Raw genomic sequence first — 72,089 nt, 5'->3', positions numbered from 1 at the left:
AATTCCAGAAATGTTCAACCCCGCTGAACTCAGGTTCACAGGGATACTCTATACTGACGAAAAACGAACGAACGAGAGCTGTCGTGCAATCGGCACGTTTAATACGACGAGATAGAGTCGTGGCTTGCGCAGCAGTGGTCCGAAACTTAGTTTTTCGTCTTAGGGAGTGACCCCCCAGAGCTGGAGTCGGCTGGTGCGTGCCCCCGGGCACTGCTGTCAGGGGGCACCGGGCGAGCGCGTGCATCATGGAGAGACCCCATTCTACTAGCTAAGTAAAAAAATCATTGAAGGCTCGTCGTTGAGTCTCGTTAATCGAACAGAGCTGCTTATAAACTAAACAGAAATATTTAGGTATCTTTTTAGTATAGGTGCTGCGTTGTGGATAATATACAAACGTAAGTTACGTTTTTTACTTAAAAATATAGTTATAGTTAAGTTTATAGTTAAGTAAAAAACGTAACTGATTGTACAGTCAGCTTCATAAGTCAGTTACCTTACTACCTTTTATGTATTCATAATTTGACGATATGCGTTAGTTTTACACAAGAACCTTAGTCTAGTATTAGTAGAATCGGATCTCAGTACTGTCTTTGTTTAGTCGGCATTAAGCCAAAGCCAATTATCCTCTCCGTGTTCTAAACTACGCTATAAAGTGTTTCTTGTTCTCGCTGTGACGGGTGAGATGAGTACGCTTGATGAGTACGCTTCTTGTTTTAAATAATAATAGTTTTTGGAATAAATGTTACTTGGATTTATTTGTTGACGCTATAATATTGCAAGTCAAAGTCAAATGCGTTTATTCGACATCTCACAGTCGTTGTCAATTTCTTACAAACGGTTTGCGGGTATCAGAATTACCTAGCTGTGTATATGTTAGGTATTCGATATATGTACGCCAATAGCCTGTGTAAAACTTTCGATCACTGCTTTTTTGTGACGTACTATACTCAGCCCTAATTACATCCAGAACACAGGAACTAGAAAATTGAAATAGATTTAAAAAATGCTGTTATAATTTTAACGCAGTGTACCATTATCATTATTAAATGATTTAATTAATTATCAATCCATGTCCATTTATACGATTACGTTTTTTGCAGGTACGATTTTAAAATCGTTATAGAACTCGTGGTTGATCGGACAAGAAGGACGTCATACAGATAATCCCCCATTATACAGGATAAGTGCAGTTAATTCTAACCCAGACACGAGCTGAGATTTACAACGAAAGTGAACATTTACGCTGAAACCCTCGCACATTTGTGAGTACTTATCACAATTGCTACATAAATCAATTGGAGTTGCAAGGTGAATTAAAATTGAATTTTTGAGAAATTATTTTCTGGATTGCAACATTATGTCTGCAGCTATGCAGTGAACATCAACATAAGAAACAGGAAGTGGATGTGTTGACACTTGTATTGGATGTAAGATCATCGAAAATTTGATGCATTTATGACCTGTACCCGTAACCGTAACCCGTTGGTCAGTCAGTCTATGATAAGAACCTAAATAGTTACTTTTGCTTACAACAACATCTTTCACCTGTCATTTTAAAGTCACATAGCATATCGCTGTGAAATCTAAAACCACTAACAATTCAACTCAATAAATGGGACTGATTTTCGTCTTTTACACCTTCCATTTAACTGAGCTTTTACTGCGTTCCACTCAAAGGAAAATATAGCACCATTTTATCTAACATCCTATCGCCAAGTTGAATTGTTCATCATTACGACGCATTACCACGGCTATTCATTTCGCACCGCAATCATTTACAGATTAAGCATTAAATATACTCTGTGTCGGCAGTATACATATAGTCTGTGGCGGCTGCTACGCATACATATCATATGGTGCTTATTCATTTTGGCGTCGCAGTCGGCTCGTTAGCAATTGGACATGCCTTGCACGAAATATTTCAGCGATTGAAGCGGGCTCTTCCCATGGGAGCTTACGTTCAAAGCTATCCTGATAATATTGCTGGATTGCCTTGATTATTATGATTAGATGCCTCTGTATGATTCTGATTTAAAGAACTTGCGAAAGAATTATATTTGATGTAAATACACTCACGAACAATGAAAATGTTCCATTGACATATATTATGGAACGTTAATGTCGTGAGTGTAAAGAATAAATTAACCAAAAGAATGAATAAACCAAAGATATAATAAGTAATAGCACTCGGGCATAATGTATCATTATAATCATTATAATGGTGAAATTATTTTTGAAATCTGTTCAGTAAATTTTCCTGTAAGTATAATAAATACTAATTAATAAATGTATTTTATACTGCATAAAATATTAATAAATATGATATTTAGAACACATATTTATTTAGGAAGTGCCTTGAGAACTTGCGCAGACGTAGAGTGGCGGTAAATTGAAGCAACAATAGCGCTCGTCCGCTCCGGCTCGTACTCACTATGTGCAACAATTTTACGATTCACTACTTATCTCGAAATTATGTTGCCGGCTTTTGTTGCCACGTGTACAACCACCCTTAACCTTCTAACCTCGCTTTAAAAAAAGAACCCAAGAAAATTCGAAATTGGAATGTCAGATTAGGCTTGTACTGTTCAATCATACAAATTGCAGCTAACGGAAATTGATTGAGTAAGATTTCTTCGGTAATTATTCTTGTAATTGAAAGCATTCCGTCCGGAAATGGCCCATTCCAGTAACAAATAGATTTGTCTTGACAGAACACAGCTTCGTTAGCATTTCAAGTTGAAAATGATGTTCGATGACATGGCTTTCATAGTGCGAGCCGAGTTGTATTAATTAAGGATTATCCATACAAGACTGTTCTGTTTTTCCTGGCTTTGGCGTGACGTAATAAGGTATTTTATTAGACACATTCAACGATGGCATACCATAATAAAATTAGACATCCATAGAGTACCTTAGTTCTTACTTGGTTATCTTGTTTCCAATTTAAGACTAATGATACACTGTAATTTGCAAGATAAAATTCCTCTCGTGCCGGCATAAATATACTATGACAAAAGTAGTACTCGTTAACTGCGATGATTTATTCACATTTGCTGACAATGTTACTTAACTCAAACTTGTTTTTATTTAAGTAACATACAGCTAATGAAATATGTCACGAAACCCTTCCCGACTCAACAGTGCCACATCCATCACCGAGGAAGATACTACGTTATTAACGACGCACAGATTTGTATTCCTAATTTGTATAACTGTCATCACATTTCAAAGACAAATATAAAGAATTGAGCACCGGAATGACAAGTGTCATCGTGTTCACTCGTTTGGTATTTTAAAAGGCGTTTTTATATAACACGAGCAACAAGAGTGTGGATTGATCGGGACAGGTTTCAAGTGCTGGCTGGAGCAGGTAACCGAAATAAGAAGGACCTTCTTCTGAGAAATGTCCTTGATTATGACGCTTCGCTTTTCTGTACGTATGTTGTGTTAAGGTAGGTAAGTTAGGTTTTTACTTATCTCCCTAATGTATTCGTATTTTAAGGGTTTTTGATAATACCAGTTGAATACATAGTTATAATTATGAAATTTAATACATCACCTTATACCTATGATATGAAAATATTAAATTAAATGTTTCGCGACAAGTGGCAGCAATATCCAAAGAGCGGTACAGTGATGGATCGGCATTCGACACAAGACCCTTTCGCCACTAAATTGTTCACCGAATATAAACTCATCAAGCGATAAATCGGCAATCACTTGTGCACTCGCAATTATACGCGCCGATGCTATCTGCTCGGAGATGTCAATTCACCGACTTAAGAAATTAACATTTGTGCATCTTATGTTGTAAGCGTTTCAAGTTATGTTTTTTTTAAAACACTTTATTAACAAAATTAATTAAGATCTTTTTGTCTTCTTAGTCCAAACTTTTTCAAAACAAAAGAAAATAATGAATAGCTATATTAAATAAATTATTCAGACTGCGTCTTAATTACGTAGTTTTTCACATGATGGAAATAATTTGCCTAGTAAAAAAGCAAACCTTAAAATATCTATCATTATAGATAGGTACTAAACATTTTAACCCTGTTTATCGCTGAAAACACAGAAAACAACATGCCTTAATTTTCCTACAACCACTTTTATTGCTCATGAAAACTGGCAACACCGTTTCACCGATGGTATCGTCCGTCCCCGCCGCCGGCGCCGAGTCCAAATTTAATTACCCGCAAATCGGCACATCGGCTCTGCCACCGATACACATCAGGTAGCTCCCCGCTGTCGACCAGTGATCAATGAGAGGCTGGTCCTGCAAGAATTTGTCTTTAATGAATGAGGTGGGGGAGTGTGTATTGCGAAGAGAAGAGGTGTTTTGTTTGTATAAAAATGTATTGTTGATGGAAAACCATTGCATACATTCAGGAATTTTGATTGTTGATTGGAACGGACTATTATTAATTACAAATGTTATATATGATCAGACTGCGCATCGCACTCACGGTGAGCTCACGCGTTTCTTGTTCTACAATATACTCGAGTGTCGAAGCAGTGGTTCCCAACCCTTCTGCAACTATGGTTTCGTGCGGTAAATGCAGTGAAGATGTTACGTTTGGTGCCCTGTGCAGTAAGTGCATGATGGACTACCACTACCAATGCAGCGGAGTGACTGAGAAAAGCTACTCCAAACTGAGCGAACGCAACAAGGCTACATGGGTCTGCATCACGTGCAAGAATGACGCGGCCGGACCATCTGCAGCACCCGCGGCGTCTACTGCTCGCGCTTCTGCCAAGGGGCTGAGTCTGGAGAACGTCATGGAAGAGTTTCATAAACTCAACGCTAAGCTGTCTCCCCTTGTATCCCTGGTTGATGACATTCGATGAATTAAAACAGATGTGAAGGAGCTGAAGAAGGCATCGTCGGATACGTCAACCCAGTTCAAAAAAATTGATGATCGTCTAACTAACGTAGAGAAAAGACAAGAGAGTATCGATGATTTGAAGGAGCAATTATCTAGACTTCAGCGAAATGTAGATGACAAAGAACAGTGGTTACGGAGTAACAATGCCGAAATAAAGGGGGTTCCTCAAAAATATGGGGAAAACCTATTTGAAATAATATCTGCCATTGGCATCAAAATTGGCTACACGGTTGTTAAATCCAGCATCAACTACGTGGCCCGAGTGCCCTCCCGCGACGCGGAGCGGTCGAAGCCGATCATCGTGGCCTTCAGTAACCGGTACGTCAAGGAGGACTTTGTGGCCGCGGCTCGTGCTGCCAACCACCTTACTGCGGCTGATATTAATTTACAAGGATCTAATAAAATTTTTGTTAATGATCATCTTACTGTCCAAAACAAGCAATTATTGTCCAAGGCTAAAGTTGCAGCGAAAGAGTTTGGATTCGAACATGTTTGGGTCAAGCACTCTAAAATTCTGGTACGTAAAAATTCTACATCCAATGTCATCAAAATCCGCAATGAACAGGATCTACATAAAATTCACTCATAAATGTTTCTGCAAATCCATAACGAAATGCTATTCCTTGGCCCCTCATTATTCTCACTTGAAAACCACTGTGACCTTATCTATTCGCCTATTCGAGTTATTATTTTACTTGCTACTGACTGTTACCTGTTTACTGCATACGCTTCTCGCTAAATTGACCCGCTGCGCTCTTGTAATAAAGCTCAAACTTGAGTTTAAAATGTATTTGTATTATTTAGAATATTATAATATTACCCGCCAACTTCTGATGTCGCTCCAGTTGACGATGGGATGGTTTATTGATGAATTTACTTGTCTAAGTCCTAACTACGCTAATATGTGGATCAATCCAGGTTCACCTAAGCACTATGCTAATTATATTTTATTGTCTCACTGTTTTTTATGTTGCATTTTATTGCTTCTAAGGAATTGTTATTACGAATGGTACTTGTATTTAAACATAGATAAGTTTTATACTAGGTATGTTATGCTTTTAATTATTCAACGCACAAAACTAGATAAAAATGGAACATCTTGTTATTTTATATTTGCCGTTAATATGTTCGCATACCATTGTTTCTGTTGGATTTTTTTGTTGTCGCTATTGCTGAGTAATGTATTGAACGTTATTGGCGGACTGTTATTGCTGGATTTTGTGAAAATCATATATAAACTTAACTTACATACTAAGTTATGTGACCTAGCATATTCATTTCTGTCGCTAACTAATTATCATCGTTATTATTTTTATTTTTCTATGATTTATGTTGCTTCTAAATTGCTATCACTGTATGAATGGGACGTGTATTTAAGCTTGGATGGGTTTCATAGTAATAAGTTAATAACATACGTTACGCTGTTAATTAGTCTACGTACTCTTACACTTAAATGACTAAATATCTTAATATATATCACCAAAATGCTAGGGGGCTTCGGACGAAGACTAATATATTCTTACGTAATGTACTGCTTAATAATTACGATGTAATTACAATATCAGAAACATGGCTTTTAGACAGTATTAATGATGCTGAATTATTCGACAGTAGGTATTTAGTGTGGCGCAGGGACCGTGACTACGCAGCCACAGGCCAGTCACTCGGTGGCGGAGTGTTGATAGCTGTCAAACGCGAACTCCACGCTAGCTCCAACTTGTCCTGGCGGTCCTCTGCCGAGGATCTCTGGGTAACCGTATCTTTTCCTCATTGCAAACTCCATATTTGTATTTTATATCTTTGCAATCAGAATCATGGTAACAGCTTTTCCACTCAATTATCTAATTTCACCGATGAACTAACGTTGTTAATGAACACATTTACCCGAGACAAGTTTCTCCTATTGGGTGATTTTAATATGAGCTCAATCACGTGGGTTCCTGATAGCGATGGGCTACGTGCAACTGATTTGTGCGGGGATAATGCACTTACTCTCATTGATTCAATGAACTTCAATAACCTTCGTCAGTATAACAGCATAACTAACAACTTTGGGCGTATCCTAGATTTAATATTTTCTCAGGATCACACAGTGGTTCTGGAGTGCTCTGACCCACTGGTGCCCGAGGATCCGTACCACCGAGCGCTCCTAGTTAATTACCCCATCGAAGTTGGTCCGTTTCTAGTTTCTACCTACTAAAGCTCGTAAAGTTTTCGCCTACTCTCGTGCCGACTTCCCGCAGATAAGACAATGCATTGGTAGTGTAAACTGGGAGAGTGAGTTTCTGAAGGTGGACGCTGAGACTGCTCTTGAGATATTCTATCAGAAAATTTATTCATTTCGCGACCAATATGTACCAACCCGTAATCCTTCACTCGATAGGTACCCACCGTGGTATAGTCCTGCACTAATCAAAATTTTAAAAGAAAAACTAAAGTACCATAGGAAATATAAAGTTTACGGTAACATATCTGACCTTCAGTCATTTAAAACAGTTCGCGCCAGAGCTATCGAAACTGAGAGAATATGTTATTCCAGATACATATCAAAAATAGAGGAGTCAGTTAACAATAACCCAAAGGCATTTTGGTCATATGTCAAAAGCATAAGATCCAATTGCACATACCCTTCTACTATGACATATGGTGATAAGTTTAGTGACTCTGGCCATGGTATTAGCGAACTTTTTGCCTCGTTCTTCCACTCAACTTTCCTGAGTTGTAACACTAGTATTAACGATTGCCCAATCGCGGACAACGCAGACAAGCCTATTATCGGTGACATCTCATGCATCGACATTTCTTCCCATGCAGTTGAACAACTTCTACGCTCTCTGGACCTATGCAAATCTGCAGGTCCTGATGAATTGCCCGCTATTTTACTTGTATCTTGTGCTTCTGAATTATCTCTGCCTGTCACATTACTCTTTCGCAAAATTTTAACAGAGGGTGTAATGCCACTTATTTGGAAACGTGCATTTATCTCTCCTATTCACAAAAAGAACACTAAAAATAAGGTTGAAAATTACAGGCCTATCTCCAAACTCTGCCTCTTAGCTAAAGTCCTTGAGCGTCTCATCCACGATCAGCTATACCCTAGCCTTAAATACTCATTTAGCCCATCCCAGCACGGCTTCCTGAAAGGCCGCTCCACAGTGTCCAACCTTTGTCTGTTCAACGACTACCTTACGGAGAAGATGGATACTCGTAACCAGGTTGATGTTATATATACGGACTATAGCAAGGCCTTCGACCGCATTGACCACTCACTGCTTATATGCAAGCTACAGGACATAGGTGTTCGGGGCTGCTTGTTATCGTTTTTCAAGTCATACGTCACTGCGAGGTCTCAGGCCGTTGTACTGAATGGATTCACATCTTCTTGGATGAGCATCCCATCTGGAGTACCGCAGGGATCCCTTTTAGGGCCACTCCTGTTCATTATTTTCATCAACGATATTGGTACGTGTTTTCACCATTCCAATCACCTACTATTTGCTGATGATATGAAGGTTTTTGGAGTTGTGAATAACGCGGACGACGAGAGGCTTCTCCAAGAGGATCTACGTAGGTTTGACGCTTACTGTGTTATGAATAAGCTCGATATTAATGTTGAAAAATGCTTCCTATTAACATATACACGGAGAGTTAATGTGTTCCCAAGTTCTTACACACTACAGGATAGGATAATATCTAAACTTACTGCTACTAAGGATTTGGGTGTAATTCATGACCAAAAATTAATATTTGATCTCCACATAGATAGCATTCTCAATAAAGCTTCACGATCCCTTGGCTTCATAATGCGATCTTCTAAGCCCTTTAGAAATATGAAAACTATTAAAATACTGTATTGTGCCTACGTCCGAAGCCACCTTGAATATGCGTCACAAATTTGGAATCCGCAGTACGATTTATACATTGAGAGGCTTGAACGTATCCAAAAAAAAATTGTAAGATACTTAGGTTTCAAATTCAAACTCCCAAGTATGGACTACAACAAAAGATGTGTCAAATTGCATCTTCTACCTCTCAAATTACGTAGAGACATAAATGATGTAATTTTTCTGGTGAAAACCTTTCGTGGCCAAGTCGACTGCCCAGACTTACTTAACAAACTCGGCTTGCGGATTCCAACCAGGAGGACCCGCTCTCGGCCCCTCCTTTCCATCCCTCGCTCAAATAGCAATTATAGACATAACACTTTTGTGATTAGAGCTGCCGAAACATACAACCGTCTATGTAGCAATACCGGTGTTGATCTATTTTATAGTAGTTATAACTCAATTAAGGACCACATTATTAATAAATTTGTTAGCTCACTGTGATGCTAATCGTAAATTTTAAGTAAAGTATAAGGTTTCTATATGTGAAAACCTTTAACTGGCATGTTTGTTACTATTAATTTAACTATTCCTAGTTCTATAATTCCATGCTGTTGGTTTTCCATGCTTCATTAATAAATAAATAAATAAATAAATATAGGTGTTAAGGTACAGTTAAGTGATTTGTAACTACCAATTAAGTTACTGTCAGTTTCTGAATTTAAACTTTGACAAGGTACAAAAGTCTTTATAGCCATGAAGCCCATGACTGTACGACTATGCTCAATAATAAAATTATGAAGAACTGAACGTGAACAATCGACTCAAATTAGCGCTGAAATACCTGGAATTCCGATGATTAGAGGCCAATCACACATTTTGTCCAGTCACCGAATATTAATTAAGTTTCGACTTCCCCACCGAGCATATGTGAGCTTTGCTCTACGAATGTATTTAATTATTTTTAATGGTTACGTACAGTAAAGTTGTATATTTCCGAGTTAATAACGTATTAATAATTGTTGTAGCTTGTCTCAATAACATGCAATGTTTATCCAGTTCAAATGTAGAGTTTACATAGTTTAAATCGATACTAAATGATATGAGATCATCTTTTCAGGTTTTTCAAGTGGTCATCATTAAGCGTAGCATCGTGAGCATCGTCCTTAGCATATGATTTATGCACATCAATTAATCTCCTTGCTCATCAACATTGATATGAATAGAATTGTATCTCGACAGAATGACTTGTCAGAGTGTGACTGACTCACTGATCCCGCACATTCATAGTATCGATTCCAGGAATCGAGTACGTCGTGATTTTTATAATCGATCTCCTTTGATTATTTTATGTCCGGTGATTCATTAATTCTTTTCGTTGTTTCTTTATGGCCAGCGTTATTTGTAAGTTGTCGAAGTTTGAGTTTTTAATTACGGGGAACTAAATGTGTGCTATTAAAGGGGCGGGGCGGGCGTCGGTCACGGTATCGTGTGGTCGTCACTTGTTTTTTTCTTCGGAATGAACTTGGCCTCTCAATCTCTGACATCGAGACGAGTGACCGGTGGGATTACTTGAGGAGTGAATAGAAGATTAAAGTTGTACTGTGGCCAGGTTTTAATCACTCTGGAAACGTATTTTAATATTTGATTAGAAATAAAAATACACTAAAACTATGAGAAAATTATGTAACGGATAATGTTATAAACGTAAAACAAATCTTTATTATGAAGTGACGATGTCTGCTAATGATTTCCAATGGTCTCGCGTAGACCTTTACTATCTTGGACTGGGGACTGTTATTGGTGTTGAGCCCACAGTTGACGGTTCTACTGAGTACTTATTTACCAGCCATACCCAAGAAGTTTCCTACACTGTAGCCATAAAGTACTGTTTACATCCGGTACGTACAGTTAGCAAAAGAGCTTCATGGGCCACTCTAGAGCAAACACTTTAATTTTATGATGCGCTAACGGGTGATACGTGATATGAGCAATACTGAACTTATTGAGATTGTTTCCATATATCAATAAACTATTATTTGATCTATCTTCCAGCCATGGATCTTAAAATCAGCCTGTCCTCGCTGTAGTGGCACACATATCTCTTTTGCTGTCTGTACCAAAGCAGCGCGCGCCGCCCGTGGTGCGAGCAGAGACAAAAGACAAATTAATTTAGTACACAGACAGTTAATTTGAATGTGAATAGCGTGAAGTGCGACGAATGGTCGAGAACAATGCGCGGCGCCGGCCGGCCGTGGTGGCTTTTGTTTTGGGGCAGTTCTTCTTTTTAACCTACATAATGGATAAAAAATTATCCCGATTTTGAAAAAAATAACTTTAGCTTTTTGGTGAACTCTTATAATTTTTATGATAGCCACATTTCTATTCTATCGAAAAAGGTGGTTGGCCGCGAAGTTTAAGTATTTTTTCAAGATTTTCAGAACATGATACGTGGATAAGGCAAAGAAAATTACACCTTCGTCACAGAATCTTTTATTTTATTTTAACAAAATAGTCTTAGTCGATAAAAATGAAACTTTTTTGATACGTTAATAAACAAAATACCATTTTAGAAAACATATGAAGGAATGGATTTTTAGTAATAACAAAATATTTATTAAGTAGTTATTACCACTCTGTCACAATTTCAGCTAAAATGAAGCTTGTTTTTGCTATAAATATTTTTTCGCTACTAATTACAGTCAAAAATTAACAGCATAGACGTTAACATCAATGACTAAATTTAATATGATTTTTCCGCAGTTGCACTATTTATAACATAACATATAAACGACCAAAAATAAGTTGACTACCAGGAGACACCAATCGTTACAGAGTGGTAAACGATGTGACATAGTTGTTATTCTATTAAATATGCGGCAGCGTTTTGGAATAAAACAGTTTTATTTAAAAATAATAATTTAGTAACTTACATATAAATCGTTATGGTTTCAAGTTTGTCAAAAAATTTACTGGAGATATCTTTATTATTAGTATAACTAATGAAATCACACTTGAGAACCTCTGGAGAGTGAAATATCCGTATTTCAGGAACTTAAAGGACAAATTTGTTCCAAGTACATAAAATAATGTTTATTTGCACAAATAATATTTTCGGCAACCTAAAATTTAAGTAACATAATGAAAAATTACGTAATTTGTTAAAGTTTTAATCAGCCATATTTCGAAAATATTGCAGTGGCTCTTAGAACTTGAAAAAAATACTCTTTCCTTTTTTAATTACCTTAGAAGCTGGAAGGACTTTAATGTTATCATCAAACATCCGATAAATCATTCTCCACCATATTAAACAGTCTACCACATTCATCGTCTGTTCTTGAGAACAATAGCACGAAATTACCTTTTTCACTAACGAAACTTTTTATTAATGCAGCGCAAGTGTATTGGACGTTCCTTTCGCTTCTTACTTTAACCAAAACGTGTAGTTTCTCTTAAATTTTTCTTTGATGAATTTCCTCAGGTTGGAGTGTTTCGTAAGAATGTGACAGATTTGTCGTGTGACAGAGGGGTAAAATGTGTTGCAAAGTCGATTAGCATTTAAACAGTAACATAAAGTGTAATATTCACATGTTGATTGCAAAGTATTTGTTATTACCAATGAGTAAATAACAAAATAATAATTTAATTGTATTTTATTTTATCAATTACCTACGTGACGAAGCTGTCGCCGAATAAACACACGCACCTCCTGTCACGCTTTGCGGGTGGCCGATACGCGGTGTCTGGATCTCAAAGGGGAAATCTTACCAAGGGGAAAAGGAGACCTTAAACTCTGATCGATGGCAATAAGGACGAGTGGCTCAAACAAATATTTTAAATGGCAACCTACGTGACAGAATGTAACTACTAAAACATAAGGTAGTAAGAGACAAATTTTCAACAATTTTTTTAAATATTTCAGAAATCATTTAAAAATATATATTTTGTTTTACTAAATAGGTAATATCTTCTGGAGTTTAAATAAATTTTTATATTTTATGTCGTCATATATATTTTTTGTAACATTATCGAATATGCGCAGGATGAAGTGGCGGGAGACAGCCAAGATTCGTATGAAATACACCTCTGTCACGCGGATTTACCACTCTGTAACGTAATTTTAAATACAAAAATATAAATTTCTATTTTTGTAAACATGCATAGCCGTTGTGTTTTTAGTACAATGCACGCTGAAATATAAATAAATAAATAAATATTTGTAAAACTCATGATTTTTTCTTCACAACTGATGGAGACTAAGTTATGTAGGTTAAAAAGAAGAACTGCCCTTTGGCCTTTACGTGCCGGGAGAAAAAAGAAGGAAAGGGTGCGATGAAAGTTTAAGGTAAGCGTACACCTTTCAGCATCGTATGTAATGGACACATCGTATTCAGTGTTCTTTGTTTAGAAATTCACACAAGTGCGTCCACTTTATCGGAATGTGACACCGTTTCTCCATACATTTATGAAAATCCGTTTGGTACGATACGTACGATACCGATAGATGGACGCTTACGTTTAGAGGGTGACGAGATTTAATTAAATGTGCTATAATGTAATATTTGTATGTCACTGTTACGATGTAAAGACTAAACTGTTGGACATGTTCAACCACTGTAAATACACTCACGTCCAAAGAAACAGTTCCACTTACAAAATGACAACAAATTAATGGCCTTATTAAAAAAAAAGGAAATTTGAACAAAATCTTTACGTTTATAGTTGGTAGTATTCTGGCGAGCTTTTAAATGTACTTCAATATTGCAGACGCCGACGTAAGTAACTTGGTGCTTTTCTCACTGAAAACTTCATTGCCCGTGAGTGTAGTTATTATTTAGTATAAGTATTAAATTAATACATTTTACATAACGTGCAATCTTACCACAAATACTTAGACACACACATATTATGAATTTATTATTTCATGTACACCCGACCCGATGATCCCGCATTTATAAATTTGTAAAAATCCCGCATTTGTAAAAATTGACGTTCATCAGAAAATTTTATATTTGTACGATGAATAAAAATTTTTGACTTTGACTTTGACTTTATATGTTTTGTACTAAAAGCTTACTTTTGACTAAAAGTACTTACGCACTTAGTGCGCGCGTTGATGTCTTTTGTATGGAGAATGTGACAGATGATTCTAAGTGTGCATTTCTGTTTGTTATCATTTCTTTAATAAATGAATTTTACGACAGTAATATTATTTATACTTTATGTAATATATTTCATGAACTGTGATTTCATCATAGTTAATTTAATTTAGTTAATTTAATAGCTCAACCACCGCAACTCGTAAACAATGGACCAAATAACTCAAAATCTTGAAACTAATTTCAGGCTTTCACTTCAACAAATCTTGAATAATCGATATGAACAAAGTGTAGCTTCCGGCGACTGGAGGCGTCAAAACCTCTTCGTGTTTACTTTATATCATTACTGCATCCATCACACGGCGGGGGACTACTCCGGTTTCAGATAATATAAGAAATGCGGAGTATTGTGAGATTGTGATGCGAGTCTGGAAAATACTTATTTACTACTATGATTATCCCTAGAATATTTTATTGATACTTACATACCTGTGGAACAGTGGTTTTTTGCGGGTCGGAATTGCTGCCCCTCTGAATATGGACTTCACAGAACTTAATCTATGTTTCTTAAAAAGTCATATTTTAATTAAATTTATTTTATAATTAAAGTACAGTTAACGGAATGCCATTTAAGTAGAAAACATGAGGCAAGGCCTACGAAAACATCTAACGTCTAAGTAGAATTATGAAGTCGAAATTCAAAGAGAAACACTGGTTCTTGAAAAGTCGCAGTAGCCCCCCTGGCTCTGTTCCGAGTTCATAGCGACTGTTTGTTAAATACCATCGTGAGACGACGCGTGGACGTCAACTATCAATCACCGTGAGTGAAGGACGCTCAAAACTACACTTGGCTCTGATATCTTAAGGTGGACACTGACCAACGTTACGGCCTGTAATGTAACATTCCCAGCGAGCATGTTACGCAACGGTTGGTTCTAAAATCAGCTCGTTGCCCGCTAATTTCCCTGTGACACTACGTACCTACTGACTGCACGAATGCTCGCTGTGTAACATGTTACATTACACCACGTAACGTTGGTCAGTAAGTACCCACCTTTATAGTTTCGGCTAAATATTGTATTTATATCTTTAAATATTTTTTGTAAATTTAAATTCATGTCTTATTTTAAGAAGCAAGTAATTAATTAAAAGTTATTTTTGTGAAAAATACAAAAGAACTTAGTAGGTAGGTATAAAATATAAATTAATTAATTTCACGCGCCATGTAAGCTTTGAACGTGTCACTCCATCAACTGTCATGATATTTAAATTTTGTTTCGGCAAAGGCTGTGGTGTTAAAAGTTATTTTATTTTAATAATATCAGGTAGACCCGTAGATACTATGCACACGATGACATAATTTCGTTATAGCTTATTTGAATATTGGTTGTGTGCAATTAAACATTAGTAGAATGCCAAGTTTTCAAAAGCTATAAATATTTTTATCTATGTCCAAAAACTGTGTAATTATAATTTTGAATGTAGGTAAACCTACATTTTGTTCACCAAAAAGAATAATACCAAATTGAATATCATTTTGAAAAACTAGACAACAGTAAGTACCAGGATAACATATGAACAAGGAAGTAGGTACATCTACACGCAACAGTTTATACCCGAACGTGCCCTCAGGACGGCTCAGCTGTCACAAACACACGCCTCCTAATCACACGGCGCGGCCAATTCACATCTCAAATGCATTTCCCTTTTACATTATAACCCTTCGTATTATTAAAGTGTTTGTTTCTTCAACTTTTTGTTCCGTTCGGGCGTTTTATCCAATTAGTGCTACCGTGTCGAAAGGATAATGCTGTGATGAATTTATAAAACATTTAGCGTGTTAAAACCGGGGCCTTGCTAGTGGTGGTGGAGGGATATCCGGATTTGTAGCACAATAGTTTATATTGGTTTGTCTACATAGACCGTAAACCCTGTCATATAAGTATATGAAAATTTTGAAATGGGGAATATAAGATTATAAATAAAAATGCGTAAGGAACACAAATGGCATGCATGATGGTAAAAATATACCTAAATACATTTGTGTTAGCTAGAAAAAAGAGAAGCAAACATGTTGGCTGATGATAAACCTACGGCTCCCAAAGAGTTTAATATTTTCCACTAAATTGTCAGGATTAGTGAATACTGATTTATGACTAATGTCGTTAGGCTCTTCGAGAGTGACATCATGCTCAGCGAGCCTCTAATCAATCAACTACAGTGTGCACCTCGGGATTAGTATCTATTACTGTATGGCGCGAACAATCATATCGAGTGCACAATATATCTTGGGTAATGCATTTCAAATGCAAATATTATGGTCATGAAGTAATCATTCAATAAAACACGAATAGGAATATTAAGCTACGCAGCAGGTGTTAAAATGATAAAATACATATTTTAGATATTTATATAGTAGTTAGTGGTTTCTTTAAAAGTAGGTATATATTAAAATATTGATAGTACCTACCAGGCTGTTAGATCAAATTCTGGAGTTGTGTATTTTGGGGAAAACCGCAAGAAATTTATCATGGTAATCATAAAAGTCGTAATATCATATTCTTAATGACGATGAGTAATACTTATTTCCTATAGAAATCGAAGTCGAAACCTACAATACCTTATGTTACCTATTTATTATGACTGAGTCAAGTGTTGAATTGTGTGTCACTTAAGAAATTTGCATAACATCCTTACATAATTAACAGTGAGCAGTAGGGACACATAACCAGAATGATTTCATTCAAGGTTAATAATGCATTTCATGCATTGAACTTATAAATTTACATCAATTAGTGGCTAAAAGGAACACAAAATTATAGCTGCAGTAGAGATACCTAATTTCCAATCACTCTTAACTGGTTCCGGCCACAAAACCCGCAGCTATCTTATCCACAGCGGGAACATCAAACGATCATCAATTTGTTGATAAATCAACAATAAATCGAAACAATCATACAAATACAAATTACACGGTCATAAATAACTAAACTGTTGGGAATATCTGTTATCTGGTGCTGAGCCGCTATCACCGGCGTGGTCCGGTTTAATTTAATTGACTGAGCTATGGGTTGCGATGATGAATGCGCGAGGGGTTAAGCATCGGCCGGCCGCATGAATAAATCGGAGCGCTACACGAACCACGGGTCTGGCCTTTATCGAACGTTTCTTGAAAATGTGAAGGAGCAATGAATAAGTTCCACCAGTAGTATTAATTTATTGTGTTATTTCATATTCAGTTGAATCTTTAGTAGTATTTAGTACTACAGTGTGTTTCTTTGCTTAATTTTTATTTACATTACTCTTCACAGTAGTAGCCCAGTCTGGTAACACACCAGCACGTGTGACCTAGCCCTCAAAGGACCATCGTGGTCCAAACATTAAAAAAAACTGGTTGTAGAGTAGCTATATTCGACTGATATTCACCATCCAATCAAAACCTCCCTAATTCAACTCCCAATCGAAAACAAAAACGCATCGACTTGGGCCATCATCCCCCAACGATTGGCGATAAGCGGGTATTTATTGCGATCAGCGCAGTCCACCTGACCAGCCACGCCGCGGGAGCCGCTACCCCGGCCGGGCAGGAACAAGGCCGATACCAACATAAATTACGAATAAGACACTCAGCAGCCATAAGCCAGTGATGGATACGACGTGTATAGGACTTGGGAAACGATTTGCGGTTCAATCGCTCGGGGAGAAGTTATGGCGGCGGCTGATGGCGAGGTATGCTTTATTGACCTTGCGAACGATTTCTAATTTAATTGTGCATGGGGAAATTTTGTGAAGTTATTGATGCCATTGCACCTGTAATGTACCTACATAAAGGACAAAAATTTATGATGCATACAGAAAACAATATGTAAGGCTGTAGAGAGAGAGAAAGAATAGGGAGAACGTTATCTAGCTGTACTTACAGTACTTTATTACATATAAATTTGCGTATTATCCGTAGTATTTAGCTTTAGGCTACCTATACATTTATAATAGTACTCTTTTATTACTACCAATAATATAATTAATGTGGACTGGATTATTATATAAGTAGGTACACTGTGGATAGGTATTATTTTACGTCAATATCTTGAAACTGCAGGTGGCCATCATCTGACTCATGAGAACTTTAGGTAGCAAATCTCAGGACAAGATTAATGGAAAGTAAATCACGAGCACCACGAGAATACTCTAGCTAAATCATTAATTAAATTTAATGTTTTGTATTACGTAATATTGATCTATTGTTTGTTGATATCGAAGATTTATTATCAAACAGGGCAAAGGGCTGACAAATTATGTCATCAGATTAATTACTGTATCTAAACTTCTCATACCAGTTGAATCCCAATAAGAGTAAAGCAAGCCGATGAATTACTTTACTATTTTAATCAAACAAGTTATCAATACGCAACGCAAACATGCATAACTCATGTAGCCGGTGTCCAATGAAAATTTATACCCGTGTAATGATATTCCGAAAACAGAACCAATACACAGAGATACAAGTTGCTTACGAACCGACAGAGCGACTCGCTCCCCGCCTACCCCCGGGCGCCGATACAGCTCGCAAACTAAAAATGTGTATAAATTATGAAGATTACATGAAAAAGAGAAATGTGTTACATTTAATTTTATTACACACGATAACTTATGGGCTAGGCGCGGCGCTCGCTCGAAAAACACGTTGCTGATAGCTCCTCAGTACTGATACATCGTATTTGACTTCTACGATCAAACTAAACCGTGGCGTAAATTCTAAGCAGTTAGACTCAGAGTCGCATAATCATTTTTTGTCGCTAAAGTTATTGCGATGTGAAAAATATGCTTAGTTACATACAGATCATTTGTGACATTAAAATATCAATTATTTATGGTTCTGAGATAGAAATAGCACACAGGATCACCTTATCACTGAAAAGCATCTCGATATAGAAGTGTTGAAAGCTGCTGTTGATTTAATTAATTACGTAGTTTGAGTATACATAAATAAATTGAAATGTGTACTCGTAATGCCATTAATTACGTATTCAGAATCTAATTAAAATAAGAACTAGTTAAATATTTCTTTTATTATATTTGGTATAAATTGTGTTCGTATTACTCTGGTTAAAGAAGTGATGATATTTATAAGTAGCAAGCTGATTTCTTACTGAATGTTGCAGAAACAGACAGTAAGCAGAACGACCTGCCATATTTTAATCACGTTTCCTCGATAGCAGTCCGTGACATACACGAGCGGTGTCCCAGAGACACATGATAAAAGTTGTAATAACATTCCTATCTGCGCGGGGACACACGTTACAGCGCCCCCGACATCGTGCAGTAATTGCACCACTGTTAACGACACTCGCACTATCACAGACACAAGTTATCTCACAGCCATAAAACTGGAATATTACTGCGGGGAACTTAACAGTTCCGTGGAACATAAACTGTTGGCTATCTACGCACCTGTTTAGCGCTCGATACTGAACGCAAATAAACTTATTAATTACATTAGCGATGGTGAAACGAGATTGTACTTATCTGTGGCAGAGTCGAATCGGGTGGTTTACTACGTGCAATGTTAACGATGTTGTAAGCGATCATGATGTGGTCTCTCGATCTGGGATTGGTTATCTCGGGGCAGTCGTAACTTTTACGATAGGTATAAAATCTCGGCAAGGTTCGCAACCTGGTACTTTAAACTGGGAACGCGCGAAGGACCCGTTCCTTCGAAATCATCAGTTTAAACTGCAATGGATGTTGTTTGATACAAAATGAATGGATATATAAAAAAAATTCTTTCATTTAATTATAAGCTACACTACCTAATTATGTAGAGTCATATCTGGATGACATCAATCGCATAGTCGACGAAACCCAGAAACCTCAATATCTGTTACATATAATTTTATAACATTAAATAATTTATACAAGGCAGATATGATAGAATTCAATTACGCCGTCTTAATGAATATGATCTCCGGATAACGCAATTATGTTTTTGCCCCAAGTATGATCTAAGCCTAGGCTCGCCTGGTTAACCCTAATAGATTCTTTAAAGTAATCTCCCATCAGTATTTAAATACGGCCGACTAGTAAACTAGTAACATTTCTTGCATCAGCATTATGTATCTACTTTATTCATCATAATTTTCATAATCGTGATTTGAATTATCAAACAGATGTAAAGAAAATTATTGACACTTTTTAGACAACGTAAAAAACGGGTATCTCCACCTTGAAGTAAATTATTACATAAATAATCACGGGTAATATTAATTATTGCGTTGTCAATATTAAGGTTAATAAATACTATAAATACATACATATACATATGCACTAACGACTGTAATTCCCGAAGGGATAGTCAGATGTGGCTCACAGAGCGAGCCACCCACTTTTCGCAGCACATTTGTACTCTGTACTATAAATAGTGTCAATCTAATCCAGAGAATAGCATGGGACTCTTCCACCGCGCGTTGCTGGTTCCGTTCAAATGTGTGACTAGAAGAGCGGGCGACACGGAAACTCGCTTCACACTCGGTTATCGTCCAACAAAGGGGTTCTGTTTGCGGTTGTGTCGCTACTAAAATATTGAACCTGCGGAGTACGTGCTTGTCTCGCCAGCCAACCTCGTCATTGACCAATGGCAGCCTGAGCTTCCACTTGCAGCGAAGCCATGAATCTAATATAGTTACACTCACGAGCAATGAAAAAGTTCCACTTTCAAAATGTGGGCCCATTTAATATTTACGTTTTCCATTGGTGATATTGTGATGCGCTGTTAAATGTACTTTAAGATTGCAGACTGCGTCATTAAGGTAGTCTTTTCCGTTTAGGAGTAATTTGGTGCTTTTGTCACTAGAACTTTTTCATTGCTCGAGAATATAGTCTTAGAAGGTAGTTATAGATAGAGCTAGGATAAGTAGAACGTTGGCGAATGGCGCAGTGGCTGGTAATCCTGACTGAGGAGCCATGTTTGCAAGTCAGGCGAATATGCAATGTCAGTCGCCCCGCGACCTTTAAATTTAATATCAATAAGTACCATTTCGATTTAAAATGTTTCTTACATGTAGCATTCCAAAAACCTAACATCAACTCTTAGATTAACTATATATAACATATCTATCAAATTCTATCGCTGTCACAGTTCTCTTCCTACTACAGCAAGTCCCTAAATTCTCGGTCTCACGCGTTGTTTGTCCTGACATGTCAGCGGTCCGTCGCTGACACGGCCGGGTCAGCAAGCAGGCCCGTGCGAAATGCCTCCGAAGACTTGACTGACTGGTTTTTTGTGTTTTTAGAGCCGTGACGTAAGTAGTGTGGTGCGAGATTGCTCGGGACGTTAGGTGTGGACCTTGTGGTAGCAGGTAGGTCATCATAATTAACCATCAGATAGACCAATAGTCTATTGAAGTAAGTTATAGTTGCTGTGAAATAGCCCTTGAATTTGAAACTTCCTGAAGTGAATCTGACTGAAGTGAATCTGACTGAAGTGAATCTGACTGAAGTGAAACTTCTTGAAGTACAAGGTTCATTAAGTTAGGAACATAACATAATAAGTATACTTTTTCCATACTTTGTTGACCGCCTCGGCTTTAATATTATACGTACACTTACCTTATTTTTGCTTGAAACTCAACAAAGTCTTTTTGGGGACTGTTTTTGATACCATAACCACATAATCGTATCATCCCCTCAAGGTCCAATTGTTAAGTCCAACGTGCCCAAGGTCCATCACCGGCGAGTCACCTCGGCACCTTCGGAAGTGAGTGACGAGCACACAGTCAACATCCTCTCTACTCCTCGCGGCTGACACTTGGATGGTTTTACTAATAATACGTAGTTACTTAGCCGAGAAGTGTCTCGGCTAGTAGTGACTAAAATATTTGAATGAGAACATGAGAGTGCAAGCTTTGTGCTGGGTGATGGATGTTTGGAAATTATTGATCAAGTCGTCGTCCTAGGAGCAAGAAAACACATTTATTTATTAATATAGTCATTTTATGAGACTATATTTAAAAAATATGTTGTTTACAGTAGCGGTTTTGAACTGTAGAAAGTTATTGTATTGGGACACCCACCACAGTCTCGGTATAGAAAGAGAATGAATTCAATGACTTTTAAATTCTTATTTAAATAGCGATAACAATAGCAAGAATGTTCAGGACACGCTACTCATTAGTATAACGAAGCTATGAGTTGTTCAAGTTCGTTTAATAATGAACAATTCGCGAGTAAACCTACGGCATATCTCATAGTGTTGGGCATGGTCACGCAAGGTTTACAAGGCAGCACCAATTACTGACAGTTCACGGTTTTCAGACTCTTAGAACCCTTACATCTAAAAGAAAATATACTCTATCTAGCTGCAGTAAGGACTATGAACTGGTGCTGCGGCATAAGCTTCAGGACAACAGAAAGTGAATGACCAAGGCAAGCATCCACTGTACTTCCAAGTGCAGAATAATAAATCAATAATTAAAACGTCTATCCTGAGTCTGAGCAAATGCTGATTTATGGCCACCGAACGGACGCCACTTTAGTTTCCGTGATATTTCCTTCACAAGCTAAGTAGTTACTGTGACAAAGTGGAAAAAGCAGTGACTAATGTGTAATCATATTTTTGATTTAGTTGAAGGAAAGGAAAATCAATGATAGGTATGCTATTTTGTTTTATCTCATATTGGGGACTACATAATAATGTAGCACTTGGCAAGACCAAAATATGTAAACATAAAAACTGGAGTCTAACTAAACACCAGTGTATCTTATAACTAGAGTATTTGATGCAAACAAGGCAGTCGGTGTTTGCCTCACGTATTAGCGGACATCTTTATGACATGTCGCATGTATGTAGCCAAGACCGCGGCATCTCTTGTCACTTGTAACTTCGACAAACATCTAACTGCCAGTGTGCTCACTAGTTCCCATTATTATTCAGTTTCACTTTATTAGCATTAGTTTTGTCAAGTCATTTGAGCGAGCTTAAACGTTGCCGATGTCGGGGTAAACAATCGGATTTGTATTGAATATACAATGGGGTTTTTTCGTTGGCTAGGGAAATATAAATAAAACTACGTATAACAAGTGCTTACTGCACACGTGCTTACTTTTTCTAGCATCAGAGCCCAACAAAGAATATTTTTACATGTCCATATCCAAATCAATGCCTAACAAGAAAATATTTTAATGACATCATGTTGTTTCACCAGTGGAACGTCAAAAGGTGAGACACCCGCGTCAGCTACGTTCAGCCCAACAACACTTGAAGCTCGTCTTTAGTATTGAGTGTTTAAAATTATAGTAAATTAAAGACATCGAACAACTATCTTACGCACAGTCGGGCGCGTCGACGGCCCTCCGTCGACACGAGGGCCTGGCGAGTGTTTTCCTACATACAACGCGCGGACGTGTTAATTCATAGACACTATTAGTTTTTTTTCTCCACAGTGATTGAGGACTGTGGGAACATTTCTCGGGTCGGTCCGAAGCAGCCACTTCTACTATAACGAGCAAACAGTCCCGTATATCGCTCCCGCGTTAAGTGGCTGCTCTCTCACGGAATTTACGACAGATCTTCCAATTGAGCGTCATTGTTGCGTGGTGCATAATTAATTTTGGCCTCCTATTGGAGTGTGTCTGTCTGCGCGGCGTGAAAGCTCGCTGGCGCCGGACGGCCGACACCGCGCGAGGTGTAGCGCTCCGCCATAAGTCACGCCGATATTCACTCACGGCCGGTAGTTATCGTTTTATCCTCGCTGATAGCTCGCGCAGGATCGCATCGAGATGCTATCGCGCCCGCGCTGCGCTCACCATACATTACTCTGACAGAGGAACAATAAAGCCAGGCGTCTGTTAGCGCGCCTGGAGCTAACAACTCGACAAATGGACTGTAAAACCGAACCCTGACCCGGCCGGGAGTTCCATCAGCCGCACTCCACTAATCATCCAACAATGAATAATATTTCACGATATAAATGATCGAAACCCCGAGTTTACAATTATCTCCTTCGAGATACAAAGGGACACTGTCATTTGTTTGTCATTGTGCGATGTCGATTTCCAATTCTTTTGACGATTAATCGATGGGACAGGAGGGCGAGCCGACAGGTTGTTATGACTATCGCTTTGTAACGGAGACTAATATCCGTCCATGAATACAATTACAGCGGACAAATTGAATTCTCAAGTGAATTTACATAAATAGTGCGCTGGTAGAGCTTACTATGATAATGGTATAACGCGATGTAAGACAATGCTAGCCCTCCGCCTCCTACGCCGGGTGGCGCCGCCGCATGCTAATCGCCTCTAATCACGGCGCGATCGAGACCTGATTCATCTCGGCTTCCACATCCTACAATCCGTTTATTTACCTATCGCTATACTTAATACCCGCCGCGACCATAAAAGGCGATGTATTTGTCTAGAGGGGCTCCCAATTAGTACCGATAGCGGCCGTATGGCGCTATGTGGTCGCCGAGTTAGCACGAATCATTTTGGTTAATGTGAAATGTAAATGGAGGAAAATCATTAATGTTTGCGTCTTCAATTCACTGAGTTAGCCGCCTTTTATGGTGGATCTGAGTTTTCTGGTCGGCGAGAGTGGTGCGGTGTCGGTTGTCATAACTGTATTCATTTTATGAAGGAATTAAATTGATAATTTTATTAGGGGTCGACTCTAAAAATATAAATTGCTTTGTCCCAAATGACGCAGGATCAAATCAACGTTAATTTAGCTCATGCTGATTTTGCCTTCACTTGATTGCAAAAATGCAATTTGTTTATTCTGCGGGGGGCGGGGACTCGGGAGGCCCCTCCCACCTCTTTGTTTATGTAACACCCCCCTCATTAAATGCACGTAACAAGAATGTTGTAACTCTGTAACTCGGTTGGCACTGAAGTAACTCAGTTATATTATGTGTATTTCTGACATGATTTGCTAATGTGACCGCAGCCTTTTTTGTAATTCTAAATCACAGTGTGCGACTGATGTTGTAATTCATCTTGTTGTAGGCTTTTGATTTTCTATAAACAAAACACTATTTCTATTTTAAAATGTATATTTTTCTAGCTGTAAGTCTCTATCTTTTAAAGAAATGCACCTATTGTCCAATTTTTAAAAATAGGTAATATAAACATATATTTGTGTAAGCACCTGATATAGATCGCTGAAGTATTTAGGTAAGTACATAATAGAATTTCATATATTGTTTCGATTTAATAGCATGCTTCCCATGACACTTATCTTATTCAAAAGATCTAACCATATCGGTTAGAAAATAATGAGGGAAGAAAGTACTGACTTATAGCTAATCAGCACTATGCGTCGGCAAAATCAGTTCACAAACCCTCCCCGAATCGTACCTGGCTCAAAGATACCCATTATATACTTGCAGCGTTGCCACGTTGTACAGCAGATAGCTTAATGCTTTTAGCATTAAGTCCACTTTTTGTACACTTATATCTCATATTTGTGGTATAAAGTACCTATTAAATAAATAAATATAGCAATTGATATCCTTTGAGCAAGGTACGAAAGGACATTTTAGTTAAATTTGTTTTATGAAACATGCGTAGTTGCTGCATTTATATCGCTTTCGCTTCAGAAACAGGAAATATCCAAGTCTATCCAACCATAATAATGTTTCGAAATCATTCATACTCGCTTCAAACTAACTACTTACTACCTATTACATCTTCGGTTAGGAATTAAAAATATAATGTCACGATAAGCACAACTTAATAAGTTGTTAATATTCAACTTTCGTTGTAAATAGACGTTATATCAGCATCAACCTATGGAATATGAATTGCTCCAATGGTTATTCCTATATTATCTTATTCAATACAGCCTTTTTTCTTAAACAAATAGATGATATTACCGCATTTGCAGCGTCAGGATTAACGAAGATGTATGTCGGCGCCCACACCCTCATTGCCTCCCCATTGTTCCGTAGACCTTGCAATATCCATTCATTGATGATTTCACACTAATAAATAAACTGCTATCAATTAGGCTTTTTGAACAGTAAGATGAATAGGCTCTATTGAATTGAAAGGTTTAGTTCTGCGTTTGCAGTGCGATGTGATGATGATGATGATGATGAGTTAACCAAAAATGTTGAACTAAGCTAATATTTCAGACACATCTAATATGATTCCTCCATATTTTGTTTATTATGTAGTCTTTGAATCGGTATAACTTATGGTTACAAAATGCAATTCCTTTATTTTAAAACATCAACCTAGCCCTATTATTTACTCTTACAACGTTCTCAAAATCAATTTAACATTCGATTTGCATTCTAATATATAGACATAATGTATTGGAACAACAAACCAGTCCGTATATTGTAGCATTTGTTTGCCTCGAGCATTCACAGTTGCGATCCGCTGGCGCCACGTCTGCTGTGTCAAGTGACCACTCCATCTTCAGAGCCGATATACCTCGCCACATCACTTATTACAAACCAAAACTCTACAATTTGCCGAGCAATAACAGATACTACACCCTCAGCTATAAGGTTGAAGAAAATCGCCCGAACTCCACAATAAACTTAAACAGTTATAACAGTTAACAAAATGAAACAAACTGCTTATGGGACTGCATATCTTTTGTCTCAAACTTTATGGAAGTGTTGACACTCACGATATTGGAGATTTTGTTCTCGAAGGCAGAAATATTTACGTGAATCCTCCAGGAGGTATAATTTCCTTACTCATGTTTCTGCACTGAGGTGAAATAACATTGCAATAATACTGTACTTACTTATTTATTTCGTGGTCAGATTATGAAACACTGAAAGCTGTGAGATCATCATAAACGCGCTGCCCAAGTAGGTAATGTATTCACACAGTCTGTATTTAAAAAGTATTAATGTCAATGTTTACCAACAGATTTCGCACTTGCGCAACCACGATACTGGCGCCGCGTCACTTAATTATCGCCATATTTTGGTAATCCGAGATGAGGCCAATAATTGCGCAAAGCCCATTGTATCACGTCGATTTGAATCCGCCAACACTCTGTAGCCTCGTTTTGTGAGTCAGAGTTGAAACTGACTATTACGAATTAGAGGTGATTCTTCTCTCTTGCATGAAGCTGTCTCGGTGATAGATATGAATGGAGATGAGCACCGGAAATGAGTCGCGCAGTGCGCACGCGCCGATCGCGGGCCGGCGCGGCGGCGGCGGCGGCGCGGCGGCAACGCACTTTGTTTTGTTCGTGTCAGTAAATAATAGAAACACAAGCTCAATGAAGTCATGTTAAGAAAAAAGAAAAAACGATCATTCGAATATTTTTGTCTACGAAAATGATAATGAGCTGTCATATCGTTCGAATCACACAGATTTTTCTCTTTTTAAGTTTTTACACACGTTTCTATGTAGTATAATAATATTTGAAAACAACTACTTATTCATGATGGGATGCGGTTACAGAAATATTGAGCTTTCTGTAGTCAATGTAGAGTAGTGTGGCTTGGGCCTGTTCAAGATTCATCTTAAAATCTTAACATAAATGGGCAACCAACAACCATACCATAACAGAATAAACCTACTCATCCATTATAAATCATGCTAACAAGACGCACTTGTGCTCGCAAGGGCCAACCGCTCGTTCCTTTGTACTAGGATTGCATACAATGTGCAGTTTACTTTATATCTACTCTAATGACTTGTATGCACTAACGAACTATAAAGCCCCGCCAATGCTACTAAACTCTATAGGCTTAAGAGATTATGATGTCATTATTCCGCTTAAAGGCCCATTATTACGCGAAGAAATTATTGACGAAGCAGACGCTGCACAAAGCAGCATTACTGTTGATGTTGGCAGAAATAACTTCGGAGGAAGTATTCAAGCACTATTTAAGCACGTGGCACGCCTCGCCCAGTATGCAAATATGACGCTCCATGTGTGCAGTTATGCCAGTTCACTCACACAGACTCCACTCCATTCATAAAAGCCATGGCACGATGTAGCTATGAATTAATTGCAACATTTGAATATGTTTACTCCGAAGGAAGCGGCCATTCAGAAAAACTCGCCCAAAAACAGGTTTGGCACGTGTCAATGAACGACAGGAATATTTTGGAAGCCATCGCTGCGGCGTCTCCGCCTGAACTTGTCCGGTTAGATGATTTAAATTGTTAAATGAACGCTGCTTTGAATAATAATATTTTGTATCATTATAAATAATGAACGCAAGCGATCGTGTTTCTGCTATTTGAAAGGTTTTAAGTCGTAAATCTGGCGATCTACTTTGTACGTTTTTAATTTACACGAATTTAACGGTCCGGCCGACTAAAAATAAAACCGAACAAACAAAAGGAGATTTAAATGTAAAGCCCAGATTTAAAATTCAAAGCGCGTCCACTCTCGAAACCTTAAGCTTAATTAAGAACACGAAAGCAATGATCAGCGGGCAAGTGCTAAAAGAAGTACCACTTTGGTTTTGTTATTAGCATGGCCTTATCGTTTGTATACATTATACAACTGTTTTAGCGGGATTTCGTTTGCTTAATCTGCTCCTTATAAACGTAAGTCATTCTCTAATTTATCGCCGGTGTGCTAATTATTGCTAATTACAGTGTCCGAAGCGAGGTGGGATCAGGTGGTTGCAATTCGGCTGCATAATGATGCTGTTGTGAATGAAAGTTGGCGACCTCAATGTGGGTGCACGTAGGCGCGGGACTGTTGCGTGAGCGGCGGCGGCGGCGGCGGCGGCGCGGGCGCAGCTACGGATCCATTCACAAATCTGGCTGCGTGGGCGCACGCACTCTGCTGGCGTAACTCGCGGCTAATACTCCACGCTCTTTCATTTGCACACCCAGTTCATACACTCATGTTGAGCTGCAATATTCTGCAATAGCGTAGGAACAAAAAATTAAAAGGCGACAGCGACAGTCAAATCAATACAAACATTAACTGACATCTAAATCTTGGTCGGTTATTATTGCGGCGCGCTAGTTAAATATTATGGAAATAAGATATCGTAACCAATTATTGAAATAGTTAAAATGGTTGAAATTCAATTCCGGTACAATCTGAAACGTATTTCCGACGGTCATTTCTCCGCATGACTTTTCTTCGACAGAATTTTTCACCAAAGAACGATACACCGACTGAATTATTCGCCTCCGAATTTTTGGACGACGGAATCTTTCATCAAAGAACGATTCACCGACAGAACTATACGCCTCCGAATTATTGGACCTCGGAATCTTTCATCAAAGAACGATTCACCGACAGAACTATTTGCTTCTGGATGATTGGACGAAAAGAACATTTCACCGAAGAATGAATCGTCGACAGAACGATTCCTTTCTGGATATTTCCACGACATAAACTTTCATCTAAGAAGCATTTGCAGACAGACAAATATATATGTATAAACATCCACAACATCACACAAACATTTGCCCCCTACCGGGATTCGAACCCGGGACCTCGGAGCTGGCGACACCTAGGTGGTGTACAAGCCACTCCACCACGGAGGTCGTCATACACCTATAAAATTTTTACTAGGAAGAAAGAAGGATAATAATAAAAACAAATAGGTAATAAACAGAGATTACATGTTTATTAGTATAAGCCGAACTGCTGGTAGGAACACAAAGGCAAAAAATAACATGAAAACATAGATACAGGGTGTAAATGACATGCTCCCGATAAATTTAACCACTTGATCTACTGGTCAAACTGAACAAATATCCCCAAGAAGCATACCCTCGGAAATGAACTTTTTTTTCGATACGCCATACAAAGTTTTATACCTACTGTGGAATTTTGTATGGCGGATCGAAAAAAAAAGTTCATGTCCGATGTATAAGAAAATAAATAATTATATGTTTTGAAAAAGAAAAAAAAAACAGAAACACGTACCTAAGTAATAATTAAACAAATATTATGCGTATTATTTTTCATAATGTTTATTTATAATCAGGAAAATCAACAAAATATTTTTGACTAGGTATATCATATCTTTTTTATTTGTAAATAATTTTAAATCAGGTAAGTATAGGCAAGTATCTCATTTTAAAAAAAAACTTTCATGTAAAATTATTCAATTTTTTGTATTTTTTTGGGAAAAATACAAAAATTGTGACATAAAAAAAATCTAACATTGAGTTAACTTAATATAAATATGTATATTCATTGAATGGCGTGTTACGTTCGTAAACGTATTATCATTTATTATAAAGAAGATTATCAAATTATAATATAAATATACATTATATGTATAGGTATATACAGGGTGTAAATGACATACTCACAATAAATTTAACCACGTGATCTACTGGTCAAACTGAACAACTTTCCCCAAGAAACATACCCTCGGAAATGAACTTTTTTTTTCGATCTCCCATACAAAATTCCACAGTAGGTATCAAACTTATGGGAGATCGAAAAAAAAAGTTCATTTCCGAGGGTATGTTTCTTGGGGAAAGTTGTTCAGTTTGACCAGTAGATCACGTGGTTAAATTTATCGGGAGCATGTCATTTACACCCTGTATGTATAGGATACATAATGTTTATTTAATTTTTTATCGACAATGATCAAACACCCTGTATAAGCAACAACAAAAAAAGATTATTTAATTAAATGGCAAATATGTGCCAAGCCACTCATATATGTTTTGATATCCATTTCACTCTTTTTAGATAGGTGCTGAGTGATCCTTTTCCTGTATGCTGATTGAAGTCTCTTCCGCTTGGGCATGGGCTCCGATGAATTTAAGCATTCAATAATACAATCAGTATTGTGCTGTTCTTTCTTGAATTCTGTGATCGTTCTAAATATATTCCATTTGCGTCGACCTAGTAAGGAGTTCCAGCGGTTGTGCCATGATTCCAAGGCATTTTGAGACAATGGCACATAAGACATCAGACTATCATGGATTGACCACATTTGAGGGGGGAACATAGGTGGACGCTGTTTCAGTGTCATCCTTGAGCTAACGCATTCAGAAACTCTCGCCGATCCATTGACATAATATTCGCTAAACCATGTTATTACTCTCTGCGCTTCTTCCGGTATGACTTCGTTTTTTATTATGTCGAATGCATCTGTGATCTCTGTTGGCTCCAAAAATGCCAGTGCACCTATGTGTCTCATTTGATGAGCGAATGATGGATCTTTGGTGTACCGGGTCACTAAACCAGCTGACTGGATGTGACGCCAGATACTTTGATTCAGATGAAAAAAACACAATTTGTTTAATGAGCACGGGAACACCTTTTTTATGGCTTTCATAGCGGTGCGTTCAAAGTCGGTCATGATAATTCGTGGGTTTAAACGAAAATTCAATCTATTTATTGCCTGTCTTTTTACAATTTCTAAAAATGTTATATAACATTTTTCGGTTTTATGAGAAAGCAAGCCATATACTAATGGAACTACTTTATGTGTGCCCTCCTGTGTACCAACCATGGCGTGAATGGAGTATATTTGGCAAAAAGGATGGGGACAGCAACGGAAAGTTCCGTCCATTAGCCAGTAATCTGCTGCTTTTAAAAGTCGTAAATTTTCATTCGTGGCAAAGACAATCACACACTCATTATTGTCCGCAAAATGACCCAATAAAAATTGTTCAGAACCAATTTCAGTCAATTCATTTGGTATAACGACATTATGAATGTCCTTCGGAATAGTAGGTAAATCTTTGTTTCTCACCCTATGGATCAACATCCTCATCGCGTCTTTGTTTGGCATGTGGGGTGCGCAGGAACTCGGCATTTCTTGAATACATTTCTGTACTATTTGCGCGGGTGTATCCATAGAACAACTGGCTTTTTTTTTAATATTATCCTTTAATTTAAATTCTATATGCTTCTCTGGGTCTGGCAAATGTGCATGTTCATGATTTTTAGATAAAAGGCTGTGTGCATTATTTGTTAACACAGTGGTAATAAACACATTGCACCGGCTCTTATCTTTTTCACTACAGCGCCAGTAATATGTCGTATCTCGACTGCGGTTCAAATGATAACTATATCCCTCGTGAATTAAAATATTTTTACCACGTTTCGACTTCACTAACTCACAGTTACTCATTTTACGGGTTTTTTCTAATAAAATTAAGATGAGAGTAATGGTAATGTAATACAGACACACTTTGACAAGTAAAAAAAAATTATGACTACCCACATTATTTTTTTATTTTTTAGATTACTTGATATCTCAAGCACAAGTGCCTATATTATTGCTTTTAGCAATTTCATAAAACTTTACGTTTTGCGGGAAAATTGTTTTTAGGTGAATGATTTGGTACAAGTTCTGTCTGTCTACAAATGCTTCTTAGATGAAAGTTTATGTCGTGGAAATATCCAGAAAGGAATCGTTCTGTCGACGATTCATTCTTCGGTGAAATGTTCTTTTCGTCCAATCATCCAGAAGCGAATAGTTCTGTCGGTGAATCGTTCTTTGATGAAAGATTCCGAGGTCCAATTATTCGGAGGCGTATAGTTCTGTCGGTGAATCGTTCTTTGATGAAAGATTCCGTCGTCCAAAAATTCGGAGGCGAATAATTCAGTCGGTGTATCGTTCTTTGGTGAAAAATTCTGTCGAAGAAAAGTCATGCGGAGAAATGACCGTCGGAAATACGTTTCAGATTCAAACGGGATACGGGCTTTCACTTGCAATTTATATTTATGATTTTAGCTGGGCTCTTATGAAAACTCGTATTACCATCTGATAAAATGATACTTGAAGAGTGATGTAAAACTGTTTTCCGAGATAGCTGAAGTTGTTTCGACAAAATCGAACAACAAATTAAAAGTGGTTTTAAAGATAGCTATCAGCCTAGACAAGCTAGAATTTCTTTACGAGATCTTTGCATTAATAATTTCTAGTAGATATACGATTAGGCTTTAAAGCAATTTGGTTCAGATTGTGATTCCAACGTAAGAAGCTGACAGCGGAAGAAATAGAGGTAGAGGCGTAAACGGCCTTGTTTGAAAGTGATTTGAAAACATGTACAATACAAATATTATTAAATATCTATTTCATCTCTGATCTAAATCAATACAGATTCATTTATATTCATGAAACTCATACAATTCCAGAAAAACCAACAATTTAAGTAAGTACCTACCTCTCTATGTTCAGAGATAACATCTCCAGAGCGCACACAAATCAACCGACAAAATTACCCATTCAGTTAGCACACGAGAGCTGCACAAACAGCGCTGCGACCAAATTGTTTGCATAACAAACGTTCTCTGTCCGGGAACTTCCTACGATGAGGCACTGCGATACCGTCGCCCCGGCTACAGGTGATAATAAATAAGCTGCGGCTATCCACAGAGCATCTAATCAGATCTTGTTTACACTGCAAGAGATCCCGGTGGCCCCGCTTATCCGCAACACTTAAACAGTAAACATATTGGTACGCCCCGCTGCACTATTTATTGTTTACTATCGCTTATCTAACATGTAATATACAACTGTCCTTGTTAAGCTGATTTCTAATACAGAAAATTTTCCGCGCGAGCAACATGTGATTGTTTCTGCATGCAAATGCGGCGCCGTAAATACGCCGCTGACACCGCGATTAGGTATCGGCCACAATTTCCATATATCGGTGAAGCTTTGTAGAGTACACCAATATGGCACTGATATTAATGTAGTTTACATGTTTCACCTTCTACAGCCGATACAACTAAGTCATACGATTGCAACGGTAATGTTTTATAGTAAGACATAAACAGTACTATCGGACCACCATAAACTGTTGGAACTAGACGGCACTTAAAGATTAAAGTAATTTGTTTCAGTATTTCCGTCCATTATACGAGGCACTATTTTTCGAAGAAGATAAGGCTCGCTTTTATTTGCAGATCATTAAAATTGTATTCAATAGCGCCTCATGTGGCCAGTATAAACATAATTTAAGTTAGGTTACTTAAGTTCGGTCTTAAGGCCATTATTAAATAAAATTAATAGCCCGTTCTCCAAACAATTACCTGACCAGTTAAATGCTATCGGTGGATCTATGGCTTGAAATCTCATAACCTTTTGCCTTCGAGTCAAACAGAGACCTGCTCGGACAAAGCTGACCCCGATCGGGTCCATTTACATCTAGCGAAAACGATCCAACGAGATCCTTTCACAACATTCATTAAGTGAATATAGCAGTTTATAGGAGACGACTTTATAGGGATGTAAAATAAGAGTAAGTACATAATATCTGCTTTGCAATAGCTGACATTTATTGTTTAATCCTCTAATATTATGACCTGCCGCCGTACCAAATATCCACCAATTAAAAATCTTGTATAAATTTTGTGGATTAGGATTGTAATATCGAATGTTTTCGCTATAAGTAGGTAATAATTCTTCTTCTTCTAGTGCCGTCTCCTAGCGAAGGTTGGCAATCATCCTGCTGATTTCCGTCTTGGAGGCCGCCGCACGGAACAATTCTCCAGTGCTCAGCTGGAAGCCTGGAACAACTGGAGTAGATTTTGAGGAGTTCATATTTGGGGTTACGCATTATGTGGCCGAAGTATTCTAGCTTGCGTCTTTTTATGGTATTCAGTACCTCTGCCTTTTTTATTTAGTCTTTGAAGGACTGTTACATTCCGAACCCTGGACCCACGATGCAATAATTACCTATAGTTAATGTATGGTTGGAGAATCAACATGGAAGGTGGTGGTGTTGTGGTGTTGGCGCATGCGCGCTGCTGCTGCCGATGCGGGATCACTCTAGCTAACCTTAAACGTAGATTTGAAGCGCTGCAGCGCTAAGCACGACTCTATCTCGCAGTATAAAACTTACCGATAGCATAATAGCTCCCCTTTTGTTATTTTTTAAGCTAGAGTGGCGTAGTTGTGCTGCGCACGCGCCACTCGGCTGTGAATGGCGCGGCGTGAATCACGAGCGGCCATTCACGCTCGCCCCCGCTCAGTAACTAACGCATTATGTGCCAATATACGGGTATTGTTTCGTTTGCGCCTCGGAATTGCCTCTCACTTCCTGTGTTTGATGGCGCTCATTAGATAGACGAGTCGGAGAACATAGCACCTCAGATTTATGACGTGCTTAACCGGCGCTGTGACACTTGCACGAAGGCTTCGAATGAGAATTCGGGAAAATAAGCTTTAGCTAAGCTTATTCATTCATTTAAAATTTCAGTAACTACCATTACGTAAGGCAAATACCTATATAAAAGCTTCAATTACCTATTTAGATAGACACAAGTAGATACATACCTAATCATAAATCATAATGTAATGTAAGATAACAGCTCTAAATAAATTACTTCACAGAACAGCATAAACCGTGGTTTCCTCTACATCCATCAGTATAGGTCGTATCGTGAAATTTAAAATGAGAGGTTTGTATTGCAGGTAATTATGGCTTGCGATAAAACAATTTGTTAGGCTGGCTGCTTGTCGACGTAATGTTGGTCAAGGGGCCATGGGTGAAGGTCCCCGCTACAGTCTCCAGGCATTGCCCGCAAGGCTTCACCTTATTCGATAATCTATGTTTTAGATTTGATTTATTTCGTTAAGTACTTAGTTACTTTATGGTATAGTTATAGTCTAGCTTTAGTTATAGTTATGAGTACTAAGACTACCTACTGTAATAATAATGTCCTCCTAGCCGAATTTCGACTACGGCGGCCGATCTCAATTGAGATCAGCCATCTACGCAGGAGTAGATTATAGTGCCCAAGTGTGTGCGCAGTACACAGGAGCACTCTCTGTTCCATCACTCTCATAGCCCAATGGGACGGATTGACCGACACGACTGGAGAGAGCTAGGCGCAGGACCGACTGCTTTACATGCCCATCCGACAGCATGGATCGTTTCACTGTTTCGGACATCAGGTGATCAGCCTTCTATGTCCTAACCAAACTTAGAACCACAATTTAGAAACACAAATTGATGGTCCCACCCGGGAATCGAACCCGGGACCTCTGGGTCGTGAAGCGAAGCTTCTACCACTAGACCACAGAGGCAGTTACCTACCTACTGTACCTACTACCTACTGTACCTACTACCTACTGTACCTACTACCTACTGTACCTACTTATCAACTGACAAGTAGGACATATTTGCGTGAAGGGAATGTATATGTATATGCTTACCATATTATGTACCTCCCGAATCGTAGTTAAATATCAATGCTGGATTCCCTGTGGCACAACTAAAAACCAACGTCTGTGTCTAATTAAAACGTATTGTTAAGGATCCAGATCCAGATATAAATATTAAGTACTCATACTTACCTACCACTTGACATGTATACACCTATACACCTAATCTCCATAAATGGACCGTCAGCTAATAATGGATGGCTTTAACCAGTGGCAATTGGAGTCGTGTAAGATGTCGGATCATGCGTAAGCGCATCTAAGCTACACTCCGTGCGAGCTGATTGGACTCGTTATTAAGAAAACAAACAAGTGTGAAATCACACGGGATTTTATGCACAGGATGCTCCAAAGAGCTTTTCATTTATATGAAAGCCATAATACCTACCCTCAGTTGATACGTTTAACTTATTAATGTAGGATAGGAGAAAAACTTCGCCTGTATACTTTTAGGCGCAGGCGACCGTACATAATCATAGTATAACAGGTAGGTATATTTAATTCTGAAATCTCCTATAAACACCACATAGAGGTAAACCTAGTGAGTACTTATCCACCTGAATCAAAGGAAACGTAAATCACAAAACCAAAGTAAGTATAGGTATATTTAATTAATTTATATTGAAAATATTTAATTAATTTATATTGTAAGCAAGACTATAGAGACATCATCATCCTGTATATGAATTATATGCTTATATGAATTATAAATAATAACAGGTTGACAGATAGAAAAAAACTGTTTAAAAACTGAAGTCGGAAACACGCGTCAAGTTGTAATGGAGATCGCTTTTCATGATAGGTACACGAATACATAATTATAATTATTGTCGATAAGTACACATACATACCTACCTACTTAGGTATTTTTATTTTGTAAGGCTGTTGTGGGGCTGTGGCTGTCACTCTGTGTCGATTCCCAGCTTGTATAACTTAATGTCTTCATACAGCACAGTGGTAATATGTTGCGTAGTAGGCACATTTATTTAAATTAACCTGTAAGACTGAATGGTAGGTACTTATTATAAATGCAAATTGCAATCAAATCGTTTGCCTCGATTACTTAAGTTCTTGTAGGTATTTTTAGTATTTTGACCCATAACATAGGTGAGTATTCACAGACCTATTCTTACAAATACATAGATATACCTAGATGGAAATAATTTGAACACCTTTCTTAATATTTCTTGCCATTTGTTACATTCAGGGACCAGGGTACATATTTACTAAAGTTTGAACTAATACCCTCAAGATGACCCAATAACCCTAACCATAATCCCCTGTCATACAAGTATCTCTATCAACATACATACTTACATTGTAATCGCAATACACGCAATGCAGTTTTCTTAATCATCTCAATTTACAATACGTGTAACGTAACTTACACGTTTATAAACACTTTACCTACTTCATTATACAAGTGACATCTTTAAAGACTGTGTAAGTAATTATTTTAATTTCAAAATACTGTATTAAATATGCAAAAGCGGTAAAGGGACCATACACCTAACTGTTTATACCAGAACTGGTGCTTCCACTTACTTCTTATGAAAGTGTCGCGAAGAGGAAAGTTAACATAACAGTATTAACCGAAATAATTAAAAAGGTTTAATTCTAAACTGGTTGAATGCATTTAAATGCAGTAGGTAAGTATTTAGTTGTGTATTTTATGGTTTCCATTTATTTTGTCCTTTCTACGGCCTATATTCAGATTATAGAATGAGTTTTGAGAGGTAGGTAGGAATAATGTTTAAATGATTTTAGTTGTAATTTATTTAAAAAAGTATGCAGGTAAGAAGTAGGATGTACTTGAGTACCTACTTTAAGTACAGAAAACCTATAAGTAGTTACCTAAGTAGCAAAAGTTTTGAAGGTAGGCCTTACGACTTAGTACATATTAATAAATCTTTTCAAACCAAGCGACCTTCCTATAGATACTTATAACAGCATCTCAAATCCACAAAGACACTTTCATCAGTTGCAAAATCCCAAAAGGTGTCTGTTCATCGGAAAGCTTTTTCTGTCCTCCGATTGAGCAGGAAGGCAAAGAAAACTAGCCTCTAATACAATATAGAATACGTCTCTAATCATGGTAATTCTGTAGGACAACCGATGTTGTAGTATGAGGGAACTTGCGCAATATTCAGAGGCGCCAGTGAATGGAAGCAGCGAGCGGGGTGCGGGGGGAGGGGGGGGGGGGCGTCGCGTGGGCGAATGTTTTTATCAATGGAACGCGAATTCGGTGCGTACGCGCATCCGGCGTCAAACTGTCATGGCCGCCGATTTTCCGAGTGCCAGTGATTATATAGAGACTGGTAGAGTTGAAGTTGGAAATTAAGAGGTGATTAGTACCTAGTAAGAAAAGGTTGATAAGTAATCAAAGATATTATTTTATGATGATTTTGGTCATGAAATGGTTAGATCTTACTTAGGTAGGTACTTATTAAGTATTTTGAAAGTTAAGACCATCAGGCAATCACGTTTGTAGACAAGAGAGTATCGTGTGTAGATATTCATGACGATGTATGACTGTAAAACAACTGTTCTAAATAAACAATATATACTAGTTTAGGTACTTACCTAAGAAGTAAAGGAACTCCAACTTGAACACCGTAACCGTATAGCCTCTTGGTATACCAACTTTTACCTTACTAACTCTTTAATAAGGTCACTTGAACTGAACAACATTAGCGTGGGACAATAATAAATTATCTCATGCTAATTTGAAAGTCGATAGAATTAATTAATTTAATTGCTTTGGCACTGCCAACGCCTCCAGATTAGCCTTCGTACAGATTTAGCCATGACGTAGACCCGACTGTTACCTATATTTTGATAAAGCTACCTTATTACCTTACCTTAACAGTAAAGCAAATAAACCTTTATTCCAAGTTCTTAAGATATTAAAATTCAATGGCTTATCCGCGAATGCCTTATTTGCGTAGCGCCATAAAAGGGACTCACATTTTATGAATGAAACAGTATTTACTCGCCTACCTACATAGATAAAAATTAAATAATTACGGATATGTTTGGTAAGTTATGTAGCTACCTACTTACATTACAAAAAAGTCTACACATTCGTAATAAGGGGTTACTTACCTTATTTCTTAATTTTATTTAGGTTCTGAAGATACATATTAGGTACTTAGGTACTTATATAAGTAAGTAAATAAGTAGCATCAATCAACAGCAGCTTCGAAAACCTACCATTTAATAAGTACTTATGGCAAAGTTTAGTAAGTAAAATGTAGTAAATAGGGAGTATGTAGGGATAGAATACTCACACGTTAAAGTGGTAAAGCATTGTGAAAAATTAACTCCAATCAAGAAGAAGATCTCAGAAAAACATCTTTAGAATAGCAAGCTGCAGTAAGGTAGTTATTAGCACGGTTGCGGTTTCGTGGCATTACGCCATCTTGTCTCTAGTTGACAGTTGACAGCTATAGGGCTGCGTGGGCGCAGGCTGTGTGGGCGACCGGAAGGAAATCAGTGTTAAGGTAGGTTACTGTTTAATATTATCTATGTAAAGCCCAGTTGGGCTGCTTACTATCATGGCATTATTGGTTTTATTAGGGACACGAATCTAGATTAATGATCTTATAAATATAATAAATGTAGGTAGTTAAGTAGGTAGGTACCTTTTTACCTGTAAGTAAGTACTTAAGTATAATGTAAGTAGGTACTCTGTAAAAAGCTACAACCTAATTAATTTCCACTCACTTTTGTTCCATCAAATTGAGATTTGTCTAAATATGCATTATACAGGGTGTTCCAAAATGGGTATACTAAGGCTAAATCTACATGTGCAGCATGGTATATCTGTCACAGGCATCTGGTTCAATCTCCTTTTTGATTGAACCACTGGCCCGTTCATTGGATGACGCTACTCAGTTGTATGACTAAAGAACAACTCGTCAAGTGGTTGACCGTAACGTCCAACGTCTTGACTGAACGTTATTCAGCGAAGTCGTTGAATGGAATATAGTATAGCAACTTTATAATGTCTGGTTAGGATGAACATGACCAGACAAGAGTCAGCAAAAAGACTATGTTACAATAAAGCTCTCATCTCACAAATTAACTAAACAATAACAATAAACGTACCTTGATATTGTTGTTCATAATTATCCAGTTTCACCACAATTTTTTCTTTGAAACTATCCGCCGGTGGTGTAATAATAGGTAAATCCATGTTGTTACACTATTTTAACACAAATAACGCACTTTAAAGCTAATTTATTTGCAAAAAATAACAATACAGGTGCTTTTAGTGTCAGCTGTTCGCTGTTATAGCCGCCATATTTGTTTTATTCACCACCTGACAGATTTTAAGTCCGCTAACTGGTTGGACGTTTTGTGACGCTTGTACAATCAACGTTCGGCCTAGTCATACAATTGAGTAGCGCCATCCAATGAACGCGCTAGTGATTCAACCAAAAGGGAGATTCAACCAGATGCCTGCGACATATCTAAGCCCAAAACTGAAATCAGAATTTCAAAATTCGCGAATAAAAAAAATCATTTTCCATAGAAACTTTGTTGGTCACGTGACTTTTTACTATGTAGAATTATTTTTTTTGCGAATTTTGAAATTCTTATTTAAGTTTCGTGCTTAGATATACCATGCTGCACATGTAGGTTTCGGCTTAGTATACCCTTTTTGCAACACCCCGTATAAGTACTTAAAAAAACTTTTTAGAAAATTTGCAAAGCTGCAGAAACTTATGCTGTGGTGGAGTTTTCAGACAAATTATAAGGTAGGTAAAGCAAGTAACCCGTAATTTTTTACGGCATAATATGGCTTACGATAAGTGTAAGTTTTATTGTTATTGTCACCATATATTTTTGAAAAGTAAGTCTGTAAGGGTTACTTGCCAAAGTTTTAATTTGGTCAAGGAGACCATAATCGTAAATTTACAATAAAAATGTTAAACAATATTACAAGTACAAGTGTAGTTAGTAGGTATCGATGATCTTATACACAGGTATATTTGCCATTGATGAATCAACATAGGTAGTATCTTACCTATAATCTACAAAAAATCTGATCCTACAGGTTTAGATCACCTGTCTAATTAAGAATAGCGGCCGCACATCTACATAATGATCTGCAACTGGGGGGTCACTCTATATGACGAAAAACTACGTTTCGGAGCACAGCTGCGCGAACCCCGAGTCTATCTCGTTGTATTAAACGCGCCGATTCCACGACAGCTCTCGTTCGTTAGTTTTTCGTCAGTATAGAGTAACCGTCCTGTATTTGCATAAAAATCGTGGCTCCAATGTGTTAATATCATAAATAGCGAGGTTTCTCCGCGTCTAGTCTCGAGCATTTCCGGAGGAGCGGCTCACGACCACATTCAGAGACTACAGTCTTCATCTTCCACGATTTATATAGGGTGGCAATTTATAAGTGAACTTTCTGTCAGCAGTTCAATGTACCCGACCCGAGCAACTTATGGGACTTAATTTCAACTTTTTCCGAGGGTATATAGCTCGAAAACGGTTAGGAATTAGAAAAAAACATATGATATAAAAGTTTTAGATAATTTTAAGAGCTCTATTTCATAAGTTGAAAATATTTCTCTCCGATGCACCGTTTTTGAGATATAAGCTAAAAACCAAAAATTCGTACCTTTATCCCCCCCTCCTTCCCCCCGCTCATCACCTAGGAGTCAGGACTTTTGGTATGTTAACAATCTAAGCCCCCTGAACAAGTTTCGTGGTGCTTCACCAAAGGGCTTATCCACAAGCTCAGAGTTGCTCAGCGTGCTATGGAAAGGGCTATGTTAGGCGTGTCCCTGCGAGATAGGATTCGTAATGAAGAAATCCGCAGGAGAACTAAAGTTACCGACATAGCCAAAAGGATTAGCACGCTGAAGTGGCAATGGGCTGGCCACGTAGCCCGCAGAGCCGACGACCGCTGGAGTGGAGACCCCGTGTCGGCAAACGGCGTGTCGGTCGCCCCCCAACCCGTTGGTCTGATGATCTGCGGAAGGTAGCGGGAAGCCGCTGGATGCAGATGGCGGGTGACCGTTTGGGGTGGCGATCGTTAGGAGAGGCCTATGTCCAACAGTGGACTACAGAAGGCTGAGAGAGAGAGAGAACAAGTTTCTGAAGGAATCGCTTAGTTACCTGCTCACGCACTCTACACCTCATTCCTTGACTGGACTAGTAACCAACTATAAAATCATAAAATGCAGCCAGCTCTAGCTACATATGGGGCAGTTTTTTACGATTTGAGAGTTGGTCGCATGATGAAAGTTATTGACCTAACAATGGCATCGTCACTGATAAACACCCACCCTGCATAGGTAGACAACTACGCAGCATTGCTTCTCTCGCGTCTGCGCGCCGGCCTATGGGCACACGCCAAACCGGTTGCTTCATTCGGAGTTCCTCGCCGCGCCGTATGCCGATTAATTTACGACGGATCAGCTTCCTTTAACAAAAACCACATGACATTGACGCTTTTTAGGAGTTTTAAGTCTGTAAGTTGGCCCGAAAGCGAAAAAACCTTATGCGCGGTTTGTGGAAAAAAATCTTAGCAATTTGTTTAGTTTTTAACCAACTTCTTAAAAACGAGAAGGTTCTCAATTAATCACTGTATGTAGGTCCACCAATATCTTTGTGACTTATGAACCATTTTTTATATAGGTAAGTATGAAGTACTTAATGAATACTGGGTTTATTTCAATGCTTGTCCCATTTCAATTTCATAAATACCTAAATTCCATTCGTAATGTTGGGAAAAGAGTTTATTATTATATTCGATTTCAAATTAGGGAAACTACCTACCTACCCACGACTGGTAGTTACCTACCTACATAATAATGCTGTAAGTATGTTATGTTTATCACTAGGTAGGTACAATACAACCTGGTACATGTAAAGGTACCTAAGCTAAGGCTGATATCCAGTCCTCTCGTTAATAACACCTTACTTTAAGTTGTTTTCCGCAAAGATGTCGGACATTTACTGTCCTCAGTAATTTACAACGTGTACCCAGCAGGACCACCCGATCTGATGTTCCAAGAAATGTCCCAGATAATGTTATAAATACGAAGTGATATTTTAGATATCATTTGTGACATAATTTTTGTTTATGCTGCGACTTGTTTTTAAATAGGTAGGTAGGTACCCGTTAAAAAGTACGAGGTTATAAATAACTATGGTGGTTTGATTGTGCAGTTTGCGGCCACGTAGGTGCCTTGCCTATAACTACTATAAAGATCAGATATAGGTAACTGAGTAAGTACTTATGTAGCTATTTATCGGATACTTATACCAATACTTACATCCAATATCGGTCACATCACCTTTCAAATACAAATCTATTAATTTAAGTAGGTATTTTAAAGGTGAATCGGGGTGCACCAAAGGCCCCCAAACAGAAATATTTAGATACATATTATATGGTTGGTAGGTAGGTAGGTACCTACTTAATTTAAGTAGTTAGGTAAGCACTTATAAATGAATAAATAAATAAGTATGTAAATGAGGTCCTCCTCTCAGCAGTAGCACTAATAAATGGTAAAACTTATTATAACACGAGTTTTTTCAGGGTTTTTATCATAATCCGAAATGCTGCCATCTCAGAACTATGAGCGGAACTGTCTTGCCTCGCAGCCACTTGGCGAGAGGAAACCTCTCCCGTTTAGTGGGCACATTGGGGTCCATCACTCTGCTGGTATAGAAGCATGAGGTAGCGGTGCATGCCGGTGCCGTGAGGTGGCGCTGATGTTTTATGAAAAAAATATTTATTTAAACACCATAGAATTTAAAAAAAATAGTAGGTAGGTACTTAGGTACTTACAAACAAATAATTTAAGGAAATTAAATTAAAGGGTGAGAGGTTATAAATTATCGAAATTCGGTGGCTTCCACACTAGGCTCAGCCTGTGTCGTGGATGCCAGTGTACCTGGTTACAAATAAAATGATTAATAGGTGGTACTTATAGAACTTTTAAATCTAAATAATGTTATTAGCTTAATGGGTATGCGTATTGCGTAGCCTGGAATATAATACGGTGAATATGTTTACAAACATGTTTAGTAGTGGTTGCGTGCACTCGTGCAGAGGACCAAAGACTGTAATGCAATAGAGGACTGTCCTCTGAGGACATAAAAATACTTACTGGATTGATTTCTTACTTAGATCATAGAATAATAACTAGCTTTTACCGCAAACTGATATTTTATTCTGTGAAGCCTTTTTGGTTTTTTTGACAGATACAAACTGTCAGTTTCATTTGTCAATGTCTGTCACTTTTGTTTTTGTTTGTCAGCTTTTATTTTAGAGCTCACAGCTGTAGTATTTGTATTTTCTGCGTAGACCTGTGTCGGTCGATTATTTTTCGTGACAGACGTGGATCGCGAGCCACGGGCGCCGCGATTGGATCGTGAACACCTGATCGTTTAATCGAATCAGACAGGCGAATAGAAAAAACAAAAATTCCGCAAAGTAACTTCTATTTCTATGGAAATAAAACCTAATTAGGTTTCGCGACTTACGCTAAATGCGTTTTGCGAGATTTGCGACCACAGACATCATTATTTTTTTTTGTTGTCAGGTTTAAATCATTGTTGTATTTTGGAAAACACTGAAGTTTTTTGTTTGAACCGTTGGAACAAAGAAAATTTCCATAGCCCAGATTACCCATTTTAAAAAATACTCGTAACATAACATCACGCAAAAATTTCATCAATTAAAATTGATTCTTATTTTTAATCCATTAAAACCCCATTTTGTCTATGTTTTTAATTGGGTTACTCGATCGCGGGTCGCGGGGTGGGTGTTCTGTCACCGCGGCACCCGCCACCCGGCACCCGCACACACACTCGCCGGTCACCGGTCGTCGCGTGAGCACGGGGATTCTGTTTGTGTAGGCGCTGGTCTCTGGCGATCGAGTCTTTGAAATTTTAGCGATACGATCACGCTCGCGTTGTTGGTGATTGGATTAAAGTGATTCTATCGCTCGTGACCGACACAGGACTATTTCTGCGAACTTAACACCAAGTAAAATATACCTAATTAATCCCAATTCTCTTTGTGTGTAAACAAATGTTTTACCTATAATTTTGTGCGTCTGCAATAGATTGTGAACTACCATGGAGAACCATCCTCTTAACTTGGTAAGGCAGCAAATTATTTTAAAATATCGTAATTGAAAGGATTTCGATCGAGATCGAGTCCTTGAGACATATTACAGGTGTTTTATATTTCCAGGCACACCAACAGTACCGCAGAGCCGAGGCTCATCTTAAGTACAAGAGGTTTGACGAGGCCATGCAATGTCACCACAATGCTGCAGAGCTGCTACTGGATGCCATGAAGACCACAACCTCATCCGTGGCACTCGAGTCCATCACCCTGCAACACAGCTACCACCTCAAACAGAAAGACCTCATCAAAATAAAAAAGGAACAGTATGCCCGAGTCAAAAAAGCAATGGAAAATCTCAAACATCTCGGCAAAGACCAAAGTTTGCCGTGCAGTGAAAACTCGAAGATCCAAGTGGCTATTTACAGGAACATGTACGAGACAGACTCTCTTCTCGAAGTGTTATCCAGCAAGAAGGACAAGAGTGATGTCGCCGAGAAGGAACAGCAAGTTGCTGTTGAAGAGATCCAGCATCTGAACCGCAACCTTCGCTCCCTGGTGGAGCAACTAGTGCTGCAAGTTGAAGTGCTAAAAGATGAGAACATGACACTGAATGAGAGGGTCAATTATTTTGAAAAGGAAAGGAATAGGTACTTAAACATACAAGTATCTGACTTCATTCACCAGAACAACTTCAGTAATATAAGCCTGTCCAATGAAGCTTTTGCCCGGGAGCCCCTGCCAGCCGACCTACCCTCAGTGTCTCATCATCCACCTAAAGTTTTAGGAACCGGGGTAGCCAGGCCAGTTCAGCAGCCTCTCTTTGATTTGTCTGCATTCAAGGATGATTAGTGATATTCTATGAATAGTGATAGACCTTTTTTGGAACTAAACTCAGGTCAACCTAATGTTTGAATTTGGTGCAATGGATTTGTAAATAGATATGAATGACTTGTAGGTATGTTATTGTTATGAATTTATGAGGTACTTATGTTTAACCTCAAAAAAATATTCTTTTTGTATGTTTCCTTTGGTCAGGAATATGGGTAGCCATTGTGAAAGTATTTCAATCTTATGTATAATTTAACATAGAACCGCAAATGATTAAAACACATAATATATTTATTAGATATGTATTTTGCTTATTGGTCTTGACATAAAAATAAAACTTTATTCATGTTTACATGTAAAAATAAACTCCCTGACAGAGAAGTCAGGAACAACTATCCTTACAACTAGTTTACATACTCATTAATAACCTTTATTGTCTAATTTTCCTGCTATCTCTATTTACTATTGTTTTAAATCTGACACCATCTATCTTATCCCACAGGTGATTGTCCAATAAATACTATCACAAGAAATAATGTTTCCTGACACATTTAAAGCTTTAGTGATAGCAGGCAAATGAGATAATTATATCCCGCGGCCCCTCGACATGGCATCTTTATGTATGTAAATAAACTCGTATAATGCACCAATCACATTGCTGAACGCAAATTATGAATATAGACATCTGAATTGGTTTGCTACGATAAATTTATAAAGATGCCATGCCGCGGTCGCTGGTTACATTCTAATTTTATATACCCACGATTCCACAGACACTGTTGGCAAATTATTATTAAGCCAATATTAGTAGTTAAGATTTAAGATTAACAATTTTGTACATAAGCTATAATAAAACTACTTATAAAACATTATTATTATGTTTGCATATAGGTACAATAGGTTTTAGATAGAAAGGAAGAAATATTCAGTTTATGAAGATCCATGGTTCCAGATATATTACCTTTAGAGGTAGTTTCAAGTTTATTATATGATAACGTTTAAATTGGTCAGTATGGGAAAGAAAATATAAATATATGACGATGGTATTTGTAAATGATTATATATATGAATTGTTTTTTTCCTAAGAACGGTTCTTAGTAATGGAGTTATTGTGACAGAGTTTCCCACACTAACCTATTTAAAATTCAACTAGTAACGACTGATTGCAAATCTTACTATAGGTACTAATTATTATCAGTAAGACTGAATTATTCTCATTTGACCTATACAAACTTATAGACAACGTATATTTTTGGTAACATAATTACAATCAAAACTATTTTACGATGTTAGTCTAATGAATATACTACACGTACACTGATCATTGTTAGACAATACAATAAAAGTTTATTGAATACACCTGGATCTAACAGAAGAAAAAAAAAAAATCATATTTATACTAACAAATTTTTAAGATCTGTATTACTGTAGAGAAAATCACATATTTTAGACACTGAAGAGAAAAAAACTTTAAAATAACCAAAGCAATATTAATTACTTATATGTAAAACTGTTGATGTAGTTTTTCATGATAGATAACAATACTAACCGGAAAGTAAAGTAACTTTTTAACGATATAATCTTTCAATCCAACCGAAAAATAAAATCTAAGTAAAAGATTAAAATTATAGTTCGTTTACTTATTTAGGCAAATTGTATGACTGGCTGAGTCAAATTTTATTCTAAGAATTGCATCTTCCGCGATTGAAAATTGGAAATAGTTAACGCAAAATTGCGTAAACTCTGCTTCTAACGATCGGTGTAAAAAGTCGAACTCCATACTAAAGTTGACACAAAGTTTGCGTACAGTAGAGTTTATTGGAAGCAAGTATGTATCAATTAAAACTTTTAAGTTTGAGGCTCAGTGATGGTGATTCTGAAGGCAGAAATTCTAATTTTAACGCTGTCAAACTAAAAAATTTGCTAGCATAAAATGACATTTACGGAAACAATCATAGAGTCGAATTTTAAACAAAGAAATTAAGGTTTTGACATCGCTAAATTTAAAATTTCTGCCTTCAGAATCGATATCATTATCTGTCTATATGTATTATATATGGAAGTGAGGTAACAAATTTATAGTTTTTACTAATAAAGTAAGTATATTATTACGTTGGAAGTAGTTAATACATACATAATATTATATAATAAATTTTACTTAGTATTCATTGTTATAACATTGATAAATCTGCGATAGAGCGTTCTGAAACTTTGTAGCACAAATCAGCCCGTCGCAGTTAGTTTTATTGGTAAACCAAGAGGCCGTTGTGTTAAGCTGCGTACAGACTGGCCAAACGAACGCCAACGAACGGGTTTTGTTGACCTTCGTTGCTGCAATCTGCCCTGTATTATGTATGATAAATATCCATCGTTGGGCGTTCGTTGAGCGTTCGTTGGGCCGGTCTGTATGCAGCTATAGAGAGAACGCACCATTTAACGGTCAGAAAACATTCCACTAACAATCTATTTTGTACATACCTACATACATTAATTTATAGCTCATAATGACAACAGTAAGAACATGGAAACATTATTTGAATAGGCACTAAAATGGCAAATCACATTAAAACTTTAACAAGTCCGTACAACAAGCTTGTCACACCATACTGGTTCTTATTATTTTCGTAACATGAGTTAGAGTGCAATTCAAGTAACTTGACTAATTTTAGTGTGATGTGTAATTTTTCTAGTTTATTATGTGGGTAGTTTCTTTCAGTCAACAACAGAGACATGAATAAATGAAACCTGGTGTAGACAGAAACATTTATGTTTATCAATAGTTTCATCTAGTTGCATTTTTGGTCAAGTTAAGTGAACTGCAGTATACCATGTTACTATTTAATAACATGCCAAAAGACCTTCAATAGGTATGTATTACATAGATAGATAATCATCATCACAACCACAAACGAAATTAAAAGAATCAAAACAGTACATCAATATCACAATATTCTAAAACATTCGAGTTGTTATTTGAGATTTTGCTATTTATTTGGTCTCTATGCACTATAAGTTAAAATTTTGAAACTTAAACTTTACTTCAATATTTTTTATAACTACAGGTATACTTCATATACATTCTTTATCATCATCTTCCAGTACCCACTGCTAGATATATTTACTTATTACTTAATCTATCTTATAAAGAGCTACATCAAGTGATATTACCTATCCTATAAACACGCTCTGTTACTTGGTTAATTTTCTTTCGCTTTAAGCCTCTTACTGCCCCTAGGCTACAGATAGCCATACACCGCCCCTGCTATGCAGAAGCTAATTATTTATTAGTTATTTATATTATGATCATACAAGAATCATAGATCTGTAAGCGAATGGCATTGCGCCATTCTCGATTTCCAACCAACTTCAGCCCGTCTAGTACAGGTTTTACAATTTTTTAAAACTATATAAGTTAACGTTTTCTCCTGTCATCTGCGTACATTATCAGTCAAAAGTCGCATGATAGTTTCCGCTAGAGGCGCCACTTTGTATGCGGCAAAACGTAAACTTTTATAGTTTCCGACAATCTAACAAACCTGAACTAGACCTACAGACATGCAAATTTATCTCGTATGCACACTAGTATCCATACCTTCTTTAAGATGTCTTCAGAATTCTACACTTATCATAAAAATATTTTCTCATTTACGCAGTGGCATAAGAGTTTTTTATTTTATTTGTATAAATATAACAACAAACTTTATGTTTTGTATTATTATCCATTGTAGTAAAAAATCAAGTAAGCATTTTATGATTTCTGACTACTGACATTATTTATGTGTAGCAGAAGTCCACATAATAGCATGATTATAAATTTTTCACTGTAGGAAAAACGCCAAGAATTCCTGTTGTAACTCAATTCATAAAGTGGTGGCACCTCTGCCAAACCATTTTATTCTCTATCACCACTAAGCAACACATCTATCTCAAGTATACATTGCATTGCTCAATGGAGACAAAAACTAAAACAGTTTAGTTATAGATGATTCGAGCCACACCTCCGCAACTAAAATACTGGACCGTCAAATAATACTATACACCATAGACATCTAACATAACGAAAGAGTTTTCACTCACGGAGTGTAAGGAGGCGGTGGGGGCAGAACTGACAGGTCATCGAATGGGAAGTACTGCTGGGAGCCCAGCGCTGGCGGCGCGTAGGTCGGATGCGCTGACGGGAGGTAGTCAGCACTGGGCGAGTAGGGGGGTAGAGTGGGCACGGCCGGGGTGGGGCCGACGCTGTGCGCCTCGTACCCGTCCCAGTCTTCCATGAGGTTTCGTCTCTGCAAGTCTTCGTGGTCTGATAGCGGGGCGCCCCACAAGTTGGCTGCTGACGCCAGAAGCGACATTGCACCTGGAATTCGAGAGTGTTTCTTAAAATAGTATATTTTTGCTTATAACATCACATCCGTAGGTATGCTTTACGGAGAAAGGTACTGAAAACATTAAGGCCTTGTTCCACAATGTCTGGTTAGTGGTTACCTGTGAGATAAAATACATGCTGTCACTGTCAAAAATAATAATAACAGAAAGTGACAGCATGTATTTTATCTCACAGGTAGCCACTAACCAGACATTGTGGAACAGGGGCTTAATATAAATTAGTCATTTGAGTTTAATTTTATGCCATAAAGGTGTATACCAAACGAATAGCCAGACAATAAATATTTTAGGTAGCAAATTATGTCTAGACTACGTAATAAATGCTAACTTAAATTTTGCGTGTCTACCATGAAATGACGCATCTAGTGTTTACTCAGCAAGATCTGAAGGTCATGGTGTGAATACCTCGTTCGATTGATTAATACGCCTAGGTGAGGTAAGGTATTTTTCACAAATAATTAATGGTAACCTATAGCATTGCAACAGCCTGCAAAGAGGTATAATTTTCAGAAAAATAATTTAGCAGAGCTCAAAATTCCTGAACAAAAATATGGCCTTAATCACCAAATAGCCAATAATATTATCCGCAATTAATTTCTTAACTAATTTCACTGCAGTGCAATACACATACTATGAAAATATGTAGGTCATATTAAAAAGTAATTCAACTTACCAGCCGCAGTAATAGTGTAAAATCCATACTCATAATCAACTTGTATGGTGTTGATATCACTATTGCTAACATTCCCGAGCACCACCGTGGTGTAATAACAGACACCGACTATTGCTATAACGCAGAATACACACAGCACACTGGGAACTGCATTTCTCCTTATCATCCTTATTGCTTTACTGTTAAGGCTTGTGAGGTTGATGAGCACTCCGATGCACGACCACAGAAGCATCATGAAACACAGCAAAATCAGAACTCTCATAAGAGTTATGACTTCCGGGGTAGTGCATGGTTGTAAACCTGAAATGATGCCAGTTTATTTATTATTTCAGATGTGTGAATGGGTGAGTGTGAAATGAGCATTGTTGTTGTGAGTTGTGATTGTTACATCATCAAGTTATGTTTCGTGTTTTGTTTGCTGCATATTTCACAGTTCAGGTCATGTACAATTTGTAACTTAACCAATTTTTCTGTGTAATTTTGATATTTTAACATAAAATATCTAAGCTCTATGGCTTGTTTCTTTCAAACAACAGCAGATATATTAATAATTTAATTATGGTCTAGATAAAAACACCCCTTTATTCATCACAATGCACCAAAATATTCATGTTATTCACCTGAGATTTTTTTGAACATGTTGTTGAAACCATCATTTTGTATGTTCATATCACCGTCTTCATTATCATCATCATTGTCATTGTCATCGTCTAGAGAGAAGAACTGGGCAAGGGAAAGGCTCTGTGTGCAGTGCAGTCCCTTGATGCGGAACCAGCTCGGCTGTACCAGGGCCGCACAGGTCAGTAGGAATATTGAGAAGTTGAAGAATGCTGCAATTTTGTTGAACTCTTTGTCCTTGAATGGAAAAGACAGTTTGCAACCTGAAATTGGAAAAGCAGATATTGAATACATCAGAAGTCATATTTAAGTACCTACCTAGACTAGGATATGTGATAAGTGTAGAATAATAATATGTGTAGTATAGAAATAATAAATTGTAAGTTTGATGAAAATAAACATTTAAAAAGTAGTTAACAACCTATATCAAATTGATTGTTAAAACCTTTAAATATTATTTTGTTAAAAAATTTAAAACATTGATGATTAAAATGTTAAACTACTAGAGAAAATGGATCTAGTACAAAAATAAACTTATGTAAACACCCAAGAAGCATCTTAGTGGGAGGTAACAAGCCAACATAACAATATGATGTCCTTTTGTCTAAGTAACTAGCATCTGAATAACAGCTGATCAGCAAATATGCCAATAAAAAGGTCATTCTGGACAAAAACAACATGATCAATGGCAACATAGATGTTAATTAGGTATAAGATTCTTGGGACAGGTGATAGATTCTCGGTTTAGATACGCTCAAAAGGTCCGAGACAAAATGTATTGTATCAGTTTTAGGTTGAAGAGACCTTATTTTAAAATTTGGATAAAGATTAATGGTAAATTATGGAGAGTATTCATGTAATCTATAGGGAAAATGAGTTTAAATTGGTGCGAAGGTTGAACGTCATACCTCGGATCCAGCTTAGGCAGCCCATTTTATCCACTAATTCATTGAAAATTACACACTGATATCTAGATTTCCTTGCACTTCCGTCAAGGGAAATTATTATCGCTTCAATATCCAAACCAACAGGAAATAATTGCAAAATTTCAACGAAAAATACACTTCACTCCACACACACTCAAAGCAAGCAACGACACAGACAAAAAAAATACAAGTATTTTAAAATCTATTCTGTGACTTCTGTGTGTCACTGACATTTTACTTGACAGTTGACAGAACTACGCATACACGAGTAGGTCTGTGGACTGGGGGCTTTTCTACCATAGACAAAAACCACAAAAAAGAAAAAGTCAGAAGTACAAAGTACTGTAGGTAGGTGGTAGGTAGGTACTAACCTTACTGAACCGTACCAAACCAAACCGTACTAACTACGACTGAGGAAAAAAAACACTATGCTAACTACTTGAACTACTCACTAACTACACATTAGATCATCCTCAAATCAACGATCTACCACACAACTATTAACTAGTTAACTACTAACTAAGTGTATGGCAGTCATCATGAGCCACGGGCGGGGCCATATCATCAGATATTGCAGCATTGATCGCTGATCTGAGCTAATAAAACCGTTCCTGCTCGTTTTTCAATATACCTACATTCATACTCATGTTTTGTTATATTGCTCTCCCTAGCAGCATAGGCAGTGCAGGGTGCAGGCATTGCTACACCCGCAACGAAACTAGCTACCTACCGTTCCCCTTGCCGAAGCACTTGCCATACCGTAGATATTTTTTAACCTTTTTGGGCCTACTCAGTGGTATTTGCTACCGCCGCGCCGTGTGTACCTAAAAACTTAAGTAGGTACTAACTAACCTATGTACCTACTTACTTATTAATTATTATTATGCATTAGTTAGTAGTATTATACCTAGTAGGTAGATAAGTTAGAGCGAGGCCCCACTAGTGCGTTGCGTCGTCGCAGCGTCGTTACTGCCATATATTTTTGGACGTTGAGACGATCGTACCTTTGGGGCGACGCAACGCAACGCAGCGCAACGCACTAATGGGGCCTCGCCCTTAGGTGTAAGTTCCTAAGCCACGGCACGATTAAAGTCAGAGTAAGTAGGTACTAACATTGGTATATTTTTAAATAAAATTATTACTGATTGTTAATGAATTTTTAACGGATTTGTCACTTCCGTTTTCAGGACTTTATAATATGGACTGTAGGTAACTAACAAGTAACTGCTTGTTAAACATTTATCACCTAGGTAATTATCCATTTAGATTTAGAAACTCAGCATTAAATGAACTTAAAACACACTTAAAATAAGTACCTACTTATGTTAACTTAACTCTGCCTTCCTAAGCTTGGACTATTTCCCACCACGCTGGTCCACTGCGGGTTGGTGGGTTCACATTATCTAGATATGCTGAATCTAGGAATGCAGGTTTCATCACGATATTTTCCTTCACCGTAAGAGCGATGGTACCTGTAGGTACTTTGTGTTTAAACTCAATGAACTCATTGGTATGTACCCAGCGCCGGGATTCGAACCTGCATCTCTTGTGTGAGAAGCTGTCGCTTACCCGACTGAGCTACCACAGCTCTTCAAAGTATAATTTTATATAATACTTAATGACGTCTTCGGAAGCGATGCTATGTAAATTTTATGTGGAATAAGTATTTGCCTTTACCTACCTACTTGCTATATTATGGCATGATGTTCGGCCCCGAAACCAGTGAGCAAAATAATATACCTCTTATAAAAATATAAAGTATCATAAGTAAGTGCCTTTTCAACTCGTGCCTAGGCTTATGTACTAGCCCCGAGCAAACTGAAACCTACCCACAACGGGTGTTAGTTGGTACGTAACATGAGTTCTTCTTGTCCCCTAGCTTCTCGTTCATAACTCCCTCTTACTTACGAATAGAGGGTAAATCCGGCTGGCATATAATAAACGCACGGGCCAGGTCTAAACAAGGCTGTGAATGCACCGCGCTATTTTAAGTTTTAACACATACTTACAGCATACGTCTTCTGGTGTTGACTCCCAGATTTGTCTTGCTCCGGTAGTCGACGGCGGGCTAGCGTGACTTGCAAGCCTTCATTTGTTTGTGTACAGTGACATTCTTTTAAAAGTTACATAACATTCCTAGACGCAAACTCTGCGAGTTAAATGTGATTTTATTAAAAATACGAAAATGCTCAAAGAGAATACTGAGATAGTAACTTGAAGCACCGTGCAATAAAGTAAGTTTAAAATGAACTTATGTTAAGAATCAAGCTGCTATTATTAAAAAACTCTCTCGCTTGGAGTGAAAGTATAACTACCTATCTTCTTACTTAAATTAAGTTCCCAACTCCCCCTTAGCTGATACAGAAAGCCTCTTTACGAAGTAGGTACCTGTCTCATCTTTGTGATATTGAAAGGACTTTTGAGAACCATCAAAAGTTATACTTATCTTCAAAGTATGGAAACAAAAAGATAAATAAGTAAGTAGGTACATAAGACAATTTATTTGTTTCAGACATAAGTTATTCAAGAACAGACTTAAGAAATGTCGTAGCGTTTGATCCAAAGTGTAACAAAAGACTTCGCAATGAATAATGATTTGATGAATTTGGACGATCTCTTTTTTAACATTTCCGGCGACCAACAGAACGAGAGTTACATTTATAATAATCGTAGTAGACTGGACGGGGAGGGCTGCGCGGTCGAGAGTCTGCTATTTTACAATACCAGTCTGGGAGTCGTCACCGCAGTGCCGGAGTGGGAGGCTCTCACGACCATCACCGTGCTCGCCGTGGTCATACTTGGCACCATCTTCGGGAATATTCTCGTTATACTTGGCGTGTTCACATACAAGCCACTCAGAATAGTGCAGAACTTTTTCATCGTCTCATTAGCGGTAGCCGACCTAGCGGTGGCCGTATTAGTGATGCCCCTTAATGTCGCCTACTCCACACTCGGACGGTGGCTGGGCGGAAAACATCTTTGCAAAATGTGGCTCACTAGCGACATAATGTGCTGTACTTCCTCCATATTAAACCTTTGTGCGATCGCATTAGACAGATACTGGGCTATCACGGACCCCATTAACTACGCGAACAAAAGGACGCTAAAAAGGGTCATGCTCCAAATCGGTGGAGTGTGGATATTGTCTCTGATTATAAGTTCGCCGCCGCTGCTCGGGTGGAACGACTGGCCGGACGAGTTCACCGAGGAGACCCCGTGCCGGCTCACCTCCGAGCCCGGCTACGTCGTCTACTCATTCTTTGGATCCTTCTTCGTCCCGCTCGTGATCATGACTATCGTATACATAAAGATATTCCTGGCGGCGAGGCAGCGGCTCCGGCGGCGCACCCTCGCGGCGCGCGTCTACAAACGGAAACCCCTCGTGGTCGTTGAAAATTCCGACAATAATGAACCCATTAGGGAAGAATCCGAGAATGATAACGACTCCGATAGCAGCCAAAGTATCAAAAGGTGCCAAAGAAAAGCGTTTATGGACATTAAGCGGAATTTCTTCGTTCCCCTGCTATTGTTGCACGATCCAATAGCGCGGCAAAAAATGGAGTCAGACGCGGAGGAGGCGATGAAGCCAACGACTCCGGATACGTACGGGAGCAGGGTGATTGATTCTATCAGGAGAGTGAGTCAGAAGCGCCGGCGGCCGGGGAAGCCCCTGCTGGCCAGCGTGAGCAACAGCGGGGATGTAGTTCATCAGTTTATTGAACAAAAACAAAAAATATCTCTGTCAAAGGAGAGGCGCGCGGCGCGCACTCTCGGCATCATTATGGGTTCCTTTGTAGTGTGCTGGCTTCCGTTCTTCTTAATGTATGTATTCTTACCCTTCTGTCCGTGGTGCTGCCCTAGCAACAAACTTATAAATTTTATAACATGGCTCGGATATTTAAACTCGACTCTGAACCCTGTAATTTATACAGTATTCAACTTAGATTTTAGACGAGCTTTCAAGAAGCTTTTAGGCTTTAGTGAATGATTTCCCGCCATTCGTAGTCGAATAAATGTAAATATTTCTAACGGAAAATCAATAAATATCCCATTACGAATAAGTAAATTGTTTGCAGACACTTTATTTAGAAAGATTGATTGTTTTGTTGAATGTAACCTTTTTGTAAAGTAATGCTTGGAATCGTTCCATTAAGAAAGTGGATTATATTAATTTATTGTTATTGCAAGCAGAGAATACTCGTACTAGGTATTCATAAATCCTACCTACATAGAAACTGTTATTATAAATTATTTTGTAAGTGATCATAAACTTGTAAGCAATAATACACCACTGTAAAATAGAGTAAACAGAAGTTAAAATACAAACAGTAAAGGTAGTGACAGAAACTTTCGTTTTGAATTTTCTTACTTTCCAAGATGTAAGCTGCTCGAGTATTTTATTCACCTAATTGTGAAGTAAAACAAAAAGTGGGGAGCCCGAGAGCAAGATGAGTCGAGTGGCGTCTAGTTACTTGTTAGCCCCTCCCCCCCCGCCCCGTCCCGCCGTCCTCAGGCCGCGACCAAGTGTCCACACGGGTTAAGCTAGGAATATTTTTCATGAATATGTTTTATATTTAAATGTATAACAAACGTGCATAGTCATCACACTCATACTTGACTGTCAATATTTGTTACGACTTTAGCTGAGAGTAGGTAGTATCTAATCATACTAATATTATAAAGGGAAAGTTTGTGAGTATGCGTGTGTGTGCATGTTTGTTAATTCTTCTTAAATTAACACATGGATTAACACATAGGCTACTTTTTATCGCGGAATTTCCACGGGAAAACTTTTTGAGGCGAAGCGAAGCTCGCGGGAACAACTAGTCGAATATACTTAAAACAACAGTATTAACCCAATCGATCTCTACCTACTTGTTCAATTAAAAAAGCTTGTTTAATGATGTTTAAATCATCACGTTTAAATCATGTTACTAACAGAAACCATTCTCCCAATTTTCTTTTGTGTCGTGCCGGCGAGCCCATCGACATTGGGGCAATAATTTCACTTGCTTTCAAAGCTCTTCGCTCCACAAGAGAAAAACAATAGGCCTCAACATCCAATTAAGGTGAACTTTAATTTCAGAACTGTTTAAGGTACCTACAAACTTATTTTTCAATTATGTTTGCATTATGTACAGAACTTTGTCGGCGTTGGTAATCAAACTTTTAATGAATACTTGGAATGGCTTTGTTAAAAATCATCCAACATACGTATCGTCCAAGGACATAACACAACAATCTTTCCTCGTACTTCCTTCCTTCCTTTTCTCACAAGCAGCAGCTGCTGCGTAAGGTTTCCGGGCTATGAGCGTCCCACAACCTCAAGTTGGGATGTTCGGCTACCACGATCAACATAAATATTTTCTTAGAAGTATTTTCATAAGGAGCAGGTATGTTAAATTAGGAGGATCTATGATATAACCAACATACTTAAACTTAAAATATGAATACTAGAGGTAGCTACAGCGCGGAAGGAAGTATTTTGTATAAATAAAAGACGATCGTTGCGGCCGTATATTTTTTTGTTCGTTCCTCAGAATGCCTGCTTATTTATCACATTTCAGTTTCAGTGCTCCCACGGGACTCTTTGCAGTGTCTCTTCTTCGTCTCACAAATTACAGGAAGGAGGTAGACATACTTAGGAACAATGTAATAATAATAAGCTGTACAACTAAATAGCTAGCTTTTTTGCCGTAAAACAGTATCATTATTAGATGAAAATATTTTTTGAAACTGTCACCACGTTTTATCTCATTAGTTATTTTATTTACCTTCCCTTTGTACATAGCAGTCTTTTGTTAGAGAAATCTTCGTAGATACTTACGTTGTCTACACTATACGACGGATACCAACTTTTTACCTACAACTAGACTACAATCATTATTTATTATACGAGTACATAGATAATGCATATAAGTTCATTCTAGCCTTGGGCCGGATTACTAGATTATTTATAGATATTAAATAGAAAGGTAAGTACCTAGTTACGTAGAAATTTATATGTTTGTAGATACACAATTATAAATGTATATGTAATATAAAAATTCTTCGTTAATATAGCATAATGTTATTTTAATATTTACTATCTACAATCCTGAACTCACATACGTAGTTGCTTGAACAAAGAAGCTTATATAATAAGCTGTATTAACTTAAGAAAACATCTCTTCGGGAATAGGAAAAGGAGTTTAAACCGCTAGCATATTCCAGAATAGTTAACAAAATATTATAGTTTGCTAATTTCACTTTCAAAATATTTAACATAATTTACTGCATGGGTAAGTTGTAGATGAAGTGGAGTTTGGAATATTTAATTATTACTCCGTATACCTTGTTTTCCTCACTTGACTGCATAAAATCCACGCTTATCATAATGGTTTCATAAATTTATATACATAGCAGGTAGCCTATCTCAGCTATTGCAACACCCAGGCTTGCTACTCCAGTTTACTCGGGAGATAGTCGGGCTGAGCTGAAATCTAGGGGATATGTACAATGGTTCCACTCGAGAGAGCCACGTACAGGAACTTTGCCCCCTCTCAGAATAGAATAGAAAAGAATACCTAGCAGGTAAGAAAAGCAGAGATCACTTTTAGTGATAAGACCGCCTTTTGTACACTATTTAAGTGGTAATTTGTTATTCATATGATTCTTTGTTGATGTTCAAATAAAGCATATTATAATATTAATATGTTTTTGTCAATGTTCTAATTATAACTTAAATACTGGTGAATACTGGTGGTGTGTCCGCTGCAGACTAGTGATACAATTAATTCCAGTTCAAGAACAGCCGTCACTGCCAGGTAGCTACATATTTTCTACACGATTAACTTTCAAAGAAAACAATTATGAAAGGTATCGTCCTTTCATGCTAATTAAATTAATTAAGGGAAAAGCCTTCACCTCCGCCTGTTAACAACACAATAATTTAATCAAATTATGCTGACAAGAAATAAACGTAGGGAATAAAAAAGGTTTTACAGTAGTTATTTATGGTTCTTTTCCATGATCCGATGAATGCTTGGCTTGTGGGAATTTTTATCCAAAAACTCGAGTGGCAGGTGACACAGGATTTCGGAGATTTACGCACGTTGCCGGCGCAAAGGGTTCTATCTAGCCAGTGAATGAGATATATCTTTAAAGAAACGGAACGAACGATATATGGCTTACACCTTAAAAAACCGGCCAAGTAATAATTTTGGCTACCAGCCCACCACACATGTACCTACCTACCTACACGTATTTAAGGGTTCCATTTTACTTGTTGAGGACCCTAAAAAGTAGCCTGGCCATGAGTTTTCAAAATGTAATACGTGTAAATGAATTATCAAAATAAACTTTAATAAAAAAAACACGGAAAACTTAAACTCAGTTGACCTACAAAACTATCCACGTTTCGTAACACCATATTTTAGGGGCCATCGTATAATTACGAATTATACGATTATTATGGTATAGTTTATAATTATTCACCTAAAACTTTTCAATTTTGGTGGTAACCTCGGCAAAATCCACTACTAATATTAAACGCGAAAGTTGTGTTGGTTATTCGTTCACGTAACAACAACCCAGATTTTCGTGAAATTCGGTAGGTATATAGGAATCTACCCCCTTGGATTAACACATAGGTTTCTTTTCAGTCCATAATTCCTACAGGAAAACTTTTTGAGGAAGTAAAGCTCAATGGCAATATGTGGTGGCATCAAGTGGCATAGACTAATACACTAATTTAGTCTATGGTAGTGGTGATGTGTGTGACCAGTTAATAAACTACACCACCAATAAAACTTGAATACTTTTCTAACTTCCTGTGTGTTAAAATAATATTTTTGCGCTATTAAAATTTTGTTTTATTCCCGATTTCAAGTGGATCTGTGCCAAAGCTTTTTCTTTTCAGAACCAGAAGCGTAAGTAATTAATTTTAATACGCAGTTATAAAATCTTGGCTATTTTGTAAGAAGTTATTTTATACTGTAGCCTATTGTTCGTACTGTATGCAAGTTTTACTCAATCTGATGAAGTATAATTATTTACATAGAAGTAGGTGCCCAATTAGCAAACTTATATTTCTTCTATATTTTAGAGTCACTAACATAGAATTAAAATAAAATATAATAATAATAAATAAAGAGTTTATCTATTATAGAAACTACTTACTATCTAAATATTGCCACACCCAGGCTTGCTGTTCCAACTTACACGGATCTAGGCTAGTTGAACTGAAAATAAGGGGACAAACATTCCACTCACGAGAGACAAGGACAGAAACTTGCCCCCTCTCAGAACAGAATAGAATAGACATGGCAATGACCCGTGTCACACGGTGACAATGTGGTGACAATACTTGTACCATGACAAGACAAAACTTACTGGCACCTCCAGCCCTCCAACAAATTAAATCAGTTTCCCGTATGCAATGTATGTAAAACAGCAAGTCACGCTGAAACGGTTATTTATCACTGCGCCATGAAATTTGTCACCGCATCAGGAAACGAAGAGATTAATGGTCGTACTTCCGTACGAATGCCATTACGCTACTCATAAACAGCTGATATCTACGAGTATTCGATGTTAATTTTAGCTTACATGGAATATGAATACACTAATGGAATCGTTTCGTTAAATGTTATTTTTCTTATTCATATATACATCGATCTCATTTTTATTTATTTAATAGATCTTAATAATAAAATAAGCGGAAATTTATCATACAACATTATTTTAATAGACTGGAAATCCCCTCCAGTGTTTGCTAACTAATCCGTATAAGCCGATATTTTTTAGAGATTAATTTATTTTATACACGAATAAACTTAATAATTGCTTAGCTTAAACTTAACGGAAAATCGTTTAAGCGTTAATAATATATTTTCAGCTTAAGCTTGTTATTCAGATAATGACTTTCATAATAAGATAAAACTGTATTTTTCTTTGAAAGCTTTTAGGTATCTAACCTATAAATAATGTCCTGAATCGGGGAACCTATTCTACCTAGGGAACCTAGACCTCTGGGTTGAAGAAGAGCTTCTACCACTAGACTGTATTCCCAAACCACAAACAAGTTTATGAGATGATTAGCATTATTGCGATGCATAAGATAGTTTGATATTATGTATTATGTTATTTGAAGGCGTAAAACATCGGATTAGTACACTCAAGTCCGTGTACCTGTGCCTAGTATTTTGGTAAGACCATCAAAAACTTCAACTTCAACTTTATTTTGTGGTCATAAGTTACTCTCACGACTTTGTGACTCAGCAGAAGTTGTCAAACACTATCCATCACACAGATACAGGGTGCCCCGTTTGTTTCAAAACAAAAGTTTCGTGTGTGCCCTTGTGGAATATTGGAAACTGATTGATTGAATTTACACATGTCGTTCAGTATGATAGGGTCACCGACCTGCCTTGAACTCAATCACTTATGTAATTTCCTCTTTATCATCATCACTACTGCAGGACATAGGTCCATTCTTCACAGTCCAAGATTTATCTGCCATGCTGATAATCGAGATAATGATAGAAATAGATATAATTATAAAATCCCAATACATAGACCATTTATCTCCATCAAATGGCGCTTGAAAATTGAGTTAGTGATTCAGTGTTAGGTGGCGAAGTCGTTAGATATACTTTCAAAGCTGAGAGATATGAAATATTCATGAAATCGACCGTTTCAGTAGTGTACAAAGTCTCTGCTGTCAGACGATTGTGATTCTTATGACCAAAAACTTAAGTGTTATGTCAAGGGACTTTTTATTTGAAAAAAAGTATATCGATGGCGGCTCGGCGATCTATTTAGGTATTCAGGAGGGTATTTTTGTTAACTTGGTATTTGCAAAATTGAAGCTGTTATGAAATTTAATAAAGAAAAGCATTTAATAAATAAACAAAGATGCTTTCATTCACAAAATGCTATCAGAAAGTTCAAGCTGCTAATAACTGTTACAAATTTTGTGCATCGTTAATGTGTAAAATACAGAGAATCAAAATATTCCTTCTATTAAATACTAGACTTCGGACTAATTGTCTCTAAATTTATCAGGTTAGTTTCTCGTTAGAGAAGTACTTAATGTTCCTTGGTTTGGTTTCTTCAGTATTTTAGCCACAGATTATATTACTATGCGTTTTAAAAATGAATTGATTTGATTTATAATCCATAGCTCTTTATTATTCTTTGAACAGGCCTACGAGCGGCGTAGCACCGTAGCCGGCCTACGGCGTAGCAGCGTAGCAACGTAGCAGGCACGTGGCATGAAACATTATGCCGTGCAAATGAAAAAAAGGCACAGCTTCACAATCTTTTATGCACCTAATTCATAAAAAGGATTTCAATATTTAAAAAAATCTTATTCTACCAAATTATTTTATAAAATTCTGCTATTTTAACCCGCTGCAGCGCGCTGTGAGCCGAATCCGTAACATTGATTCTAAGAAACAAATCATAGTACGCCAGTAGAAATCATAATTTGCTGTGATTTTATCATTATGATAACTTATTATGATTGTTATTTATCATATTTTTTTGTCCAAGGTGCTTCTTTTTAGTAAAATCTGCCACCCCCAGGTACCTTAATCAATTTAGGTTTACCATGTTGTGCCACTACCACTTTACAACTCGATCATTTACCAAGCAAACGACTAAATAATATTTATATATTTTTTTTATAAAAAAAGGTTATTGACTCCACGTTGTTCTATGCGTTCACATGATTCCTTATAGCTTCTAAAGTTTAGAATTTTATAAATGTGGTATCTCTAGACTCGTCTATTGTCCGCTAGTTGCGAGTATCTTATATTTTTTCTTGCTTGTTAAGCAGGTACGCTTTGTGTACAAGGCGCTGTAACATTTTTTTATGTTCATATAATAACTTGTTTTTTTACTGTGATAATGATGTTGGATATATAGTATAGGATTTAATTAATAAATGTAAGGTCATGGAAAATGTTCAGAAGTCCGCAGTGGCTGAGGTTTTATTTAGGTACTTACAACTTATAAAATTACCTATGTGATTTCATTTGTAAATCATCAAATCTATAGTGGGTTTTTTACAAAAGCAACATCCTACATATTACCGGCCGCTTAGTTAAGAGGCTTGTAGCTTTTTTAAGGTGTTCTATTCTTTGAATAAGTTAATTTTTATCCTAGAGATTGAGATGTGTAATTGCAGGTTCGTATTTCCAATAGAAGTGTCAGTTTAGTCTGCGGCTTATATCAAGTCCCGTAAATGTATGACAGTGAGCCTTCAGTGAGCACACGTCTAGACCAAAGCTTGGGTTCTACCGACATCGAATATCAATGACATACCCTGCGTTTGTGAAAAGAAGAGAATCGAAAAATTCATTTTGAGATTGTTGGACACATTGAAAGGATGGATTAAATAAGACTTACAAAGGAAAATTTCTGGGTCGATATAAGAGGTTGTTTGAAAAGAAAGTCCTAAATGTATAGTATAATATTTCCTTCTAAATAGAAGGAAAATGAAAAAAGTAAGTCATGGTCATGATTGCATTACCTGCGTAAGTAAGTACTCAAATTTAGGACTTTATAATTTGACTGAAAAGTAAAGTTTACTTATAAATACTAAACAAAAGGAAAATCCAAAAATCATATATTTACAAAGGATCAAAGGCATGTGAATACTATACAATATAACTTTATTGAACTAAACACACAACATACATTAAATAACAAAAAGAGTAAGCACAATAGGCGGCCTTATCGCTAAAAGCGATCTCTTCCAGGCAACCTTTGGGTGAATGAGAGACTTATTGATAAAAGAGGAAGGTGTACACGTATTGCATTTAAATACTAGAGATATTTTTTGTGACTTGTGAAGAAATAAGAATGAGGGCCCGATCAAAAACGTTGTTTCGCAGAAAGTTGAGTTATTTCAACTGTCTCAATAGAGGTACGGAATTCCCACTCTTTGTAAGTATACACTTTGATACTACGATCTTGAAAAAATATCAAGCATGAGACTTTTTATCTTAATACTAGTTTCTTGGAATAAATGTGTTATTTGCGCATGAAAATACTGCACTACCTGTTTTTGTTGTTGTTACATAATAATGTCAAAAGCTAATAAAAAGAGCAAGACGGAGATATATTATATTCCTTTTTTGCTCAGACAAATGATAAACCTATATAGTGGACTGGGTATTTACTGGGCACAGCTGATAAGCGGGCTTATAGCGAGAACTAATGAAGTGTCCAAGTTCCCATCTCTCGGCTAATGGAATATGTGCACAGTCGAACGGAGTTAGGACCGCTTTACATCGTATCTTTATTAGGATATGGGTCAGTGATTTACTTATACATCGGATAGTACCAGAAACATAGACCCCATCCCAGTTAGCGTATTTTAAACTTTAGGCTTTTACATTAGTAGCTACACAACGAAATGAAAGTAAAAGCATACTAATGGATTTAATAACTGAATGCCTAGTTTTTCATTTTTTCTTCTTCATTGTGTAGCTATTTGTAGATTTTATCAATCAATTCTGTTATAAGTTTCAAAATAATGTAAATTTAATAGATTTAAGTACACGAGAGAGCTTAATAACAGCTTAATCACTTAATAGACATACTTTTAACAAATATAACTGTATCTTTTGAATTTGTTTCTTTCATTACTTAAATCTATAATTTGTGTCTTGTAAACACAAAAAAAAACATTTTTACAGACCGATAAATGTGATGAGTGATGATATATATGATTCTATAATGCTGCCGTTTTTAATTTTAGAAGTGCGAAACCCCATGATTTGCTTATAAATGTAAGTAAAACTTACAATTCTACTACACTAGTTAGATAAGTTATTTTATTTGTTTGTGTTTGTGGTAAGTAGTTTTGCGTCGGTAGCCGCAGGCGTAGTGTAAATTTCCGTACCATATAAATTAGTGAGAACTCTTCCGCGATAGATCAGTGAGAAAACTTTCACCTTGGGTTGCAGATTTGTAAATTTAACCTAAGAGGTATAGTACTTACACCGCCCTCAAATGTTCTTTATTTCTATTTCTTTATGTTTAAGGTTGCCTGTAAGAGATCACTCTTAGCGTTAAGGCCGCCTATTGTTCATTGTCTCTAGTTCATAAGTATTGCCAAACCAATAAATTTATATTGTGTTGTATTGTACTCAGACGCCCATGCCCCGTAACAAACACAAAAGTTGGACTAAGTTTTGCCACCGAGGTCATATTTTTTAAATAAATTAAACTTGTTAGCATTGATAGTTCTTATAATTAAGTTTATTTTCCTACTTATCATGGCTACAAATGAAATATATTATGTAAATATATTGATAAAATAATATTCGAAAGCTGGAAAATCTGAGTATTACGAAGGATACATGTAGGAGTATTTTATTTTAACATCATAGAACACCAAACTTATCCCACTCGCGCAACATAGGGTGTTACTCAGAAAGTAAAAGTGAATGTTAATATTTGTCTTTACTCACGACACGAGCTTCGCCGAGTAAAAAGTTTCGACACTCGTGAAAATATATTGCGTATCGATTTTCTAACTTGTAAAATTCTTTTCTAAAATACTTCAACAAATGTGGACATACCTCTGAAGTATATTTGTGTGTATGTTATTTAAAATTAAATCTTTATAAAATACTGAATAACTTATTATGTTAATTAAACACTGTGGGTGACTTCATACAGTAAATTATCTGCGTATTGTAAACTAAATGCTTACCTACCTCAATATTTATACCAACATAAAGCCTATTCTTCAGTGCTTTATCGTGTAAATTGTGAAGATGAGGCAAAGGGTGCGAGATAAGTTTTATTTATTTTAAACAGATGACAATGTACCTAATGAAGTATCATAAAAGTTTCTCTCTCAAAGCCACCTTTTCTTTGTTTATTCTAAATACGAGTGGACATATTGTGATTGAGATTGTAAGTAGAGACGTGGTAGAGACCTAAGACGCAGGTAACATTTTTTTTATTGAATAGGACTGTCAGAGCAAGATTAAAATGAACACTCATAATTTTATTAATCATAAGATATTGGTTATTAGTCCCACTCGTCTTCTTATTAAAATCACAGTAAAATCGAAATCAAAAGATACTGTAAAAACCTTACAATTATACACAGGGTGTCACGAAAAGTTTGTAAACTGTAACTCTAAAATACCCGCTAGTTATTCAAGGAAACCGAAATGTCACGAAGCAGCCTGGAGCGCACAAATTGCTTCGCACCTCGCCGTAAATTCCGATCGAGTAAATCTCAAATGCAAGACCTTTCCACTGAAATAGAGGTTGTAAACATCTACGGGTTGTTAACTCAACACATGCTAATTCAGTGGCTGCGTTGTGTGGGCCAGTTCATTTGCATACGAAGGAATTTACTGGCGAAAATACAATAAGAGGTCATAAGCTTCCAAGAACCGGCAGTGTAGCTTCCTTTGTTGGCCGGAGTCCAGTGTTAAACTGCTTTATAACTTATCATATCAGCATTTGAAATCTTCAAACCAATTTCAGTAAATCCGTATTGTTACATGTGCATATAAAGCTACTGAATTTTCCAGTTTTTTCTCGTGTTATTATTGTAAAGGCTATAGGAGATCGAAAGGACACAATATTGTTTTGATGAGTTAACCACCCGGGCATGACCAGTTGTATACTTAGAAAAGCCTTCAGTATCTAAACCAGTAATTGTCGGCCTATTTTGGATTTTTACCCTTTCTGAAACGCAATAGAGTCGTATCTTGACTTGCTGGTGACAGTTTTATGGGTATCCGTATCCTTGATTCGTGACTTAAAATTTGCTCAAACTAAAAATCTAGATAGAATTTCTTGTCTTACTGTTTTATAATAATGGATTTCAAAATGCCCTTATAGTTGATGTTTAAACTTATTCTTGCCCTGTATAAATTATAATTGATAATTATATTAATATTTAAAATATAATTTAGAAATAGAATTACTAGTAATTAGAGTCGAGTCTATGGTAACAGAAACAAGTGCCAACACCAAAGTTTATTAGGGCAACAATTTACTTTCTGATATGATGACACTGAAGTGGCACGTTTTACTTGTCTTTCTTGATTATAGGGCTACCAGAGCAGTTACAGAAAAGAATGATCTCCCATCTTTCAACCGGTACAAAAAAAGCGTAGTGAGACTCTATATCTATGTATCCAGCGTAAAATTCCTTTGTAATCTAAAAATATAAAAGTCTTTTCATCATATTTTTAGCTTCTAGTATCACGGCTTCGTCAAGGGGATAATTATGAACTCTCGCAGAAACATGTAGGTGTATTTGAGCTCCCGGGATTAAATGCTACAGTATTCCCATAATTAGAAGTACACAATTACTCACCTATGTACATTGTACAATTCGGATCCGATAGTTTACTTACCAATGTTTACTGTTCTCATAAGCTCATGTAATTAATTAATTACGTATGAGAATAGGTACAGGAAGATTATAATATGGCACAAAGGTAAAAACACTCAGTTTATCGAAATCAGAAATGATAGCAGCCATGTGCTTGTACCTACCTTTTTATGTTATGCCAACAAGTCCAGTCAAAGCTGTCAATCGGTTGCCGAAAAAGTTTTTCCGTTCGAAATCCAGGATAAAATGTAACCTATGTATTAATACTCATTTCAGCTGGCGTAAAGGAGACATCCCTGATGTCTCCTTTCACCGCTCCTATTTGTTATTCTCCTTGACGATGTGATGAGGAACGTGGTTGCTATCCCGAGAGGCATAAGCTGGGCTTCAGGTGTCCTAGAGGACCTAGACTACGCGGACGACATAGTGTTGATTTCGCCAACTCTCGACCTATTACAAGAGAAACTCGTACACCTGCAGGAGGAAGCCAGAGTAATGGGTCTGCGAATAAACCGACGCAAAACAGTCGATATGCGTATCAAGGCTAAAACCTCGGACGCCTTAATACTCGATAACCAACGCTTGGACTCGGTCGATACATTCACTTACCTCGGAAGCACGGTCACCCGTCAGGGAGGAGCAGATGAGGATATAGAGAGCAGGATCAAGAAGGCGAAGGCTGCGTTTGCCCAGCTCAAACCTGTTTGGGACTCGAATGTGCTCACAAGGCGGATAAAAATCTCCCTCTTCGACTCCATCGTGAAGTCCGTATTGCTCTTTGGTTGCTAGTAACGAAAGGGCTGACGAACAAACTGCAAGTGTTCGTCAATAAGTCCCTCAGGTCGATCCTGCGCGTTTTCTGGCCGAAGACAATACGTAACGAAGATCTGTGGAAGCTGTGCCGACAATCTCCCATCGGCAAGGAAATTGCGAATCGAAAGTGGAGATGGATTGGGCACACTGTACGAAGAGGAGCTACGAATGCCGCAAATGTAGCTTTTGACTGGAGGCCACCAAATGGCAAGCGCTCCCGTGGACGCCCTGTCCAAACATGGCGCTGAAGCGTCGAAAACAAGCTGCGAGCCGCTGGACTAAGCTGGAGCGAGGCCAAAAGTATAGCCGAAGATAGGCGGAAGTTGCGGACGTTAGTGGAGATGCCCTATATTGCACCTCTGGGGTGCAATATAGGGCATGCAATACTGGTAATATTTTCAATACCGGTATTGAGTTCCGGTATTAGAACTCAATACTGGGATCCCGGTATTAATACCGGTATTAGACTTCCTTGTTATAAATGGCATATATTTTGTTTAAAGGTCGTATAGGGCAAAATACAACAAGAAAAAGCAATCAAATTCTGTATTATGTACAAATTTTTACGAGGATTGAGTATTAGAGTTAAAATTTTAGAACGCATGGACAACAATTAGGTTTTTAAAAGCCAAAAACCGCATGTTACGGTTGAAAACAAGTGCACTTTCATAGTATATAGGAGCACAAGGCTAACAATATCTTAATCGCTTGATTTATAGCCTAAAAAATGTCCGAGTCCGGTATTACTTCAATACCGGTATTAACTTTGAATACCGGTATTGAAAGAAGCCTGGATTTTGTCCGGGATCCCGGTATTACGCAAAACCGGTATTCAAAGTTAATACCGGTATTGCATGCCCTAGTGCCATAGGAACAACAACAACAACATGTATTAATCGGGGGTGTCACCTTACTAAATTCTAAATTTTATAAAAAATATGGTCATGAAAGAGTAACAAATAGAACTCGCAAACATTCGCATTTCATAATATTTGTAGGATTATCCAGTAAGTACCTATTTAAATATAAAAATAAATAGGTACTTTTTTTTAAAGTTTATTAGCATCAACATAATATTTTAAATTGTGTTGTATAGTTACCTATAAAAATTCTAACATACTTAGCACAAATTTAACTACAGTGTAACCGAAGTTGTCTACTGAAAATGAGGTTGCTAAGTATCCCTGCTTAGTTCAGATTTAAATTAGTTTGTGCTCCAACAAGTTCATTTTGGTTTATAATCCTATTATTATTAAGCAAGTGAAACGGGTGAATTAAGAGAAGGATAAGCCAACCAAAACATTATACTTACACTCGCGAGCAATGAAAGAGTTAAAATTTGAACACAATATTTACGTTATTTTCTAGTTGTTAATACACTGTTAAATGTACTTAAATATTACACGTACATAATAATGTCGTTACAGAGGTCTTTCACGAATGTCATTTGTTTTTATAGGGGCTAGTCTTAATTCGGTCTTAAGTCTTAATATAATAGTCTTAAGGTCCTAATATAATAGTACTTAATAGTCTTAAGGTCTTAAGTCTTAATTCGCATTTCTAAAAGTGTTGGGATTTCTTTTTTTTAGGTTTTGAAGACATACAACATTTAAGCCATAATATAATTGTACTTTTTCTAATCTAAATAGGTGATTGTATAGTTACATAATAATGTCGTTACAGAGGTCTTTCACGAATGTCATTTGTTTTTATAGGGGCTAGTCTTAATTCGGTCTTAAGTCTTAATATAATAGTCTTAAGGTCTTAATATAATAGTACTTAATAGTCTTAAGGTCTTAAGTCTTAATTCGCATTTCTAAAAGTGTTGGGATTTCTTTTTTTTAGGTTTTGAAGACATACAACATTTAAGCCATAATATAATTGTACTTTTTCTAATCTAAATAGGTGATTGTATAGTTTAATAAATAACATTCAGTTAACTATTCGACTTTGCGCTGTATTGTAGGTATATTACGCTTCAACAATAGTAGAAAATATTCCATTAGGATTGTGTTCACCCTTAAGCCGTACAACTGGGGCTGAATATCAAGCAGTGCACGAGTATAGTCGACTCAAGTACGCGCTAATGTGAACGTGCCTTAAGAATTATTATAACTAGTTAGCTATGTTGTGACGTGCATTACAAGAATTGCAACAAATTTTGTGTTGTTGTTCCTGAACTGTCTATAATATATACTGTTTGTTCTTATAGTCACTTATGTGTAAGTGATACGAGTATAATCAGCTGTTACTAAAAATGTCCTAATAATACATGAAAGACATTTACTACTCGTATATTATTACATGCTTAGTAATAATTTATAATATGCCAATACCTTTACTTGAAGATAATATAAAATTTCGAAGAGCTGCTTCTCTATCCTCGACTTTATCTATGTAGTTGCATTAAACGTACCGTTTGCGTAACAGCTCTCCAAAACTTCGTGTTTCGCCAAGCAAGAGTATCCTATTGTGCTTCTTGGAAACGATTCCACTTAGTTCAGTTCACAATATTATAATTGCAGCCACACACCTACTGGGACTCGTTACTTTGATAGACATGCTACTGATGTTACTCTATGCTTTGATAGCCGTCTGCCAAGCAGTGTTATTCGCTGTAAAAATCTAATTTCTATGCAACACGTACTATCGGATCCAGGAAAAGGACATGCCACTTGCTCTCTACCTTGTTCTTAGGTAGTGAAGGTGCATTTAGGTAATTCCTACATTCCTGAGTAAAATCATTGTGTGAACTGTACCTCGTAAGCGCCGGTGTTGCGCAGATAAAAAAATATATAAAGTAGGCTTTTTTCCAGCTTTGTGAATATCCTCTGTTATTTTTACCTCGTTTTTGAAAAGGATGGAGATGAAAATTTATTTTTTAAACTCCATACTGTGTAGCTGTGTTTTTGTTGATAACGTAGCATTCAAATTAAGCCCTTAGGTTAAGTGAGGATGCCAGTGAAATAACAAGCGATATTTTTACTTTTATTTACTAAGGCGATCCAGATAACAGATAGATACATATATACGAAACGATATATATATATACAGGTGTTGTAAAAGTGGAAATAGTAAGTCGAAAGTGGGTGAATCAGAAAGTTATAATAAATTTGCTACTTCATAGATACTTTGGTCATGTGAATTTTTGATTATGGGAAGAACAAAAAAATTAACAGTAATTATCTCCTGAGTCTTCCATCTTTAGCTTTCTATAAAACTTAAGCATAACAGTGTATAGGTACTTTACAGTAGGTAAGTATACAATAAGTCCATATAAGTCTTAGACGGTACACTACAAAAATAAAGGATACTTAATTATTTTAGGCTTAACTCATACGACTATCGAGAAAAGGATCGATAAGTGAACAACTCCAGTTAACGAGAACGGGGAAAGTGAAATGTATTTCAAAGACATTTTAAATGTGTCATTACTTATCCAACAATACCTAAATGTATTTTTTAAAGGTGCACGTTT

General features: G+C 37.2%; 3 protein-coding genes across 4 annotated transcripts; 2 read left to right on the top strand and 1 right to left on the bottom strand.

The window, feature by feature from the left end:
• Positions 1 to 44,901: 44,901 nt before the first annotated feature.
• On the top strand, positions 44,902 to 46,709 carry LOC105392529 (nuclear receptor-binding factor 2). The gene is made up of 2 exons (XM_011564160.3): positions 44,902 to 45,038; positions 45,133 to 46,709. The coding sequence occupies exons 1-2, from the start codon at positions 45,015 to 45,017 to the stop codon at positions 45,856 to 45,858; spliced, it is 750 nt and encodes a 249-aa protein (XP_011562462.2). The 5' UTR covers positions 44,902 to 45,014; the 3' UTR covers positions 45,859 to 46,709.
• Positions 46,710 to 48,601: 1,892 nt separating this feature from the next.
• Positions 48,602 to 52,624, bottom strand: LOC105392530. 2 transcript variants are annotated; one of them, XR_007267643.1, is made up of 5 exons: positions 52,420 to 52,624; positions 51,514 to 51,774; positions 50,894 to 51,193; positions 49,385 to 50,191; positions 48,602 to 49,201 (listed from the first exon to the last, which is right to left on the bottom strand). XR_007267643.1 is itself a non-coding variant. In XM_011564161.3 (4 exons), the coding sequence occupies exons 1-4, from the start codon at positions 52,442 to 52,444 to the stop codon at positions 49,911 to 49,913; spliced, it is 867 nt and encodes a 288-aa protein (XP_011562463.2). In that variant the 5' UTR covers positions 52,445 to 52,624; the 3' UTR covers positions 48,602 to 49,910. The 2 variants fall into 2 exon arrangements, 1 of the variants encoding a protein (XP_011562463.2); XM_011564161.3 differs by having other exon boundaries at positions 48,602 to 50,191.
• Positions 52,625 to 54,999: 2,375 nt separating this feature from the next.
• Positions 55,000 to 56,589, top strand: LOC105392547 (tyramine/octopamine receptor). Its single transcript, XM_048629391.1, has one exon. The coding sequence runs from the start codon at positions 55,022 to 55,024 to the stop codon at positions 56,423 to 56,425; it is 1,404 nt and encodes a 467-aa protein (XP_048485348.1). The 5' UTR covers positions 55,000 to 55,021; the 3' UTR covers positions 56,426 to 56,589.
• The last annotated feature ends 15,500 nt before the right edge of the window (positions 56,590 to 72,089 follow it).

This window comes from Plutella xylostella, chromosome 23 (assembly GCF_932276165.1).
Source record: "Plutella xylostella chromosome 23, ilPluXylo3.1, whole genome shotgun sequence".
In the NCBI taxonomy this organism is placed as follows: domain Eukaryota; kingdom Metazoa; phylum Arthropoda; class Insecta; order Lepidoptera; family Plutellidae; genus Plutella; species Plutella xylostella.
This window is presented reverse-complemented; position numbering and strand designations above follow the sequence as displayed.

Bases quoted from the DNA above. Each gene is read 5' to 3' on its own strand.
- LOC105392529 (XM_011564160.3), top strand. From the start codon at position 45,015: ATGGAGAACCATCCTCTTAACTTG. The intron at 45,039-45,132 runs GTAAGGCAGCAA...TTATATTTCCAG, and splicing joins AGAACCATCCTCTTAACTTG to GCACACCAACAGTACCGCAG.
- LOC105392530 (XM_011564161.3), bottom strand. From the start codon at position 52,444: ATGGGCTGCCTAAGCTGGATCCGAG. The intron at 51,775-52,419 runs GTATGACGTTCA...TTCCAATTTCAG, and splicing joins CTGCCTAAGCTGGATCCGAG to GTTGCAAACTGTCTTTTCCA. The intron at 51,194-51,513 runs GTGAATAACATG...GCATCATTTCAG, and splicing joins CATGTTCAAAAAAATCTCAG to GTTTACAACCATGCACTACC.
- LOC105392547 (XM_048629391.1), top strand. From the start codon at position 55,022: ATGAATAATGATTTGATGAATTTGGACGATCTCTTTTTTAACATTTCC.